Source organism: Helianthus annuus, chromosome 5 (genome assembly GCF_002127325.2).
Source record: "Helianthus annuus cultivar XRQ/B chromosome 5, HanXRQr2.0-SUNRISE, whole genome shotgun sequence".
Taxonomy (NCBI): Eukaryota; Viridiplantae; Streptophyta; class Magnoliopsida; order Asterales; family Asteraceae; genus Helianthus; species Helianthus annuus.
In genome coordinates, this window is record NC_035437.2 from 115,565,916 (window position 1) to 115,638,004 (window position 72,089).

Consider the following 72,089-nt stretch of genomic DNA (forward strand, 5'->3'; position numbering starts at 1 on the left):
AAAGGAAGCCGCGGCCCTTGAAAACAAGGAGCTAAAGGAAATGGTTGACTCGATCGATAAGATTGAACACAAGGCTTTGTCTCAGCAGTTGTCCGACGAAGAAAAAAGTATCAGAATTGATCTCCGCCTGAAGGTAGATAAATTAGAGTCGAAAATGGCTAGTGACTTGCATCAAAAAGCCCGTGCCAACTGGATAAAGTTCGGAGACGAAAACAGCGCGTATTTTCATAAAATTATTTCTGTGAACGTGGCGAGAAACAAAATCAGCGGTCTGTTGTTTAATGACAGGTTCATTACGGATCCCTACGAGCTAAAGGATGAGATAAGATCTTGGTTTAAAAAACTCTTCTTAGAGCCCATAAGACGTCGTCCAGACTTCAGCGGTTCAGGGGTTCCATCCATTCCGGTTCATCTCAGCTCCTCCCTTTGTGATTCTTTCTCGGAAGTTGAAGTGTTGCAGGCAATTAAAAGTTGCGACGGCGGTAAGGCCCCGGGCCCGGACGGGTTCACTCTAAAATTTTTCAAAGTTTTTTGGACTAAGCTGAAGCCGTGGGTTTTGAGTTTTCTAAATGAATTTCATCGTAGCGGTTCCATTGGCAGAGGTTACAATTCTTCTTTCATAGCCTTGATTCCTAAATCGAAAGACCCGATTGAGATAGCTAATTTCCGACCCATCTCTTTAGTAAGTTCGTTCTATAAAATCCTTGCGAAGATGTTGGCCAATCGACTGAAGCTTGTAATGGACGGTTTATCTTCCCCAACCCAATCAGCCTTCGTGGGGGGCAGGAACATATTGGACAGCCCTCTGATCATGAGTGAGATAGTCGCCTGGGCTAAAAAATCCAAGAAGAAGTTGCTTATTCTCAAAGTTGATTTTGAGAAGGCGTACGATTCAATTAACTGGAAATTTTTGCTCCGTATTATGGAAAAAATGGCTTTCCCAGACAAATGGATATGCTGGATTAGAAGTTGTCTTGTTTCAGGTAGGGGTTCTGTTCTGGTTAACGACTCGCCTACAAAAGAGTTCAACTTCAAAAGGGGCCTTCGTCAAGGCGATCCTCTTTCCCCTTTTCTCTTCGTTATTGCAATGGAAATAATTAGTATTCTTATGAATAGAGCTTGCAACTCGGGTCTTTTTGAGGGTTGTCAACTCCCGAACGGCGGACCGTTGGTCTCGCATCTTTGTTATGCGGACGATGTGCTCTTCATCGGTGCTTGGTCGGAAGATAACGCGGCGAACCTTAATAGAATCCTGAGGTGGCTATACCTCGTTTCGGGGCTAAAAGTGAATAGAAAGAAAAGCAAGTTGTTCGGGATCGGTGTCTCTGCCGAGGAAACTAACAGGATTGCAAATATGGTGAGGTGCGATGTTGGGAAGTTTCCTTTTCTTTATTTGGGAGTCCCAATCGGGGTGAACATGAAAAAAGTTAAGTTTTGGAAACCGGTGGTCGACAAGTTCGCTTCTAGATTATCTAGATGGAAAGCTAGGCACCTCTCGTTCGCCGGTCGTATGGTTCTCGCCAAATCTGTCCTAGCCAGCCTTCCATCTTTCTACTTATCCCTGTTTGCCGCTCCGTCTTGCCTGATCAAGAAACTCGAAAAAATTAGAAGAGACTTTATTTGGGGAAAAACCAATTCGGGTCACAAGTTAAGATGGCTTCGCTGGGAATTTCTTATGAAGTCAAAAAGAGCGGGAGGGATGGGGCTCGGGAGCATTAAAGGTTTTAATCAAGCCATGCTCACTAAGTGGTGGTGGAGGTTTAACGACAAACCAAATCAGCTTTGGGCGAAAGTGGTGTCGGCCATTCATGGTAAGATCGATTCTGGTAACCCTCATCAACTTATTCCTCTTAAAAAATCCTTGCGTGGCATTTGGAAGGACATATACTCGGTTGAGCCGGCTTTGGCAAAAATCGGGATCATGTTGAAAGATCAGCTGGTTCAGGATAGGAATGGCTGGAAATGGAGTGGCGATCCTTCGGGCTCCTTTTCTGTCAGACATATCAGAAGTCTAATCGAAGCCGCTGACCCGGGCATGCCCCAAAGTAATTTAATTTTCGATTGGAACGCTTGGGCACCTCCAAAGGCCAACTATCTTTTGTGGAGATCGTTGCTCGGCAAGGTGGCCTCCAAGTCCGGCTTGTTGCGTAGAGGCATTCTCCTCGGGGATAGTCTATGTCCCCGGTGCGGTTTGGCGGATGAAGACCCAAGCCATATCTTCATCTCCTGTCTATGGGTTAAATGCATATGGTGGAATATCCTTACTTGGACTCGGATTAGATACCCGGTCGACATCAGCACTCTTCATGATTTCGTGTTATTCTTGCGGAATCAACCGGGTGGAGCGGCATGGAAGAAGGTTATATATACCATTGCCTTAGCGGCTATTTGGAATATTTGGCGGGCCAGAAACTCGAAGGTTTTTTAGGACGTATTTATCCCGGTTGGGAAGACGGTGGATCAAATAAAAGAGGATGCGTATCGCTGGATTAATGGTCGCTCGAAGGTGATTGTCCCTGAATGGAAGAATTGGCTCGTTTTTGACATTACTGGTCTGTTGTAATTTCTTGGTTTTCGTTTCGTTTTTCTTTCCTTTTTGGTTGTTTTCCAGTCTCTAGCTGGCTCTTTATATATATATATAAAGCGTTTGCCGTTAAAAAAAAAAAACATTCGTCATTAAGTGTTTGCTTTCTTTTCCGAAAGGCAATTGTTGGGTGTTTGTTATAATTGTCTTTTATATAAAGTACACAACATTAATTTTGAAAATGAAAACTTCGGGACCAAAGGGAGAATGTACTTCATTTCTCCATTAAATGAAAGTATTTCACAAATATAAACTCCTTTTTTTGAAAATTAAATATAAAACATCTGGTAAAGATTAACAACAAACATATTATTTGTTTTACCTCAAAATGTTTTAAACTAAAAACAATATAATATTTTCATATCGATTTGTCATGAAAGCTTAAAATAAATAATTGTTTATTTTGTCACACGCTCACATGTCATAAAAGCATTGCGCATATACTTATATGATTCTCGTAGTTGTTGATGCAACAAATACAAGACCAAGGCCTGTAGCGATATCTCTGGGTAAAAGGGTTCAGGGGTTATATTAGCCTAACGCAGGTCGTGGGGTCCCCCCACGTTTGCAAGACGTGGAGAGAGGTTCACTAGTATTGTTTTTATCCTCCTTAGATCTTGAGCTGATTAGAAATCAACCCAGAAAGCGATCGTTGGAGAAGATGAATTATTTAGTGTGAAGAAGAGAAGTAAGCATGAAGCTAGTTCTTAAGAGGGAGAAGGAGAATCAGAGAGTTAGGGTGATATCTGCTGATCCTGGGGTGTGTTGAATGCTGGACCTGACTTATGTTTTATAGGGAAAGGCATCTCCCAAAGGAGAAGCTCTGGACTAGTGAACCATGCTTGCAGTGGAGGACTTACCCATTTAGGGGTTGAAGGGTTTGGACCTGCGGGTAAAAGAGTGTGCTCTCCCACATGGTCTGGTTGCAGCTGGGCAGGAGGTTTCACACGTTAAGTGTTGATGTGACAGGACACTGTGCTTGTCCTTTTTACTGTTCATGACCGTTGGAACATTTCCGAACCTTTTAACCTTTTAACCTTTTAAGCTGTTGTGTCTCTAATCAGTTTATTAAGGTTTGAGCTACCCCCGTCATCAGCCCCCCAAGTCAGAGGTGTTTGGGATGTAAGCTCAAATGCTTCTGACTTTTACACATTATTTTTTATTGCTTAAAGGCTTCAAGGCTTTAAGGTGTTTGAGTTTTGAGATTTGAATTTCAGAATGATAGTAGATGTGATAGGCTTCAAGGTTTTAAGGCTTGAAGGCTTTAAGGCTTGAAGGATACAACTTGTCTCACTCAAGAGGAAGTTGAGGCTTTTTGTAAAGAATGGGGGATCGATCTAAAGTTTAATCCGGTGGCTCTGGGTTTTGGCAAATCGATCGATTAATGTCCCGTTGGTTCGATTGCTCTTTATTGCTGAGTTTTCCAACTTGCGTCATCCGTTTTCGGTCTTTGTTCTGAATGTTTTAGAGTATTATCGTGTGTCGTTTGGTCAGTTACACCCTTAAGGTCTTGCTAGGGTTTTACACTTTGAGGTCTTGTGATATGGTATGACCCATCGTTGTTGTTTCGATGTTTCTTATGGTTGACCAAGAACGGCGATTGTTTTACCTTTGAAACATCTCAGGTTGATGTGTGTTTAATTTCGTCTATGGTTACTACCGTTTGTTCTTGGAAGGACCGACTTTTCTGGATTTCTGAGTCCATTGTTCCTTTCAGGCTTGTTTGGAGGCATCCTTATGATGTTTTGAATGAGCTTGAACCTTTCAAACACGAGATAGATGGTTGTTGAAGTTTATTAGGGGGTGTCCTTCCAGGCTTTGTCCCTTTCCCGAACATCTTTTAGTGTTGGTGGATGTTAGCAAGTTATGGGACAAGCCGGATCGTGACCCTGTGCTCGTGAGAGATGATCAAGGTATGATATTTTGTATTTTCTGCTTATGTTATATTTTATTTGTTGCAGTTATGTTTGCCTTAGACTTTATCAAGAGTGCTGTCACATCTGATGTTGTGTTTGGAGATCCCGAGGCTACATCCGGCGAAGATGTTGTTGTTAGGGGCACTGAACATAGGTTCGAGGGTTCAGGCTATGTGAACGTTCCCAATGTCAAAGGCTTTACTAAGGTCGGTGCTTCCAAAGCTTCTATTCGTTGTTTAACCCGGCGTATGTTAAAGAGAGTTGAACTACCATCGGCCTTTGAGCCAGTGGAACCGAGTGATGACATAGAGGATTCGGACGACTCGGAAGTTAGGGTTGAGGGAAAATAAAAAGATACAAGGAGTTGCCCTTGGTGATTGTTAAGGAGAGTAAAGCAGTGGGTAAGAAGGTTGTGAGCTTGAAGGGTTTCGGGAAGGGTGGTGAAGGTTCCACCAATGTTAATCCAGAAGAGGTTTATGTGCTGGATTGGAGCGTTACAGTTGGTGACAGCTTCAAGTCTTCATCCATTTGTGTGGATGTTCTTACCCATTTTGCTCCTCATACTGTTTGATGTTCTTGCTCATCTATGGACGATGAACTGATGATTTCGAAAATGTTGATGGGTGCTTGCAACCTTGCTTCTTGAGGGTGTATCCTGATTTCGCCAAAGGATGCAAGAATATGAAGTATTTTTCGGTGAGGAGGGGTGAGATGAAAGCTTTAGTGGTTACTTTGAAAGAAGCTGAGGGCTACGCTGAGGAGGAGAAAGCATTGCTGTTTGAAGATTTGAGGAGTTTTCATAAGACTGATATGGTTGAGTTGGATAAACGCTTGGAGGCTGACAAGGTTTAAGTCAGGGTCTTTAAGGCTGCCTTGTATGTTCAGAAGAAGCCCTCTTGGAGGAGAAGGAAGGGTTAAAGGCTTCCCTTTCCCAGGCTACTGGTGATAATAAACTGCTCATTGAGCATGGATTCCAGCAAGTGGTTACCTATCTTCTCTATTCGTCGGAATTCAACAAAGTCTTGGGTGATGTGTACACCAAGCTTCTTGCTCATGTGAGACACCAAGGTTTGTTTGTTGGTTATAAATATTTGTGAACCTAGGAAGCCTTAGAAAAAATCTTCTCTTTTTCAACACAAAGCCTTTAAAGTCTTCAAGGGAATAATTTTTAAGATTGAGCATATGGTTTACCCTTATGTGGGTGAAGTCTCCAAGTGTTTTGGTAAATCTTTACCTGTCTTGCAGGGGCTAAAACCCCAGGGTCTTAATGAGGCTGTTTGTAATGAAGTGTTGAAGTCCTTCTCGAAGAAACGTCCTTGCTTTGGAGATAGTGAGGAAACGTGTTCTGAAGGTGGTGAGGGCTCAAAGGGTTCAAGCCTTGAAGCCTCCAAGACAGCGGGTATCATAGGGAGGAAAAAGAGGAAGGCTTAAAACACCCAAGATGATGGGGTTTCGAATAAGGATGATGCAGCAAAGTCTATCATCTCTGATGCTGCCAAATGAAGAAGAAACTTTAATTCATAGCCTTCTTAGCTTGTCGAACAATGTTATGAGTTGTTTGCTTAGACATCTTTTTGTTTTAAGGGAACCGTTTAGGTCCTTTGGTGGTTAAAGCCTTGAAGGCTTGTGGACAATGTTTTATGTTTGATGGCAAGTATGGCACTTGCTATCTTTAACTTATCTTGCTATGTTGTTCTATTTATTCCCTTACGTTTTCGTTGGTTTTGCATGTTGTCTTTGTTTTGGGTGGTGCATCTTATGTTATTTATACCTTAAAGGGTTCAGCGCTGCAGTCACTTAGCCTTATGATATTTTTAACAAGAAGATACAACCTCTATCCTATGCATGACATTCACTTAGAGTATTTTTGGTTCGTAAGCCAATGTTATGGCTTAAGGAACAGTTGGTGTAGGCTGTTCAAACCCGTCTATGAGACATGATTTTTAAGATTTCTATGAGTCTCATGGAGTTGTATTGATTTAGGAACTCACCCCTTATATAGGTCCATTCAACCCTTGAACCTATTGAGCGATGTGGCCTGGGAGCTCATCCCCTTACATGGCCCTTGCCATGGAGTTTCTTGCTAGGTTCTCAACCTGATTATAGGATAGAAAGACAAATTTCAATTCATCGTTCATTTATTTCAAAGTAATTCGATTACTAGGGGAATAGAACAATTTTTTGGAACTATTCGTAACACGTTTTGGTTAAACATGTAACCTTTCAAGGTTTTTGCCATCCCATTGGCGGGGAAGCTTTTTGCCTTGCGGGCCTGCCAGCTTGTATGATCCCCCTTTGTGGGCTTTAAGGATAGTGTATGGCCCTTCCTATTTAGGGCCAAGCTTTCCTTGGCTTTCTTTCTTGTCGGCCTCATTATTTCGAAGCACAAGGTCCCCAGGCTTGAAGCGTTCATGCTTCACCCGTGTATTGTAATGAAATTCCATGTTTTGCTTGTACCTTGCTTTTTGTATGGCTACTTAATCACGAGCCTATTCGAGTTGTTCCAAATTCAACATCGTCTCTTTCTTATTTGGCTCGAGGTTGATGTTAAATGTTCTTTGTGTTGTTACTCCGATTTCGGCTAGGATTACAGCCTCTGATCCAAATACTAGGCTGTAGGGTGTTTTCTTGTGGCCCGTTTTCTTGGTTGTTCGAATTTCCGATAGCACATTGGGAAGCTATTCGAGCCAGTTGTTGTCGTATCTTTCCAATCGAGATTTAATCCATTCAACAATGTTGTTGTTTATCCTATTAACTTGGCCGTTGGATTGTGGGTGAGCTACCGAGCTGAATCTTGGGTTATTCTGAACTCCTTACACCAGGAGCTAGAAGGCTTCTCGGCAAACTACTTCCCGTTATCCGTGACTAGTACCCCTGGAGCCCAAAACGACAGATTATGTTTTCGTAACAAAATCAATGACCTGTTTCCCTGAGATTTTTGCCAATAGTTTTACTTTTGGCCACTTGGTGAAGTAGTTCACGGCTACTAATAAGAGCTTGACTCCTCATTTGGCTAGTGGGGATGGACCAACGATGTTGATTTCCTACTTGTGAAATAGCCAAGCCGAGGAGATGGGAACGGGGTCATGTTTGAGGCTTTTGGGTACCGGAGCATGTAACTGACAAGCTTCATACTTTCGCAATTGTTCGGAGGTATCTCGATGCATGGAAGGCCAAAAGTGTTCGAGGTTCATCAACTTTGACACTACCGATTTTGGGCCACAACGAGCTCCACATATCCCTTCGTGAACCTCTTTGATCAGATATTGGCTTTGTTCTGGGCCAATGCATCGAAGTAGTGGTGCAAGGTATCCTTTTTGTAAAGGATATCTCCTTGTAACACATATTGCCTTGACTTGATACGAACCCTTTTAGCCTCAGTCTGGTCATTAGGTAATTCACCATTTTGAGGAACCTTTCAATGGGAGTCATCCAATTTGGCCATTTTTTAGTGATCACATCTTGAACCTCAAGTCTTTGGATGGATGAGGTTTTTAACACCTCAATTAGTACCTTCTTGGTGAGGTGGGCAAACGTAGGAGATACAAGTTTGCTTAGTGCATTAGTTCTCTTGTTTTGAGATCTTGGAACTTTTTTGATGGAAAATGTTTGAAATGTGTTCATCAATTCCTTTGATTTCTCTTGGTACTAATACATGTTGGGTTCTTTTGCTATGTAGCTGTTATTGCCTTAGCTTGAGATAGTCTGTAAGGACTTGAAGCTTTTGAACACCCATATTTTTGTAAGCTTGAGCCTAGCAATCAATGCTTCATACTCAGCTTCGTTGTTTATAGTTTGAAATTCAAGATGAAGTGCATACGTGAATTCCAATTCATTAGGATCAATTAGAACTAGCCCTGCTCCTGACCCTTCAATGCTGGAAGCTCTGTCGGTAAAAAGCTTCCAAGCATGGGGGTCGGAAGGTTGAGTGGAGGCTGCATTGACTTCCGTTGTAACTTTTTAGGGACTTCTATGATGAAGTCAGCTGAGACTTGGGCTTTAACAACTTTTTTCGGGACATAGGTGATTTTTAAGCACATTCTTAATAGGTTAGTCAGTGACCACTTGTATCGGGTGTGACTGAAAGTACTTTCGAAGCCTTCTAGCCGTTTGGACTAGGGCTAGAGCAAGTTTTTTCGAAGAAGAATATTTGATTTCTGCTAATTTTGAAGTTTTGAAAAAGTCAATGGGTATCTGAACTTTATTTCGTTCAATGATTAGAGTCGTACTTATGGTTTTTTCAGCGATCGAAAGGTGGACAGAGATCGTTCCTCCTGTTTCCGGAGCTGAAATGGTTGGGAGTGAAGCCAAGTGTTGCTTCATTTGGTTGAAGGCTTCCTTTTGAGGTAAAACGCTTCAAAGCTGTAAGCTTTCTATTGAAAGTCTTTCTTGTTAGCTCATCCTTTGAGGGTTGGCTTTTATGCTTTGTTTCCCCATGATGTGCCCTAGAAACAAGCACTTGACTGGATTAAGCTTTCATGTTTATCTTTCTCGAGGTTTGGAAGGTTTTGTTGTATGTGATTGAGCATTTGGTATTCCGTTTTGCTCTTGATTATCAAATCTTCAACATAAGCTTCTATGTTCTTGCCAGTTTGTTCGGTAAACGCTTTGTCAACCGGGTGTTAATAAGTGGCACCTGTGTTTCTTAAAACAAAAGGCATTTTTTGGTAGCCAAATATACCTTTATCAGTGTGTAATGCGGTTTTTTTTATCCGTCTTCTTCTTTCATTAGGATCTGATGGTAACCCTTTTAGGTGTTAAGAAAACACGAGAACGGGAAGCCTGTGAGTGAGTTAACCTTGAGGTCTATCTAGGGCAGCAGGTAGCAATCCTTTGGGCATGCTTTGTCCAAGTCTTTAAAATCGATATACATTCTCCAAGACTTTTCGGGTTTTTAAACTATTACCGGATTGGCCACCCATGATTGGTACTTGACCTCTCGAAGGGTTCCGGCTAGAATAAGCTTTTCCATCTTTTGGCATTATGCAAGGCTTCTTTTAGGGGCTCGACTCCGTTTCTTTTGTATAATGGGCTTAACATCAGGTGGGATCCATAACTCATGTTTCAACAATGCTACGAGGGATGCCGGTCATATCTTCGGGGCATCAAGCAAATACATAGTGCAAGAGCAACTTTTCAAGGTATGAGAGGGTTTCATTGTAAAGGTTAGTGTTTACCCTTATCCCCTGTTGAGGATATTTTGGGCTTATGTCCAACCCTTGTATATCGTTTTTGTCCTTTCTTGAGCTTTCCCCTTCAACCACAAAAGCTTTTTGGCCAGGTTGAAGGGTTGTTGTCCATTTTTCAATGAGAAACTTCATAGTGCCTTGACCAACTACAACTGCCATTCCGAACACACCTTGCCCTGGCTTTCCTATGATGATGTCATAGTTGGAAGGGATATTGATCACCGCAAAAGTGAGTTGTTCGGTCCGTCCCTTTGTTCTTTCGCTGAACAAACATTAGGGGTTATTTGGCCTAAAGGCTTGGTAGGTATGTCTGTGATACCTTCGATGGAGGATTCAGGCTGTTGAAGCTTTGAACGCTCATCGTCGCTGAGAGGGTTAAAGCGTTTCAAGCTTTTCATCAGGTGAGAGGGTTAAAGCATTTCTCAAGCATGATTTTGGAGGATTCAGACTGTTGAAGCTTTGAACACTCATTGTCGCTGAGAGGGTTAAAGCGTTTCAAGCTTTTCATCAGCTGAGAGGGTTAAAGCTTTGTTTTCAAGGTCGACCATGTTCACTTCCTACTTTTATTCTTCAACCATTTTGTCCTTGACCCCTTTAACCAAGTGAGCAAGTTCGGAGTTGACGGCTTTTTCGGTCCTCTTTTTGGGTTGGAAGCAATTATTGGTATGGTGACCTTTCTATTCGTGAAACTCACAATACTGGCTTGATTATTCCAATCTTTTGTTTTTTTTGGCAAATGTTGAGGAGGGCAGAAGCTGTGTTTTACCCCTTCGGTTGCCAAGATCTCTTATGTAGCCTTGGTTAAGGCTGTAAAGTTTATGGTTTTTTCTTGGCTTGGAGGGTTCCGGCCTTCAGGCCTTCTGGAATCCGAACCTTTGAACCGTTTGTCATAAGAGCCATACTAGAAGCTCCAGTTAAGAGTCTTTTATTTTGTTCTTTGATGTCTACAGCTTATTCTCCTCGAATGTGGGCTTCAGCCCTTTCAAGTGTTTCTTCAAGGGTTTTGGGTAGACATTTATTGAAGTATCTTGTGAAATATTTGGAATTTAGCATTCATGAACCTTGCAACCCTAATCTTTTCATTGGCGTAACTTAAATCTTTCTTCTTGTAACTTTCGATGAAGTCTCTGAGACGTTCATCATCACGTTGTTTGGTCTGGAAGATTATCGTGGCGTCATTGACATGCCTCTGTTGTTATAGGGAACTTTTGCTAAGATCGTCAAAGGTCTGAACGCTTCGTCCAGGAAGGTCATTGAACCATATGCGTGAAAACCCTTCAAGGGTTTGCATGAACATGAGACAACATTCGGAGTTGGGTCATTTTTCAATTCTTGCAATCCCGGCGAAGATTTGGAGGTAGTCTTTAGTACCGTGATGGCATCTTTATATGGGTTTGAAACTTGTAATCAACGATTTGTTGGGAGAAGCAAGACAAGTTTGTTAGGCTTGTAAGGTTTTGAGAGGTCTTCTACTACCCTTGAAGCTGGGTAACCGCTTGAGGTACCCTGGTGAGTGGTTGGCACTTGGTTGATGAAATTAAGGTCAAAGCCTTGAAGGCTTTCTGTGTCATCATCCACTTTTCACGTGCTGCAAAGGAAATTTTTTCCATCATCCGTGTCATCAGCTAGGGTATAAGGTTAAAGCCTTAAAGGCTTTCTGATGGTACTCATGAAAGATGTCATCATATGTGTCAAAAGGTTAAAGCCTTAAAGGCTTACTGTATAAGGCATTCCCATGTATGTGTTCATCACCCTACCACGAGCCGAAGGCAGGGTGGCCATGGCTTGTTTTCACGAAGTAGCAATGGGAGGGAGAACACTTGAAGTTGGTGACTTACCATAATTGATCAAGAGTGGTTTTATGCCGCATAGGTGCACCGGTTGTAACGGGTTGGTAGGTAAATAAGGGAAAACTGGTTGGACTCGGCCTCCCAAAAGCTTAAAGGCTTGAGTGGTTGGTCTGTCACACTAGAACCAACTTCAAGGCAAGATGTGGCTGAACGTGAGCTGCTAAAAGGAAGAGATGGAGGGCCAGGTGATAATGAGGGTTTAGACTCCTCATAATTTAGTCTTATTATCACTCTTTTTCCCTTTCTAAGCTCACATGCTAGTTGAGAAAAAATCTCTCATGTAAGAAGTTTCTAGCTACTCCCTCAAGTGTTAGATCTATGTGTTCCGGTGTATGCATTACATCGATTTGAGTAGGTGCAACCCCTGGCCGAGATGGGTTTGTGTTTGAAAAGAAGTGAACTCTAGGAACATATCCCGTTGGAGTACTTTCGGGAGTAGAAAGGGGTGTAGATAAGACCGGTGAGATTCGACCCGAATTTGGTGTTAAATCGGTGTTGTTAGGCACCTGATTTACCTGACCGAGAGACTCGCTTTCAGACATGATGTAAAGAGAAAATGGAGCTACAACTGGTCTTTAAGATAAAGTTAGCAGCGTAGCCCCACGGTGGGCGCCAACTTGTTGATGCAACAAATACAAGACCAAGGCCTGTAGCGATATCTCTGGGTAAAAGGGTTCAGGGGTTATATTAGCCTAACGCAGGTCGTGGGGTCCCCCCACGTTTGCAAGACGTGGAGAGAGGTTCACTAGTATTGTTTTTATCCTCCTTAGATCTTGAGCTGATTAGAAATCAACCCAGAAAGCGATCGTTGGAGAAGATGAATTATTTAGTGTGAAGAAGAGAAGTAAGCATGAAGCTAGTTCTTAAGAGGGAGAAGGAGAATCAGAGAGTTAGGGTGATATCTGCTGATCCTGGAGTGTGTTGAATGCTGGACCTGACTTATGTTTTATATGGAAAGGCATCTCCCAAAGGAGAAGCTCTGGACTAGTGAACCATGCTTGCAGTGGAGGACTTACCCATTTAGGGGTTGAAGGGTTTGGACCTGCGGGTAAAAGAGTGTGCTCTCCCACATGGTCTGGTTGCTGCTGGGCAGGAGGTTTCACACGTTAAGTGTTGATGTGACAGGACACTGTGCTTGTCCTTTTTACTGTTCATGACCGTTGGAACATTTCCGAACCTTTTAACCTTTTAACCTTTTAACCTTTTAAGCTGTTGTGTCTCTAATCAGTTTATTAAGGTTTGAGCTACCCCCGTCATCAGTAGTTATATACTGTAAACTGGTTATACATTTAACGTTTCCTTATTAAAGAGACGTCAAATACAAAACCAACTAGCAGATAACTACAAAAACATTATAAGCACTTATACATATTTTGCTTTGATTGTAACAAAAAAGACAATCATGCAACCACCTGCCTACCTCACTCTTTCTCTCTTTCAAATCTCTGGTTAAATTAGCAAAGTATTATGTATAACTATATTATACGATTCTCACAGTTCTGCATTTAAAAGTGGTTTGGATTGAACATTTCATGACAAGATAAACGTTCAATACATTACCAATTTTAAAATGAGATCAACGAAAAACCGGGTAAGTTTTTGTGTTTATTGCTTTAAATGTGATGATTAGGTAACCACCTGCCCCATTTTTTTCTCTAAACGTTAAATCAAGAAATGTACAAATGTATTGTATGGAATATTCTCCACGTAAAAGTAATTTTATATTGATTGTGTGCCATTATGAAAGATGCAATTTATATCTAAATCATTATGAGCTAGATATGATAAATGTAGTAGTAGTAATAATAATGCAGGAATAATTTGGTCTAGTTTGTAATAAATTTGAAATATGACAAAGAGGCATATGTGGGGTCAAAAATGAAATATCAGATTAATTATGTCACACCCCCAAAATCCACCCACGGAGTACCATCGCTTGGAGGCGTGACATGACCAGGATCAAACCACCAATCATATTGAACATAGCATCTAATAATTAAAGTAGTTCATAAAAATCCAACTCAATACAATTGATGTTCAAACCAAACGTAGTTTAAGTAGCGGAAGCATAATATGAAAACCCAATGTAAGTAAAGTATGAAATGTCATAAAGTGTTTATCAAACGTTCACAATCCATGCCCACAACGACCGCGCCTCCCGTGCAAGCTCCATAGTACCTAAGGTCCTGCAAGGCATGCAGCAGAGAGTCAACAACTAGTTGAGCGAGTTCACAGTTAATAGTTCAGTAATTGTAATGGTAGGATAAGCTTTAAGTTCGTTCGTTAACTCATATATTGTATTAGTTTGCATCGCTGTCTCCAAGACATGTGTGCGAAGATTAGGGGAAATTTTCCCAAGTATTCTAGACTAGGTATATTTGTATCGCAGCCACCCAGCATGTGTGCGAAGATTTAGTGTATGGTTCGCAGCCATCCCAGGCATGTGTGCGAAGATTAGTCATAATATCGCAGCCAACCCCGGCGTGTATGCGAAGATCAGTTCTATTAGTATCACTAGTCTAGTAGTATCTTATCAATAACCTTCCTAACCCGAGGACCATATCATTAAGTTCTATTAGCTAGGTAAGTACAAGTAAATCATCCAAACCCATTCCCACCCTGGGAACCCCATGCCTTGGCTGTGTGAACTCACCTTGGTTTGCTCGGTATGCTAAGTTATATGCTCACAGTTACTCAGTCACGTCCTAAAGTACGCACGTATACATAATCAGTTCGTATTTACGAAGTTCACGTAATCGCAAGATCAATGTTTAACAAGTAGTACATATTACAAACAACATCGTACAAGTCATGCATAGTATCTAACAGCAGTTAGTTAACTCAGTTAAGTTTAGCAGAATAGTTAAGTTACTGTGCAGGTTATCCAAATCGGCGAAACACATTTCCTTTCGTCATGACACCTCGGCGAAACACACTCTGTTTCGTCGTATACCCTTTTGGCGAAACACATTCCTGTTTCGTGGATTACCCTCGGCGAAACACCCCACCTGTTTCGCCGTAAACTCCGTTTCGTGAACCCATCAGTTACGTCGCAACATGACAGTTACAGGCATTAACACAGAAACCCTAATGATCAAGAACGGCCGTTATCACGTCAACCGGTAATCATACAGAAATCGTTCAACATATAATCATTCACCTAATCATCATGTACAGCCTATACCCTAAGCATAACGGCTTGTTAATAAAATCCCGAACATCCACATCGCCTAACATATGCACACAGGTAGATCCGATATTTGTGATCTAAAAATAATCAGAATCTATGCTAACACTCATTAACATGCATAACCATTGCAAGATTCATGAAACCATATACAACATCAAGCTTCGCATAAGGTTACGTAATCGATTAGTCATACAATACCAAACCAAGATCATCATACGCATATCCGTTCCAGGAATCAAACATAAACATAAACACGAATCGAGTAGTCAGGTAATCATGAAACAAAATTAACATACAAACAACTAACCGAGATGAATGGGATGATTGTTTGATCGCTCAAAGACCTGGGGAATACACACGGCTGCCGTCACACTTGGGAAGGAGTTCTAGGGTTTCGTGTTTTGCTAAAGTGACGAATGAACAGAAAGTCAGGTATATAATTACGTAACGTGTTGGGCCCTTACTGGGCTTCGGCGAAGCTGGGCTCGGCGAAACAGCCTGTTTCGTCGAGACTGAGGATGACGAAACAAACTTCCCTTTCGTCGAGTTGTTATTGGCGAAACACGTCTTGTTTCGTCGAGCTCATTCATGGTTTAATATTCTAAGTTTTTCAACAAGTTCCACGTTATAACACCAAACACATAAACATGCAATACTCACAATACGTTTTGTCATAATACAACGTGTAAATTTACAAGTCAAGCAAATCAAGCAACTAAACAGTCAAAGTCAACGTGCAATAAATGCGAAAATGAAAGTCGGAAACTCGAGTTGTCACATTATCCCCAACTTGAAAGAAATTTCGTCCCGAAATTTAGCATGCGGTTACTGAGGAAGCTAGGTAAGTTGTATCGTTTACTGGTTTTCCTGGGGTGTCACAAATTAGAAGTGTGAAATGACATCTTAAGAATAGTTGCAGGAATAGCAAGGTCCACATTGGTCCTAGTTTAGTGATCGGCCTACAAAGTCACTCGTCGGTCGCCATCACTTTACACTTTTACATTTTAAAACTTGGATAATTGAATGTGAGTATGTATAATTTAAACTTATTCTACAAATCCTCATCAAGATAAGATAAGAAGTGTATAAATGAATAATGAATCGTAAAGTATATAACATAATGTCGCAAAATATAACACAATGCAAAAAAAATATAACATAATGTCAAAGAAAAAAGACATAACGAGTCACAAAAAGACACAATGAGGTAAACAAATATAAAAAAGACAATGATAAAAAGAACACACTGACGTAAATATAAAAAAAAAGACACAATAATGTAAATAAAAAGTCTAAAATCTACAAGCTAAACATCTAAATACAAAACCTAAAATCTTACATCGTAGAGTTTGATGAGATGGTTCCAATGCGGCTTGAATGGGGGTCAATCGGAGTTTGTTTGATTCCCTTTTTACGACTTCTTATTTTTAAAATACTTTGTATTTGATCATAACCCTATATTTCATTTATGTTCATTTTCAGTTAAAAGCTTTTTATGCATGATAGCTGTTTTGGAAAAAAATTTGTTTAAGGATAATGTAACCAAAGTTGTTTGTAAGGTATAGTGCTTGATTGAATGAAACAAATAACGAACGATAAATAAGCTAATGCACGATGATTTATACGAGGAAAAGCCTTTGATCACTAGTAGATCGCCTACACAAAAACCTCAGGTGGTGAAAACTATCGACCACCAACTATGAAAATGATTACAACTTTGGATGTTGATCAAGTGTGGTACAACAATTGCATGGTTACTAAGAGTGTTTGTAAGCTTCCTGCTCGTCGTGTGTGTATGTGAAAGTGAAATAATGCCTATCAACACTTGATCAACCCCTTTAAAATTAAAGATAACAAGAAATGCGAAAATCATGCTAGTCCACGTTCACTCCCCATGACCGTTATGAAATAAGCACGTGCAACTCCCTTAACGAATTCTTAGCGATATTCCAGCTTAGACTCGGTCCACCAGGGCCGGCCCAAGGGTAAGCCAAATGAGGCTTGGGCCTTGGGCCACCAAAACTATAGGGCCTCCACAATTTGTTGAAACCGCAGTCCATTTATAAAAGATTTATGGTGTGGGTTATCAACAGATTGATGGTTGGTAGTGTAGTGGTTTTGTGTATGTATGGATGTTGGTGAGACCCGGATTCGAATCCTTGGTTCACCATTTTTTTCTTGTTTTTAAATTTTAATACAATCTTTCAAATAATTACACTTGGCCGTCCTTCAAGTTTAACTTTCAATCACACACATTTTTTTGGGAAAAAGGCCACAAGATTTTACTTCGCCTTAGGCCACCAAAATGGTTGAGCCGGCCCTGCGGTCCACCACGTCGCTATCCTACATATAAACATAAGAAAATATCGAGAACAATTGTTAGAAACTATAAGAAATAATAAGGATCCTTGATCCTCTGAGTCACTACGCTATCCGCTAAGGATAACTTATCCAGACGACGCCTCAGAATATGGGATCCATTATAATTAAAATCTAGCCCCTAACAATAGCTATGTCATTTTATATATTTTATATTATAATTTCATTGATAATTATACTAACCAAATACATTATATGATTTCACATAAATTCTTTAAAATACAATTTTAATTCCATTACATCCCCGAAACTAACGTTACCATATAAGCTCAATACTAGGTTATAATCCCGTGTATTACACAGGTTGAATAAATAAATTTTATATACTAAATAATAAAATAATTTAGTGAGTCGAAGATTTATTTCCCCTCTTATTTCACTGTCTTTCAGATTATATACCTATGGGGACACGTAGTTGAATCAATGAAATATTAAATAGTTAGTAATAAGAAGAGAAAATAAAAGAAATAGTTAAGAAATGAAATATTAAAGTATATAAAGTATACTTGTTCTCTCTAAATACTGATTTAACCAGGTTTATAACCACACCCCCACTTAGTGTCTAGCGATAAAGCTAACCTGTGTTGAATCCTCAAAATTGTTTAAAACAAAAACCCCAAATTGAAATACAACCGAAAAGAATAAACATGAAATGACAATACCCATTTCCCACATAATAATTTTGAGGATGTGAACTTGAGCATAGTTTGGGCAACCTTTAAACCCTTTGGTATGTTCCATTTTTTGCTTTTTATTTTTGTATGAATTGATTATAATAAACACGAATCAACAGATCATTATTATAATGACAATTTAAATCAAATTTGTTTGCCTTCAAAATATAATCTCATTTGTTATCCAAAATTTATATAAGTATAAATGTTAAGAACAACACCCCCCCCACCCCCACAACCAACTTAGCCAAAGTAAATTATGTGTGCAGATGGAAAAATTAGGATCCATCCTCCATTTATATCCTTTCATCTCATGAAGCAAATCCTAGCCTGCATATTCTACCTTCTTGATTTAGTTCTCTCAATCCATTTTTCACTTTACGATTCCACACTACATCTATCAATTCCAAACCCCAAGAAAAGAAGTAACACTATGCCAAACGAATAAACACGAAAAGAAATATGTTGAACTGGAAATCACTGGTAACAGTATATTTATTTTATTCAACCCGTGTAATACACATGATTCTAACCTAGTTAATATTATAAATGAGAAGTATGCATTAAATTTAAAATAAATAATAATTATCTATAGTTAAGTAGAAGAGATTAAACAAAATAATATTTAGTAGGAGAGTTATCTATAAATAATTAGAAGAGATTAAACTAAATAATATTTAGTAGGAGAGTTATCTATAATTAGTTAGAAGAGAATAAATTAATAGTAATTATCCATAAGATATTAAACTAAATAATATTTAATAGGATGATTATCTGTGATTAATTATTAATTAAAAGAGATTAAACTAAAATAATAATTATCTATAAGAGAAGGCCTAATATGATGACAAGTGTCCCAAATATGGTTTCTTTTATTATATAGTATATAGATATGTTTATTTAAACTAAAAAAAATGTTTAAAATTATTGAGTGTACTTACGAAATATCTAATTAGTTGAGTATACTTTTGAAGTCTTAACTTGTAAATAGATTAACCCTATATAATTTGTGTTATAAAAGAACCTAGTTTATAATATTTGTTATAAAAAAACCTAGTTTATAATTTGTGTTATAAAAGAACCTAGTTTGTATTTGTAGCACTCAAATTTTCCCCACATAAACACAAACACACTTCCATCTATCTCAAATTTTGAATAGATTAGTTATATGTATATGTCAACTTCGTAATGGATCAGATCCATTTTTGGGTATCATAGTCATTTTTGTTTTATTCATATAAGCATACATCATGATTGAAAGTCTAAAAGTTATAACCTATGTGGACGACACATATTATGTTGTCGAATGCATGTAAACTTGTGGATAGTAACAACTTATTAAAAAATCTTTACGGTAGTAGAACAATCAAAAAAAAACAAAATACGAGTTATAATAGGTTCTTACCTTCTATATTCTAAATGTATTCAAAATTATATCATATAGCATACATTCTAATACCCGATATTAATGATTATACTAGTCAAATCCACCATTTGTGGCCTGCTGTTAGAGAGGTTTGGGTTCTCGAATGGAGACCAAGTTTAATCCTCATTTGCGTCACTTTGATGGATTAGACAATGATGGATAGAGTTTAGCCTCCTTACAGAGGTGCCAGGTTCTATCCTGAGCTCACCCTGGTTTTCGTCCCACTGTGTGTTACCCCCAAAGAGTGTTCAGCTCTTGGTGGCTCAACGTCTGTCAAGTGGTGGTTGGCGGTATGGTTTCCAGGGGGAACGCCCAAGGCAAACTCTGAAGTCGACGGTATGGTTTTCAGGGGGAAAGCCCAAGCCAAACTCTAAAGCCAGCGTGAACCCGGTTAAAATAACATAATCTGGTCGGAATGGAGCAACAAGGCTCTCCAACACAAGAAAGTCGTCGTTCAACAAAAAAAACTTTATCTTACTAGTCTTTAAAACATGCAGGAGAAATATAAAAAAAATACAAAATGTGACCACAAATTCGAGCTCAATAAAAATGAGATTCAAAATGTATAAACATAATTATTTAAAAGAAAACTAGTTTTGTTATTATTACATAAAATACACGAAATTATAGTATGTTATTTTTCATAGAAATGCCAAAAAGATTATAAAAGAAAGCATAAAAAGTTATAAAGTTGAAAAAGGACAATCTAAAAATGCCTAAGTTTTTTTTTTTTTTTTTTTTTTTTTTTAGAAGGCCAAAGGGTCGTGTAAGTAACAAAATAAAAGAACTATGTTAATATTGTTTACAAATATTTTTTTTATTAAAAACGTTGTATCTGTATAATTAATTATATGAATGTTACCAAAGTAATAAACAAACGATAAAATCATTGTTGTAGAAGAACTTAAGATACGAGTAAACCTATTTCAAATCAAGTTAAAAGAATAGTCTATATTTGATAATTACATTTTGTTACTGGGGAAAAGATCAAATATGAAGTTAATTTTGGCTAGAAAGGATAGGAAGCCATAGGATTATGACATGTGGCAAATTTTAAAATAAAGAGAAAGAGTATTTTAGTCAATCTCATCATTTCTTCTTCCTCCTTCTCCACAGTTACTTCAAAACCCACCATTTTCAAAACCCACCATCTCCAACCTTTTCTTCACTTACTATCTCAATAATCACTACATTATAATGTGATTTTCGTCATCAATCAATGATTCAACCACCCGATCAACGTGTTCTTCAGTTTTTTTCGAAGAAAACCCAGATAATCACTCGATTTGTTTGATTTAATCGCTGATAAGTGTTTCTATCATTCAAATTTCGTCAATTGATGAAGAAACGGGCTTCGATCCATGTAAGAAATTCTTTAATTTCATTTTCACGATCTGGGTTTTTATTTAGTTATTGCGTTTTACGATCTTGACGGGGTCCGGGGGCGGCAGCCCCTGACGGGGTCCAAGGGGCAGAGCCCCTGGCTGGGGTTGAGCTGCTTTTCCAGAAATTGTTGTACTAAAAACGCATCAGAAAAATTAATTTTCCAGAAATTGTTGTACTAAAAACGCATCAGAAAAATTAATTTTCCAGAAATTGGCTCATTTCGAAGACAGTAATTCGTAGACAATTCAGACAGTTCACAGACAATTCAAAAACAGTTCACAAACAGTTTTATGTGTCAATTGCGTTTTAGAAATAAGAGAGTTTTATGTGTTTTCTGGCTATTGCGTTTTAGAAAAAATACATTTTTAAGTATCTTTAGTCATTGCGTTTTAGGTAAAACACATTTTTGAAGTGTTTTTAGTCATTGCGTTTTAGGTAAAACACATTTTTAGGTGTTTTCAGTCCATTGCGTTTTACAGAAAACACTTTCTTTTGTTTTTTTAGGTCATTGCGTTTTAGAAATGAGACATTTTTAAGTGTTTTCTGGCCATTGCGTTTTACAAATAAAACATTTCTTTGTGTTTTCTGGCCATTGCGTTTTACAAATAAGATATTTCTTTGTGTTTTTTATGCATTGCGTTTTAGGTAAAACACTTTTTTATGTGTTTTCAGTCCATTGCGTTTTAGAAATAACACATTTCTTTGTGTTTTCTGGCCATTGCGTTTTACAAATAAATCATTTCTTTGTGTTTTTGGTGCATTGCGTTTTAGAAAAATGTCATTTTTTAGGTTTTTTTTTTTCATTGCGTTTTACGTAACTGGTGGTTTTTCTATTGCGTTTTACACAACTGGGTTAAATTTTTTTTTTTTAAATATAGCAATAGTATACTCGTTTTAAAGATAAAAAAACACTCGTTTTTTTGGTGCAATTTTTATAAAAAATAATGTCGTATGAAAGAGATATTAACGTTTAAAAAATGAGGGGGAATTGGAGGAGAGAGAAACTATTGGCTTTGATTGACTAGAATGCCCTTGAACAAACTCACGCGCCTTTTTTCTTCCTTTCAATTTCTCTGATTTAATCTTAGCCCTTGATTAACTTAATGGATGGTCAAGATCACTTCCTAGCCTTCCTAGCCAAATAAACCTCCTATTGTATCTCCACCCTTGTTACGGTTAACACATAACTCATAAATCATTTGTTAAATATGGACTTAAGACAAGAATAATACTGATATTAATGATAAAATCATATATAAATATGAGAAGAAGAAATAAAGATAAGTTATATGTAAAATTACGATGGGAATAGAATACATCCATGTTTAGCAGTTTAGGTCTGCCAATCATTTTGTTTCATTTAATTTTAGTATATGTGATGATTGAAATTTGAAAGCTATAAACTATATGTATAAATTCGAAAATCATGTGACACGTTATACAATAATTTGCTGTCAAACAGAAATTTGGGACCATAACAACTTATCAAAAAAATCTTATTTCTTACAGGATCTTCTAACAATAAAATACGAGTAGACCTAAGTTGTATTACTTTTTATGTTTTATCCGCATTGTAATATATTTATATTTATATTTATATTATTGAACATCTATATCTATCTATACTATATAATAAAAGAAACATGTTTTAAGACACTTGTCATTTTCTCATTTAATTGATTAAATTTATTATTAATAATAAAAATAATAATATTTAGTAAAAAGCAATTTAATATTTGCTTTTTAAATGTTCAGATAAATAATTTTATAATAATAAGCGTAGATATAATACATATCTATGCAAGTATATACATACAGGGGGCTGCTAGAATGAGAACCACCCCGAGTTGTAAGAACCGCGAGAACTACACCCCACGGAGCGCCGTTCGCCATGATTTTTTTTTTACAAGTAGATGTGTGTATTATAAAAACAGCCGTAAAAAATCATGGCGAACGACGCTCCGTGGGGTGTAGTTTTTTACACCACAAGTTTGGGTGTTTTTAATTTTTTTTCTTTTTTCTTTTTTTTTCACCAAACTTGTGGTGTAAAAAACTACACCCTACGGAGCGCCGTTCGCCATGATTTTTTACGGCCGTGTTTATAATATACACATCTACTTGTAAAAAAAAATCATGGCGAACGGCGCTCCGTGGGGTGTAGTTTTCGCGGTTCTTACAACTCGAGATGGTTCTCATTCTAGCGGCTCCCTATACATGTATTTATTGAATACACGTAAATTTAGATTGCTTGTTGTTTTAGTTGATTTTAATGAAAACATACATATCCATCCATAGTATATAATAAAAGAAATCTGTTTTGTGATACTTGTCATTCTCTCATTTAATTGATTAAAATTATTAATAATACTAAGAATAATAATATTTAATCTAAATTAATACAAATTCTTATTATTAAAAATATTTAATCAAATCTAAAATCTAATCTAATACAAATTTTTATTATCAATAATATTTAATCAAATCTAATAAGGGTGTACGGGGCGTTCTCGGGGAAGGGGAGCGGTGACCCTTGTCCCCGATCGGGAACACCGCCGCCATCAACGCGGGGACCCGAATCGGGGGGGTCATCCGGTGTAGACTCACCGCATTATGTGCACGAGAATTGAGGAACGGTCATGAGCAACGGTCCGATTTAAAAAAAAAATCAATTTTTTAAAACATATATAAATAACCATCTCATTCACTCCATTTTTTTATACTCAAACCATATCATTCTCACACATTTTTTATACTCTCCAACCACACCCACTTCACTTTTTATTTTTTATACTCTCAAACCACACCCCCTTCACACCGAGCAATGGAGAACCAACCCCGCGAGGCCAAGAAAAAAACTAAGGGACGGGTCTCGAAACCGTCTCGTGGTGGTTCGAGCGGTGCAAGTGCTCAACCACAACCCCCTTTCGGATACACGGGTGGCCATGCGATTTCTAAAATTTTAATTTTCTAGTTTTAATGTAATTTTTATTTTCTAGTTTGAATGTGATTTTTATTTTCTAGTTTGAATGTATTTTTTTTAAATTTAATGAAATGTCTTTTATTTAATTTATAAACATGCATAATTTTACAAAATAAAAAAAAGAAAAAAAATCGAACTCACCTAAGAGGGGAGTGCCGCCATCAAAAAGGGGTGTTAGGGGAGTATTAGAGGGGAGTTGACGTGACACTATTTGGTTGGTTGGGCGTAAGAGAGGGGACTCACCTCTTAGGTGAGCACCCCTTACACCCTAAGAATTCATACGAATTCCAAAGTTGATATTAACTTTCAAATAATTAAAAAAAATTCGCCTAACATCACAAATGTTTCTGTTAAATTCGATTAATTAATTTGTTCAACAATCACTATTATCTTTATCATTCAGTACGGTTAACCGATTTATCATAATACAACCTCCCACCTATTCAATCATATGATTTTTCAATCTTATATTAACTAAATAAATAAAGATTAATATTCAATCTTATCATACTTTAAATATAAAAAAATCCGTTAGTTCAGATTAATATTCAATCTTATCCTACTTTAAATATAAAAAAATCCGTTAGTCTTTTTAAATATATTTTTTTTGTTATTTGGTATATAAAATCATATTTATTCAACCCATGTAATACACGGGGGGTTTTAAAAATATAACTTTTTTTATTATTTGGTAAACAATGTTACATTTATTCAACCCGTGTAATACAATGGTTTTAAAGATATAATTTTTTTTATTATTTGGTATATAATATTACATTTATTCAACCCGTACAATACATATGGTTCTTATAGATATAACTTATTTTATTATTTAATATATAAATTACATTTCTTCAACCCGTACAATAAAGGAAGCTTTTAAAAAGATAATGTTTTATTATTTGGTATATAAAATTCATTTATTCAACCCGTGTAATACACGGGGTTATAACCTAGTAGCAATATATAAGAGAAAATATTAAACAGATACATGTGAGAGCAAAACAAAATAACAAATCAAGGCTCATAAAAAGGAGATATAAAACTAAAACTAATTAACTATTTAAAATAAAATTCGTTTTGTTTTTTATGTTATAAAACGAACGAAATTAAAATATACTGTTATTAAAAGAAAGGTCAAAAAGATTATAATGAAAAGATAATTTATGCCCGATAAAGAATGAACTGGTTATTCCACGTGTTACAGTCATACGATCCTAAAATTTATTTTCTTGTTTCTCATAATTTGTTAATTACTTTAAAAAAGTTAACATCAATCATATCTTATCTTAAAATGCGCTTTTTAATTTTGTAAATCGTCATTGCTAATCATGTAATATCTCATTTATTCAATTCATTCAATTATTGCAATATTATTAAATAAAAAAAAGGTTGTTTTAAGTTTAATAACACCAATCTACTCTCACGCTCCTTAACTACACGTAGGCGTCACATCTACTACTTGACCCTCTTTCACTTCATCTCAGATCAAGGAAATAGTTTAACTCTCGTTAACGCCCCTTAAATTAATTAAAACACACACAATATATAGCATATTGTGTGTGCAAATTTTCCAATGCTTGATTCCTATTCTTTCTCTCTCTTTGTTAACTCCTTAACATGTGAAGCTTTTAACGCTCCTTAACGTCCCCCAGAAACGATGTGTCAGGTGTTAACGGATGTCAACTATGATTAACGCTTATGGTACCAGAAGGCCTAATAAGCCAAAACAAGTAATTATTAGAAACAAGTGGTAAAGTTAAGGAGGGTTTAAACAGCATCCTGCATATAAGCAAGGGTGCAAAGTGAAACAACAACATTCCACTTTTGCGTTTGGTGAAACGAAGAAGAAATAAACCTCTGGCCACGTCATCATCTTCTTCATCCGCCATTGTTAAGCTCACACTACTACTACTACTACTTCATTCTCTAACTCAAAACCTCAAATTCGAGCCTTCACTCACGCATTTCACTTTCATATCCCGCGGCAGCAGCAACAACAACAAGATCTGCACAGAAACCCTACCCTTCGCCTCATTCCGTATGCCTATTTAGGTAAAATTAACGATTCTCTACTGATCGTATTTTTTGTTTTGTTGTATGCAAAGTGTGGAATAACTCACTGAAATTTGCATTTAACAATGTTGTTGAAACCTGCATTTGAGTTTGAAAAGGTATTAAGTTATAGAGTTGCTGAATCATGTATTCTCAAGTTATAACTGTTCTTAGGTAGTAATGTTAGGATTAAGGTAAAATTTATGCTTTCGGATTGCATAAGCTTGGTTTGTTGTATGTAACAATGTAAATTGTGGAATAACTCACTAACTCATGTACTGTCAGGTTCTATATATTTTTAGGGCAGTTTTTGATAGTAATATTAGGATATAGGTAAAATTTATGATTCTCTACCGTTGGTTATGTTGTCAAAGACGCAAGGCGCAGGCGAGGCGCATCAGCATCGCCCGGGCCCGCGTGAGAACTAGTACGTCCCGCAGACACGAATGCAGCTCCGAAAACCGGGGCCCGTGTGAGACAGTTTTTGCACGCACTCGGATTTGTTTTTAATGGTCATTGGTGCTGTGTTTTTCTAAAACTTTTAAACTGCGCCCGACCACCATTTTTTCAAAAAAAGCCCATTTTTGCACCTAGGCTACCACCAGGCGCTATAGGCTCGCCTCGCTGCTTGCGCTTTTGACAACTATGACCGTTGGTAATGCATAAGTTTGTTTGTTGTATGTAATTATGTTAATTGTGGAATCACTCACCGGAAATTCTTATTGAGGCTCCTAAAAAGAAGTTATTGTGTCACGTTTGAAATGAAGTTATTGTGTTCGTAATTCTGTAAATTACTTACTGAGGCTCCTAAAAAGAAGCTACACTTCGTTATCGATACCAGACCTAGTAATCTTGAAATGTAAATTTCGTCGGTTTTTATTAGGATTTGAATTCTGTTACGCCCTACTTGCGGTATGCCGTATGCGCATATAATGTATATATGTGTAGGCCACCGGGGGGCAAAAGTGAAAGTACACTAATTTTAACGTTATTTTACTATTTTCGTGAAAATAACGTTAAAAGCTGAGGGTGGTTAATCATGCATCATGTGGTGGCGTTGATAGCTAGAAGACAAAAGGGTACGTGCACAAATCGGTCTTTGTCCCGATTGCTGAGTGTTATGTGCCTTATGTCCAAGGCTTGATGCAAAACTACTATCGAGCCGGGGGTCTCACTGGAAGCAGCCTCTCTATTCCTACGGGGTAGAGGTAAGGCTGTCTACATCTTACCCTCCTCAGGCCCTATCTTTGCTTTGCTATTGGTGGGATTTATTGAGTATGATGATGATGATGAATTCTGTTTGCATCAATTGTTTTTGTGGTTTTATGTTTTTGGAGTTAAAACTTCCAGCTGATACTTGTTGAAACCTGCATTTGAGTTTGAAAAGGTATTGATTTATAGAATTGCTAGATCTTGTGTTGTCAAGTTACATTTGTTTCTAGGGGAAGTTTCTTATAATAAATAATATTAACTATTAGGTTCAGTTCTTCTGGTGTATCTATATCAGTTCAGATATGGAAGATTCAAGCTCGGTCAATGTAATACTTGAATTTCTGAAGAGTAATAAGTTCGACACAGCTGAGGCTGCACGACGTAACGTGATCGGTAATCGGACCGATTTAAACGGATTTATGCAAGATCTACGGCTTGAACTAGGAAAAAGTTCTCAAATAAGTGACGAAGCATCGAAAGAAGCTTTTATTGTGAAAGTAATGGAAAACGGGACTGCAAGAAATGGATCAGATAGTAAATTCAAAAATGTCGCCTTTGTCAACGAGAAAAATAGGTCGCCTAATATTTCAGATGAAACTATGCTTGATTTATATTCAAGAAATTTTAGTTCCAGTAACGGGTCAGTTGATCTGTACCAAAATAATGCCTCTACTAAATCAAATAATGCATCATACCTTGCAACAACTGAGCGAAATAATGCGTTAAAATCTTTAAGTTGTTTAGCGTTTCCAGTGATCTTAGAGAAACATACGGAAGAGTTACCTAGATTGCCACCTGTTAAACTCAAATCTGATGACAAATTATCAAGTATAACATGGGAAGAAAAGTATCAACGCGGTGGGCCCGGTTCGAAGCCTGTTAACGTTGACAGTACTTATTTTATTGGATCGTTTCTTGATGTTCCTATTGGCCAAGAAATAAGCTCTTCAGGTCAGTAGTATACTAGTATTTAGTATATACAGTTGTTTATTTCAAATTGACAATTTTTAGTATACATAGTGATTATAGTGACTAAATTATGCATGTTCAACATGTACTCAAAACTTTGTTTGCAACTTTTATATGAATTCTATCTAGCTCCGTTACTTGCCTTTTCATCAAAAAGTAAATAAAAAACACATAAAATTATTAAATAGCCGCGTTTTTGTTACATTGTGCATGATAAGTTATCAAATTGATGAAAAATCAATCTATTTTGGCCTGTAAACGAACCGAACGTTCATGAACTGTTCGTGAACTTGTTCGGCGGGAAGTTCATTTATTTAATAAACAAAGAACATGAACAAAATTTTTTGTTCATTTAATTAAAAGAACGAACATGAACACACATGTTGTTCGTTCATTTATGTTTGTGAACATCGGTTTAAGTTCGTTCATATATGTTTGTTTATTTAAATGCGTTTATGTTTGTTCGTTTAATTTTAATAAATACATAAGTAGTTATATTTATATAAATGTAAACATAAAAGAGGTTTTCTAACTACTTATGTAAATATAACTAATTGATAATTGGGGTTTTTAGTATTAAAAACGTGTTTCCAATGGAACTGATCATTGTTAATCAATAATTTTTATAAAGAATCTACTTTATGTCCGTTTGTGTTTGGTCAGTTTATGGTCATTTGTCTTCGTTTACGTTTGTTCAATTATGTCCATTTGTGTTGTTTTATGTTTGTTAAATTATGTTCTTTTGAGTTTGTTTGTTTATGTTCTTGAACTGTTCGTTTAGGTTTTAGTTAAACTTGGTAATTGTATTGTGTATATTGTGATTAACAAAGATGATTACAGGAGGTATAAATAGAAAACATAATTACATAGCACACCCTCTAATAATAACTAATTGTCTATTTATCTAATATTCCCCCGCAAGCTAAGGCCGAGGTTCGACCTGTAGCTTGGACCTTAAAGTTAGAAACCGTTGAGAGGGTAACGCCTTGGTAAAGACATCAGCAATCTGATCCCGTGTAGATATAAATTGAACCACCAGCTGTTGTTGAGCAACCTTTTCGCGTACAAAGTGAAAGTCAATTTCAACATGCTTTGTTCTGGCATGAAACACTGGATTAGCAGATAAGTAGGTAGCTCCCAAGTTGTCACACCACAATGTAGGAGCAGTGGTGATAGGAACACACAATTCACGAAGAAGTTTCTCTAGCCAAGTCAGTTCAGCAACAGTGTCGGCCAACGCCTTGTATTCAGATTCTGTGGATGACCGAGAGACAGTCGCCTGTTTACGAGCAACCCAAGAAACAAGATTGTTACCTAGGTAAATGGCAAATCCCCCGGTGGAGCGACGGTCATCCGGACAGCCAGCCCAATCAGAATCAGAATATGCTGTAAGAGATGCATCGGTATAAGCTATGTTGTCAAAAGCGTGGTTGAGGCGTAGGAAAAAAAGGTAAAACAGAACAAATGACCATATTAAAAACGAAACCGAGTGCGTGCAAAAACTGGCTCACGCGGGCCCGGGTTTCCAAAGCTGCATTTGTGTCCGCAGGTTCAACCAAATTCAAGCTCAGAAACTCATTTTTGCACCCCCCCCCCCCCTTGCGCGGGTAGGACTTGTGGTAAAACATGTCATAAAGGTACAATGGAGTAGCAAAGGCTTTACCTTATAAATAACCACTAACATGTGGGACAAAGTATTTACCACCTTTTGAGACTTTTATTCACACACCCAAAACTTACAACATTAAGTACTAAACTTTTGCTGCTGACTATTAGCTACATGATCTTAAATGGCATGTATAATAGTTTTTTTTTTTTTAATTTTATATGTGGAATCTTATTTATTTTCAAAGCATAACATATTTTTTGTATTTTTTTTTCTCTATGTGCGCTTTTCTTAAAAAAGCCCACGCTTTTTTTGCGCCTTGCGCCTAGGCTCCGGGCGAGGCCGATGCGCCTCGCCTGCGCCTTGCGTCTTTGACAACATAGGGTATAAGCATGAAGTAACGAGGCAGATTTATGATGCAGTAAAAGACCAAAATCAGATGTGCCCCGAAGATATCGCAGTATCCGTTTAACAGCTGACCAATGATTAACCGTGGGAGAATGCATAAACTGGCAGACTTTGTTGACTGCAAATGTCAGATTTGGGCGAGATAACGTATGCTCATCCTTTCAACTATGCTCGTTCAAGGTAGGCGGATGATGCTTCATCACTTTTCAACTCGATTTTCAGCAGTTGTTGTTTGAGAGTAAATTCTCGGGAGATAGTGTTGGGTGAATAGGCTCGTTCAAGAGCCAACCAGAGTTCACGTGATGTGCTAGTGTGTTGAACATGACTGAAGGCAGATTCAGAGATAGTTGAAAGGATGCTCATAAGCATCGTTTGATAGCCATGTGGTGTGATTAGGGTTTGGCTGTGGTTCAGGTGGTGGTCGATCAGCAGCAGGGGAGGGTGGTTGAATAGTGGCTGGTGGACATGGGATTGTGCCATCCACATAGCCATAGAGATTGTTTGTAACCAAAAAGGGTTGAAGTATAGCCTTCCAATATCCATAATTTGTGGAAGAGAGTTTGAATGAGAATTTATGAGAGTTGTGGGTTGTTTTGGCAGCATCAAAGAATGGCTGTAAAAGGGCCATGTTGATCAGCGGACAGGTGGTGGTGGTCGGCTGGGTTGCGGTGGCAGATTAAGGTTGTGGGTGGCGGCAGATTAGGGTGGCAGGCTAGGGTTGTGGGTGGCGGCAGATTAGGGTGGCAGAGACAAGGCTCTGATACCAAGTTAAACTTGGTAATTGTATTGTGTATATTGTGATTAACAAAGATGATTACAGGAAGTATAAATAGAAAACATAATTACATAGCACACCCTCTAATAATAACTAATTGTCTATTTATCTAATAGTTTTAAATGAGCGAACATAAATGAACACGAACATCTCCATTTTCTTAATGAACGAACATGAACAAAAAAATGTGTTCGATTACATGTCCGTGTTCGTGTTCGGTTAAAGTTAAATAAATGAACACGAACATGCCTCCATTTGTGTTCGTCCGGTTCGTTTACATGTCTAAATCTAATCCTTGATGACTTAGGTGGAAAAAGACTTGCAGGAGGCAATTGGTTCTCTGTAAGTCAAGGAATTACCGAGGACACTTCTGATTTAGTATCCGGTTTTGCAACAATCGGTGACAGTTTAAGTGAATCTTTCGATTACCCAAATGATTACTGGGATTCTGATGAATATGACGACGATGATGATGTCGGGTATATGAGACAACCTATTGAAGATGAAACCTGGTTTTTAGCTCATGAAATTGACTACCCAAGTGATACCGAAAAGAAAACCGACCCAGAAGAAAAAATCCTCCAAAAAAACGATGACGATGATCTTTCGTTTGCGGATGAGGATTCTTATTTATCCGGTGACCAATATTTTCATTCAAAAAACGTGGGTCCCGTCACTCGTTCGGGTGAGAGGATTGATCAATATGATAGGCCCCATTTGGATGACCTTTGTGTAGATGAGGAACAACGTGGTTCGGTAACATCGGTGCGATCTATTGGTGTGGGGATCAACAGTGATATGGCGGATTTTGGTAGCGAGAGGGAGTTGGATGGTATTTCGTCGCATGATTCTGAAAACAAATACGTTGACCGAAACACGAAGGTCAAAATCAGCAAAGCCACAAGTTCAGGAAAATCGACAAAAAACGTGAGTGATGATAAACTGCTGACCGGTGGTAATAATGAAGACGATGTAGACGGTTTACAAATGGCAGATTCCAGCCCGTCCACTCTGTCGAATAACGGTTATGCTGACTGGGCGTGCCAGGTGGACCAGAAAGTTGGCATTTTACGAGAAGATGTACCAGGGGGTTCACTGGAGGATGAAGAGGCTGCTGCTGTTCAAGAGCAAGTGAACCAAATAAAAGCTCAAGAGGGGGAATATGAAACGTTTAATCTAAAAATTTTGCACAGAAAAAACAGGTATGGCTGTAGCTTGTAATGATGTTAATCGTATGCTAATTATATTGTCTTTTATCTCTATCTTGTAAGTCGTAATGGCAAGAGTTTTTGGTTTACATAATGAAGAAAATATCACATAGTTTTTTTAGTAAAGTGTCATTTTCATCCCTGAGGTTTGGCCACTTTTGCAACTTTCGTCCAAAGGTTTGTTTTTTCGCATCTGGATCCAAAAGGTTTGAAATCTTGCCATTTTCATCCGACTCGTTAACTCCATTCATTTTTTTCACGTTAAGCTGGGGTCTAAATTCGTTACAAAGTGCAAACCACAGGGACCACCCACACCCGTGTACTTTTGAAAAGCTAGGGACCAGATCCAAAATTTTGGTAAACCACATGGACCATGTGTGTACTTTATTCAATATAAATTCTGCATTATGTTGAATTGAGTTTTCTGCCAAACATGAAGAAGTAGAACCATGCTATATCTACAATTATATGTTAAACTGGTTAATATATGTTTTGATAATGTATACAAATTTTGTTGTTCTACTTGTTTCTCAGAACTGGCTTCGAGGAGGACAAAAATTTCAATGTTGTTTTAAACTCTGTGATCGGTGGTCGGTATCAAGTGACCGAGTATCTTGGGTCTGCTGCATTCAGCAAAGCTGTTCAAGCACATGACCTTCACACTGGCATGGATGTGTGTGTGAAAATAATAAAAAATAATAAAGATTTTTTTGATCAGAGCCTTGATGAGATAAAGCTTCTAAAATTTATCAACAAACATGATCCTGGTGACAAATATCATCTGCTCAGACTCTATGATTACTTTTATTACCGAGTAAGTGATCCTTATTTCGAACTTTGTTAGTTTTTTGAGTTGATTATGTTTTAGAACTTTTAGGCAAGAAAATAGGTTCAGATTTCCATATGTACACATATACATACATACGTATTACGTATAGGGATCCTAAGAGAAGCACATGCTGATTGAGAAATGTGAGAAACATTCTGGACCACACATTTTTTTTCTCTAAGCCATTTTTTACTGCTAATGCACCTTTTTAAGGTTTTTTTTGGAATTATACACGTGTATATTGTCAATTTTTAATTATACACATCTATTTATTATCACTTTTTAAATTATACATTTGTGTATATTATCAAACATATATGTACGATACTTATTTTCCAATTTTAAACACGTATTTACACATATGTACTCTAGGAAAAACATGTTCAGAACCATAATCTTCCTTTATATACATATATGAACATTATCAAAGTACCAAACATAGATGTACAATGCTTATTTTTCAATTTTAAACACGTATATGCACATATGTATAATTAAAAATTGACAATATACGCATGTGTATAGTTAAAAAAAACTAACAGAAAAAGGGCTATTTAGCAAAAAAAAAAAAATTGCATTTTCACTTGGGAAAAATGTGTGGTCCAGAATGTTTCTCAGTTCTCACGTTTCTCAATTAGTCTAGTGCTTCTCATGTGGTCCGAATCCTACATACATATATATATGTATGTATGTGTATGTATGTATCCTTTTCATAATAAAATTAAATCAGCTACTTATAAATTATAATAGCCTATTTCTTTGAAAAAAACAAATAAAAAAATATGCACAGTGATGATTTACAATAGCAATGATGTTTTCATATGATCAAGTGAACTAGACTGTTATAAGAAACTGATTTATTATATTTACCAGGAAACGAGTGCTTATGACATTTTTAGTGTTTTGAAAAGGTAAGCGTGATATCATGAAATTTAGAAGCATATACATGAAATTTTAACTTCTAGAAGGATATATATGAAATTAACCCGCAAAATGAGTGATAATTCCTAGTGTACTTTATCTTACACATCTGATTATTAAGATTTTATGACGCGGCTTGATGATTGATATGTTTTAGTTCAAAAGAACCGTTTGTTTTTTCTTTCATTTAGTAGGACTTTTTGCATCCATATGTTTCTTATGTGTTCAGAACATTATTTAATTTGCCTTTGCGTCTTAACTTGCATATAATAATATTATCATTTATTCATTGCTTATATACTTCCAGGAGCATTTGTTAATTGTTTGTGAACTTCTGAAAGCAAACTTATATGAATTTCATAAGTTCAATAGAGAATCTGGAGGAGAGGTTTATTTCACAATGCCAAGATTGCAGGTATGTTGGCACCCATTAGAAAAATTATATATTTACAATATTAATCTGTTTTTATTTTTAATCTTCATAATGTGATTTAGAAAGCTATACGCATACAAAAACACCATCTGGGTACTCGTTTAATGTACGAGGGTGTTGGTTTTGGCAGTTTGTTGGTGTAACGGTTTGGTTTTGGCGGTTTGTCAGTTTAACGGTTCGGTACGATTTGGAACTATGGTACGGCTGTGATTGTGAAAACTGAACCGGCCATTTAATCTTTATTATTTGTATAAATTTGTTTTCATTTTTGGATTATGTAGTTATATATATGTATTATAAACATGAACCATCATTCTCATTTAAAAATTTAAAACTATCTAATGTTTTAAAAAAATAAAAGTTTGTTCAAACCACCAAAACTGAACCATTAAACCACCAAACCAGCCAGTCCGGCTGACCCGCTCAACCCGACCGTTTTAGTTTGTCGTTCCCTGAAACTGTAGTTAGTGGTTTGCCAGAGTACAAACCAAACACCACCCAGTTATTTTAATTTTCCTTGTTAGAGATGGAAAAAAAGCATAAATTAAAATGTCAAAAATCTAAATTATCCTTGTGAGAAAGAAACTGATATAAGAAACATTTACATTGCTTTATAATTTAATTATTTATGTTGCAGTCAATAACCATCCAGTGCTTAGAGGCGCTTGAGTTTTTGCACGGGCTTGGGCTTATACATTGTGATCTGAAGCCCGAAAACATTTTGGTGAAAAGCTACAGTAGATGTGAAGTGAAGGTGATTGATTTGGGAAGTAGCTGTTTTGAAACTGATCATCTTTGCTCCTATGTTCAATCTAGATCATATCGAGCACCAGAGGTTATTTTAGGCCTTCCGTACGATAAAAAGATTGACATTTGGTCCCTTGGTTGCATCTTGGCTGAACTCTGTACCGGAAATGTGAGTTATCGTTATCAAGTAACAAACAACTATATGTGTAAAAATGGACGGGTCCGGATTTGATGGGTTGTGTAGCTAGTCAAGTTGGGTAATTTCTTGGTACGGGTCGAAACGAAGTGGGTTGACCCAAAACACTTTTTGTCCAACCTCATTAAATTTTGTAATACATAATTAGTGTGTTAGATATAACTAGCGGGTTACCATCCACCCTCCGCAGCAGGTTCGAAACGTAGATAAAAATAACCAAATCGTGAGAATTAAAGTTGTTTGATGTTTTAGTTAAGGGCTAAACATGTCATTATCAAAGTTGAGGGGTCGTTATTAAAGTTGAGGGGCTAAACATGTCATTATTAAAGTAGAGGGGCTAAACATGTCGTTATCAAAGTTGAGGAGCTAAAGTTGTTTATTATTAAAGTTGAGGGGCTAGACATGTCACAATTAAAGTTGAGGGGCTAAAGTTGGTTGATGGGACAAAATTACATATTTATAGTATATAGAATAACAGAATTAATAATCTGGTTTTCTCAGCAAGATGTTTTATCTATAGTTACTGTGGTAAATACAATTATAAAAACTATATCATTACAATAAACTTTCATCATGATTATGATGTGTTGCATTGCATGAAATTAACGTTTCTTGTGTTGTAGGTTCTCTTCCAGAACGATTCTCCGGCTACTTTACTTGCCCGAGTGATCGGAGTTATTAGTCCGATTGGTCAAGATATGCTTGCCAAAGGACGAGATACATACAAATATTTTTCCAAAAATCACATGCTTTACGAGCGTAACCAGGTACGCATTTATTTGTCTCGTTTGTTATAAGTTCTAAAGTCGGTTTCTTTTCTTTGTGTATTTGATTTTTACATTTTTATTAGAGGTGGCAAGATAGGCGGGTTGCATAACAGGTCAAAATGGATTCAAGCTTAGAAATTAGGTTGACCTGAAACACTCTTACTACTTTAATTTTCTAATATAAAATGAGTTTTTAAAAATGATTGCAGATGCAAGAGTAAACTACAATAATGGTCCCTATGGTTTATCAAAATTTTGGATTTGGTCCCTAGCTTTCCAAAAGTACACAGATGGTCCTTGTGGTTTGCACTTTATAACGCATCTAGTCTTCAAATTTTTCCAAAAGTACATGGATGGTCCCTGTGGTTTAAACTTTGTAACGCACCTGGACATGCTAAAACCTTTAGACTTGTTGGTTGGGGACTAAATACGTTACAAAGTGCAAACCACAGGGACCATCTGTGTACTTTTAGAAAGCTAGGGACCAGATCCAGAATTTGGGTAAACCACAGGGACCATTTGTGCACTTCACTCCAAATACAAATATTACAGCAATAATAAAAATCTTTAAAGTTCGAATACCTATATTATTTTATTTTACCTGCTTGAGATAAAACACAACCCAACCCAAATCAAAGCGACGTGTTGATAAGTAAACGGGTTTAAACTGCCACATCTGTATATTTTTCCCAAAATATTTTTCCCTTGGTTTATATTAATTACAGCTTCGTTTTTCTTCAGGATACAAACAGATTAGAGTACTTGATTCCGAAAAAAACATCGCTAAGGCATCGTTTACCCATGGGGGATGAAGGATTCATAGATTTTGTCTCTTATTTGCTTGAAATTAATCCGAAAAAACGCCCTTCAGCCACAAAAGCTTTAAAACACCCATGGTTATCATACCCGTATGAACCGATATCATCATGAAAGAACCACATGCCCTTCATCGTCTGGCTTTCGGGTTGTATTTATATGTTTGTGTGACCACAAGTGTGATGTTTTGAAGGACTTTGCATCTTTAGGGTTTTAATCACCTGTACATATCATTATGCTACTAATACTATGTGTTTAGAACTTTAGGGGTTATTTTGGTAATAGTTAGTGAAACAACATTTTAGCCAAATTTTGGACGGTTTACAGTTTGGAACTTGAAACCAACTGTGTGAACAAACCTGACCATTTAACATTTATTATTTATATATATATTTTTTTTGTTTAAGGAATATGAAGTTATGTATATTTATTATATTCATATGCTATTCTTATCACTTAAAAAACTAATACGAAATTATTCTTATGAAAAATTAATAATAATATGTCCAAAACCGGTGGGCATGATTTCTTTTTTTAAAACCATAGTTAGCGGTTTGGCCAAAAATGTTTGTAAAGCCGGTCGAACCGGGTCGCGAACACTCCTACTTGACATACAACACTTGTCTGGATTGTATCCTCGGATTTATGTTGGGTCTAAAAGAGTAAAAGTTATCAGAGGATAGCCATCCAAATTTCATCACCATTTATTTTATGCATTAATATCCTTGTTAGCTGTTGACATTTAATTAGCGTTATCAGTCTTTCGTTCTATTATTTTTCTCTCTCATGAGAAGGTGTTAAATAAAATATTTTGTATTTATCATTAAATGAATCTTGTGTGAAATTTTGACACGGCATGAAAATATGATACAATCTAAGATGAAATTTACATGGTTGGGTTTAGTTTCTGATTAAGCTCGTGATCATGTTTCATTAAATGGGTTGTGCTCGGGTCGACTAGTAAGACGAATTTATGGGTTGATGATGACCCATGTAACCCGCTCATGTTATAAATTGAACTATTTTAAATATCTTATTCAAAAATTTAAATATGTTTTGTATTCTTGGTTGTAGTTTTCAATTCCAAAGAATTAGCACGCAAAAATGAATTAAAATATAATTTTCAGTTACACAGGTCGTTTCATCTTAACCGGTGTCACATTCGCGTCAACTGTAACAATTCATGTCGTGTTCAGGTTAGTTGCATGACGCAATTTTAAGACCCAAATTGTGTTTGGATTCACATTAAATTTCCGGGTTCGTATCATGTACAACTAACCATTCAACACTCATATACAAGACACGACAAAGTCGACAATATACGTCATAGGTTTGTGTGATTAAATAGGGAAAATTGGATTTTAATAATTCTAACTTGGACTTGTTGACAGACATTACTCTAAACTTAAGAAATTCCCCAGGAGAATCCCAACTATCAAACTATTTTCCTCCATCAAGCCTAATCTCTAATCAAGGTCTAACCCAATTAGGTTTTTGCCGATGTGACACCTTACGTGACACCATCACCACATCCACCTTCTACACCACCACCATCAGGTGCCATGTGGCACCATCACCACATCCACCTTCTCCACCACCACCACCATCAGGTACCACATAAGCACTCACCTCAACATATAACTAAGGTTTGTGTCACATAAGTTGTCACGTCAGCAAAAAAACTAACCGTGTTAGCCCTCAGTTAGAAAACGCTCAACGGAGGAAAATGGTTTGATAATTGGGACTGTCCTTAGAAATTTCTTAAGTTGGGATTAATGTCGGCAGACGGGTCAAAGTTATGATTATTAAAATCTAATTTCTCAATAAAATAAGATTGATAAAAGAAAACTATGGGGATGATTTATTGTATATCGAAATAAAAGTACAATAAAGTGAGACAAACTAATATGGTAGGAAGATATATCCTAATAATATTACAAAAAAATAAGAGTTAATTGCCCGGATGGTCCTTGTGGTTTCACGCTTTTTCATGTTTAGTCTCCACCTTTTGAAAATAACATGTATGCTCCCTATGGTTTGTCATTTTGTTACTCGGATGGTCCCCAAACGTTTACTCTGGGGACTATCCGAGTAACAAAATGACAAACCATAGGGAGCATACCTGCTATTTCCAAACTAACTGTCATCTACTCAGGGATTATCCGAGTAACAAAATGACAAACCATAAGGAGCATACCTGCTATTTTCAAAAGGTGAGGACTAAACGTGAAAAAACGTGAAACCACATGGACCATCCGAGCAATTAACTCAAAAAATAATTATACCTAGTAAATCTCACAAATAGCAAAGCTACTAATAGGGTATAGAAATGGTGAGATGTCATAAAATCTTACATTTATATCTAAGAATAGAGAGATTGCGTCTAAAAAACACCCCACTAAAAAAATAGTGAAAAAGAAACAAAATAAAAATAGAAACATATATGACATTATAAAACATCATATATTTCTTAGTATCTAAATACATCAACATACAACCTAATTAAATTATAATAGACTCATAAAAGATGAACCCCACTTCCTTGTTGGTTTAGTACCTTGTAGGTCAAATTTTCCATAATTTGATCAATAATGCTCTTCATCAACTACGGACACTAAACTTATGATGCTCATGAAAATACAAACACAACAATAATTGACAATCTTCACAGAATCTTTAAGGATATAAACTTAAAGAAGACATCCACTCATACAATATCATAATACAATTACATTGTAAATCCTATATTAACATAATATTAAGTCAAATTTATAATAAGTGATTAAGTGGTACCAAAAGTTTCATTCCAGTACGAAAAATACCAAGTTAATCTGGCGATTAGCTTGTGATTATGTCTCGTGCAAATAATGTTAATCTTCTTCCGAACACAATAAAAAGCTACGTCAATCCTGCAAAACAATCAACACACCGTGAAGCTCGTTACAAGGAGCATAGGGGGTTCTCTTTGTAACCACCCTCCGGTGTGAGAATAAGAATTTGCGTTGAGGAAAAAAGTGTGTGTATTAAGTGCGAGAGAAAGAGAGCGATTCTTAAACCTGGAGGTGAGGTTCTCTATTTATAGCCGAGGTGAATTGTGAAGGAGATGGCCTGATGGGCCTTGTTCCTGAGATCGACAACAAGGAATATCCATTCTGCCTCCTATGTCACAACAACTAGTGATTCCAGGTGAGAGGGTAGTTGGCGCATGCTTAATGGATCCACGTGTCCTGACAGTTGTCCTTGTTGTCTGGTCTGTCATCAGCAGTTAAGTGGAGATCGTGGAGCAGTGGTCGGCGCCAGCTGATTGGTGTCACGTATGTGTCCTTGTGTACTTCTTGTCTCCTGCACGATTGCTTATCGTGCAACACAATAGAATACAACATGTTGAGCGCCTATTGGTCCACTGCTCTGCCACCTGTACTTTATGTACTGTCCGATGTTACCATGCGCTTCTTGTCCCCGCGCGACATGGGGTCACCCTGAGTAGTCGGCGCAAGGTCAAGGGAGCTAAGTCTTTTGTCAAAGGAACTAAGTGTCAGAATTGGTTCTATCATGGTCCTGACCTCGCGCGCGGCTGTGGGCACACGCTTGTAGGCGGCGCAAGGTCAAGGAAGGCAACACTTTGATTTATTTCGGGTATGGTCTCGCGCACGACCTGATAATAACTCATATGGCCGGTGCAGGATTTGGGACCATACCCCCAGGGGCGCAACTTTGTAGAGGCTGGGGGGGGGGGGGGGGCGAACTTTTCGCTCAATAGTGTCTGTTATGTAGTTTTCGTATAGAATTTTTTAGGTATATACGTTTTCGACTCCCCCCCCCCCCCCGGTTTTATAATTTTATTAGGTATATACGTTTTCGACCCCTCAGTCGGAAATCTCAAACTTCGCCACTGCATACCCTTCACAATAGAAATATGCCTGCCAAAAAAATTTAATTATCGGTTCATTGATTTCTAAAACCCTCTGAATGATGATCTGTAGATTTTGAGTTTCAGTGTTAATTTTGAGCTGTGGAGTTGTTTGATTTAAAGAATTTAAGTGATTTATTTAAGCATGCTATTCAGACGGGTGAACATCTTATATACCAGACGGGCAAACATCTATTAATATGCATATCGTTGGTGTATCGTGCATTCGTGCATACGCTATACATCTTGGACACCTCATCCATGGCATGCGACATTGCCAAGTGATAGCCAATGAGCTTGTGGTGGAGGGGTAAGGGAGAAATTTGGGTTTCCAAGAGACCCAAGTTCAATTCCTGCTTCTCCTCATTAGTTTTCAGCGGCACCTGGTGATGATGGGAGACTGGTGAGTAGACGGCAATCGCTAGTTCGATCCTTGAACTGAATGGGTTTCACCTCACCGCACTGTCGTGCCTTTGGGCGAGTGTTCACGGGCTTCTGCCCTAGGTGAGGGTTTTCCCCAATTCAGAGACGAGTGTATCTCGATGTGATGAATTTTGCCAGTAGACCATTTAAATGATTCGTTGGCCGTTAAAAAAATGATACATTCGAACGCAGGGCCTACACATTTCAAGAATACTCATTAATCCATTGTCCAAAGATAAATCACAGAAACCAAGGTTAATATAAATTCAGTTGAAATACAAATTCAAACACCCTTTCAATAGTTTTTATTTTAGGAAAATTATAAAAATAACCATTGATGAAAATTATTTTTAAATTTGGCAATCCTATGCGTTCTTGGAGTGGCGCATCAAGCATGTGATGTGTCTATATGCAGACCTGTCAAACACCCAATAAAAAATGACATGTGTCGTTTTAAATGTTGCAGGTGGGCCCAGACGCATCTCATTCTCTCCCAGACGCATCCCACGCCTCTCTAGACGCATCCCATGCCCCTTTTGAAAGTCATGGTGGTCATGTGTCCATTATTTATTGGGTTTCACTCCAAAGACGTATTCCGTGCTTGAAAGACATATCCCACGCATGATGCGCCGTTCCAAAGACGCTTGAGGTTGCCAAATTTGAAAATAACTTTAGGGTTATTGTTGTAATTTTCCTTTTTATTTATTTATATGTTATTTTGAGCAGACCAAATGATTATACTCTTTAAACTTAGAAAATAATTTTTCTAGTAATAAAAAAATGTTCGTCAAAAAATTAGAAAAATGTACTAAGAACCAATAAATTATTTCAAAAATACGTACTATAAAATAATATGTTCATATCATAACCGTTTAATGGTTTCTTTTTTATGAACGCCCAATTAACCTCAGCTCCTCAGTTACACCCATAAGCAAAAGAACATCAATGTTTGTAATCACACAGAGTACTAGTGATCCTGTTCGTCACCAATTTCAGAAAAAAAGAACCCATCACCCGAAGACTCATTGCGATAAAACACTAAGCTCACACAAAATATTTTATAACAAATTTCCAATCATTAACCTCCCTTATCTGAATAGTGCTAGAGCACAGGAAAAAAATTTATTGTGACATCAATTATCAATTAGTTTGTATATAAAAACCCGATAATCATTGAGCAAATATTTTACTCGAAGAAAGTGGCATATGACGTGGAACGGGCCCCAATATCAAACGTGGGCCCCTTGGGGTCTAGTCTATAATATTCGAACTCCGATTCATAAACCACTCCCTCACGTCATTCCGTTTCCATTTCAAACAACTCACATACATTGCCGGAAAATCATACTCTCCGCCGTACCATGGCCACCGGTGCCGCCCTCTCCTCCTTCTCCGTCAACATTCGTACAAATCCTCCGGTCAAAATTTCCGGTTTCGATTTTTCATCTTCTACTACTACTCAACTGTCTCCGTACAAGTCGTATTCGCCTCATTTCGCTTTCTGTTCGCGTGGATCATCCCGTATCGTTAGCAAGTAAGCTTAGTGTTTGAATAATAACGGTGATTATGATGTATTGATGATTGATCTTTTACAGATTTCGATTGATGTGATGTTTCGATTATCGACTGAATTTGAAAAAAAAATGAAAAAATCGTGTAGTGTAATTGATTGATAATCCGGATCGTTCACTAGTTAACTAGGTTTTTACGGTTGTTTTGTTGTTGATAGAATAATCGTGTAGTGTAGGTTATTGATAATCAGGTACGATCGCTCACTAGTTAACTAGGTTTTCCTGATGTTTCGTTGATTGATGTTCGGAGATTTTGATTTATGTGATGTTTCGATTATCGAGTGAAGTAGATATATCGTGTGGTGACAGTGTAATTGATTGATAATCAGGTACGATCGTTCACTAGTTAACTAGTTTATCTGGTTGTTTCGTTGATTGATTTTTAGAGATTTTGATTTATGTGATGTTTCGATTATCGAGTGAAGTAGATATATCGTGTAGTGTAGGTGATTGAGATCGTTCACTAGTTAACTAGTTTTTCTGGTTGTTTCGTTGATTGATGTGATGTTTTGATTGATGTTCGGAGATTTTGATCGAAGTAATGCTTCGATTATCAGGTGAATTAGATATATCGTGTAGTGTTGTTGATTGATTATCCGGTACAGTTGTTCACTAGTTAACTGGTTTTGCTGTTGTTCTGTGAAGTGGCTAGGATTTCTGCAAGTGATTGCTGATAATTTGGACAAATTTAAGGTGCGAGATTTTGGTTGATGTGATGTTTCGACTATCGAATGAATTAGAAAAATCGTGTAGTGTAATTGAATGATTATCCGGTATGATTGTTCACTAGTCAACTAGTTTTTCCGGTTGTGTTATGTGAAGTAGGAGAGTTTCTGCAAGTGACTTGTAAATCATACAAAATGTGCGAGAGGTGAATAGGTTATAAACTAATTGACCTAATTAGGACCATGAAATTCTGATGATATGTTTAATTTAGATAAATTTGTTTTTAAGCAGACAGTTTCTTCTAGAAGGTATAGAACATTGTTAGTGGCAGTGGATCGATAAGGTATCGTCTATGTTCGAGTGTTTCGGTCTGCATTTGATGCTTCTTTATCATTTTGTTAGTGTAATTGATTATCAGGTACGGTTGTTCACTAGTCAACTAGTATTTCCGGTTGTCCTATGAGGTAGGAGGTTTCTGCAAGTGATTGTTATAATTTAGACAAATTTAAGGTGGATCGATAGGTATCATCTATGCTTGAGTGTTTTATTTTCAGATAATAAGTATGTTTCAGTGTGCATTTGATCCTTGTTTGTCATATGCATTTTTCACTTTGGGGATATAGGTTATAGTTTTGATCTTTGAGACTAGGCTACTGGTATCATTTTGTTAGTGCAATACTAGAAACAATTAGTATACATTTGTTCTCACATGTTACAAATTTCTTCTCTTCTAATGCTCTGCAACAACTCTAATTACATGGGATGGTAAAAGAGCTAATAAATTATGTTTTAATTAAATTATGTATTATGTTTGGTTAATATTGTTATGCACTTATTAGACTGTTATTCAGGAGCATTGTTAAAGCTTCCATTGATGGTGTGGACTCATTGGGTATAAGCTCCCTGGTCAGTTTGAGAACTCTTTCTCCCATATATGATATACCCTTGCTACAACTATGTAGTTATGTAAAAAACAAAAACCGTGTGTTGCAGAAGTTTTATGAAAAGATTTATTAATGAAGTTTTTTTGTTGTTATGCTTTGAGTATTATACAATCTGATTTCTGTATCTTGATCTTGACATTGTATCTCATTTGTATTTTTTTTCAGGATGCTGATATCCCTACTCCGATTGTTTTAATCGATCAAGATACAGATCCATCTGCAACTATTGTACAACTCAGCTTCGGTGATCGTCTTGGTGCCCTCATTGATACAGTAATTGATAACCATCTCATTAATCATTTGTTACTTTCTTGATAATTATACTCTTCTAGTTCCTAGCATCAAATTACGGTAAACTGAATTCCTTACCATGATGATGCAACATTGCAACCTTAACAAGATGGCTAAAACAAATAATAAAATCTGATTGTTATATTAATTCCTTAGTTCCTATCAAGTAATTCTACCTGCAATGCCGAGGTAATAAAACTAGTAATCTTCAAAAGAGCTGTGCGATTTTGGCTAATGCTTTGTGAAAAGCGTTACCAAGTTTTCTTTATCTTTTTATTTATTTTTTTAAGACGGATACTTTGTAATGTATCAAGACGTTATTGATTTAAGTAAAGTACACTGTGGTTTTCCAAAATTTTGGATGTGGTCCTTAGCTTTCCAAAAGTACACAGATGGTCCCGGTGGTTTACACTTTGTAACGCATTAAGTCCCCAACTTTTGCCAAAAGTATATGGATGGTCCTTGTGGTTTGTACTTTGTAACGCATTTAGTCCCTAACTTGGACCTCCTAAACGTTTAGGTTTGTTGGCTGGGGACTAAATGCGTTACAAAATGCAAACTATAGGGACCAGCCATGTACTTATAGCAAGCTGGGGGACCACTCCAAAATTTTGGAAATTCACAGGGACTATCCTTGTACTTTACTCTATTGATTATTATAGCTTTTATTGATTATTATTACTGGTGCAGATGAAGGCACTGAAGGATCTAGGCTTGGATGTAGTGAAAGGAACCGTCACGACTGAAGGAACAGTCACACAAACAAAGTTCTTTATTACTCTATTGTGAGTATACTTCATAGTTTTTCGTATTACACGTGCTTTATTTTCAATATTATAGCAATTTCTGCTATTTTTTTAACTTCATAGATCATCTGGGCGTAAAGTTGAAGATCCAGATCTTCTGGAGAAAATCAGATTGACCATCATAAACAATCTCTTGAAGTATCATCCTGTATGTATATGTATATGTAACAATCTCTTTATCTTCTGGAGAGAATCAGATTGACCATCATAAACAATGCTCTATTTCTTGAAGTTTATTAGTTATTTATCTAAGGATGAAGCTAGTATAAACATTTAGAGTAAAATGCCATTTTCGTCCCTAAGGTTTGGCCAGTTTTGCAACGTTCGTCCAAAGGTTTGTTTTTCCGCATCTAGATCCAAAAGGTTTGAAATCTTGTCATTTTCATCCGTCTCGTTAACTCCATCCATTTTTCTCTGTTAAGTCAGGGATATTTCCGTCTTCTTTGTTAACTTTAAGGGCAATTCAGTCTTTTTCAGGGGTATTCGGTCTTTATACATATTATACATAAAGTGAAAAAGATCGAGTCGCCCGTTAAGTTAACAAAAAAGACGGAATACCTCTGACTTAACGGAGAAAAAAGGCTGGAGTTAACGAGCCGGATGAAAATGGCAAGATTTCAAACCTTTTGGATCTAGATGCGGAAAAACAAACCTTTGGCAAAAGTCGCAAAACTGGCCAAACCTCAGGGACCAAAATGGCATTTCACTCAACATTTATTTTGGTTTAATAAAGTTGCATACACGTTGAAAAATTGCTTTCTCTTTGTTTATGAATATTAAAGGAGTCTAGCTCACGACTTGCAATGGGAGAAGCATTTGGAATACAAGCTCCAGTCAAGAAGGTAACTTTATATATAAGCATATTATATGAAAACACCTCAATCCCCCGATTAAAGTCGTTTTTTGTCATATCATATAAAAATATGTTTTGTCCTTTATACTTGATTCCCGAGAAACGTCTTATGTGAGATTTATGGAAGTGATACAACTACCTATACTACACTTATTCAATAATGTTGCTTACCGAACGAGGTTTTCTGTTCATGTTTGTTCGTTAAGGAAATGAACGTGTTCATGTTCGTTTGTTAATTTTAGGTAACGAATGCATACAAATGTTCATGAACACAAACAAACACAAACTAATGTTCATGAATACAAACGAACACAAACAAGCGTTCATGACATCATATATAATACACTGACAGTTATCAATATTTTATTTGTCAGAATTTTGAAGTATTTAAATAAAATATAAAAATTACAAGCACTAAGAAACTATTGAACATAAACGAACACGTTACCGAACGTTCACGAACATAAATGAACTAACGCGGTCTTTGTTCATTTAACTAAATGAACGGGATTTCTTGTTCGTGTCCGTTCATTTATTAAACAAACCAACACAAACGAACTTCCCACCAAACGGTTAATGAACTATTTGCTGAATGTTTGGTTCGTTTGCAGCCCTAATTATACTGATATTTTGGATCATTTTAAAGCATATACGTATGACATGCGCTAAAAACTTACATGTTTTGACCCGTTACATGCCCCACCCATCTTGCCACCTATATCGAATATCATCATTCTTATAGTAAAACAGTCACTGCAAGTTAACAAGACTCGATGCATGTTGATTGTGTGTGTGTGTGTGTGAGAGAGAGATTAAAGTATTTGTTTTAATGGCAGGTTGATGCTGATATTCCAACTCATATACATATCAAGGATGACGGGCCGAAAAGGAGGTTAGCTAGCAACCATGTATACTAATCAAATTGACCAGTTTTTAGTGTGTTGACTTTTTGTATCTCGGTTGGTTTTAGCTTGCTGTGTATAGAGACAGAAGATAGACCTGGATTGCTCTTAGAAATAGTCAAGATAATGGCAGATGTCAATATAACTGTGGAATCAGCTGAAATTGATACTGAAGTATGTTACCGTTCTCTTTCCGATGGGTGGGTCAAACGGGCTGGACCCGGTCAAATTGACCTGCAAAAAACTTTTTACTACTTTAAAATTTTATTATATATAGTGAAATAATTATGATTTACAAAACAATAATATTAAATGATTTTTTTTAAATTCGAGTAAAATGCCAAAATCATCCCTGAGGTTTTGGCACTTTTGCATATTACATCCAAAAAAAATAATTTTTATAACCGGACCCCTAGCGTTTCATTTTTATTGTCATTTTCATCCAGATCACTAACTCAGTTAAAATGTATTTGTAACTCAATGACGATTTTCGCAATTTCATTAACTCTGAGACGATTTTTGCAATTTACCCATTTATTTTTTGTTTTTTAATTTTTTAAAAAAAATTTATCTTAAAAAATAAATAAATATAATACATATGCATATACATATACACACATTTATATATATACACACTAATTTTTTTTTTTAATTTTTTTTACCTCTAAATAAAATAATAATAATAAATAGATGATGTTTGGCAAAATCGTCGCTGAGTTAATGATACATTTTAACTAGGTTTGTGATATGGATGAAAATAACAACAAAAATGAAACATTAGGGATTCAGTTAAAAAAAATTCTTATTTTGGATGTAACAGACAAAAGTGTCCAAACCTCATGGACGCTTTTGGCATTTTACTCTTTATTTTCTGATAAGGAAAGTTGGTAGGCTGTATACTTTGAAATCAGACTTCGGTTGAGTTTCAACCCATTTGATTCGTTCCTATTTACTTGTTTTCTGTTTCACACATTTAAGTAAAACAAAAGTGAAATAAGTGAGTCGGTGGTATTCAGACATCTACTACTTGTGTACGGTACAGGGTTTGGTTGCGAAAGATAAATTTCATGTTAGCTACCGGGGGGCAGCTTTAAACGAAACTTTGTCTCAGGTAACCAAATAATAATTTTGTTAGCTAATATAGATAGATAGTATTCCTTTTTACTCTTGTGGGGCCAAACATATGTGATTAAATGTGCAGGTGTTAATGAATTGCTTACGCTATTACTTTAGGAAGTCGGAAACAGGTGAAGATAGTTATTAGGAAAGCATTTTAAACTCCACATGTCGTGTTCTTGTAAGTCCTTTTTTACAAAATAATGAATGAATGTTACTTTAAACTCCCAGGAGTTGGAAAACAGTGATGATTAAAGTTGACTTTTAATTTCTTCCTAATTACGGTTTGGTTGGTTAACAACATCTAATTACAACAATTGCTAACGAATGTCTGATCAACCTAGTTATTATCTTTGGATTTATTCTTGCTTTCTATTATGTATGTGTATTCAAATGGTTTCAAGACTTTGTGGGATTCATCTTTCAGCCGATGGGTCTCAATAACGAGAAACGACTCAAATAAGTTAGTTATACAAGTCCATTATACTACTACAAAATACAACATCTTAACGATGATGGAAAGGATCATGTAGGCAGGCAAAGGTGTTGTTAACATGATAGATGGGACATCTCATACAGTCATACGATGTTCCATTTGTTCTCCACCACTTCAAAAGCAACCTCAACAACCATAAGGTTATCTAATACTCACATTAAACACACTCTTAATGAATGCTACTTCTTCTTACACCAGAGTCGAGTTACATCGGAAAATCCCTTCCAACCGTAGTTGTTACTTTGGTAATCCCAGATAGAAGATTCCCACTCAACATTATGCGAGTGTGGAATTGATTAAAAGATGATTTAAATATTAAAATTTCCGTCTAAATAATAAGATTTAGGCCACAATTAATGAAAATTCAGGGTCAAGGGATCTTATATTGGATTTTGGAGCGTTATGGAGAAGTCTTGTGAAAATGTCACAACAGCTGTAAAAATTATGGCTCATAATAAATTAGTGATTTACTTTATTTTCTTGAATTCTTTAATGACAACACTCGGGCAAAACCACATCATTTGCCTGGGTTAGAACCTACTACCTACCTCTGAAAAAGGCAAGAGACTCTACCAAGTGAGTTAGTTTCATATAGGCTTATTTTCATGACATGTGAGAATATCCAGTGGCGGATCCAGAGATTTTTTTCAAGGGGTTCACTTTTTTAAGTGTTCCAATTTCATATGTCCGAACATAAAAAAATTTCGAGTCGGTTCGACGGTTCGAGTCAGGTAAGGTTCATCATATAATAAAATAAGATTAATGAAAAAAATATTGTCATGATTAATTTAAAAACACGCAATATAAATAAGATGGTCTTACGAATACAAAAAACATACCAGTAAAACTAGTGACAACTTTATTATCTTTTTCACATTAGTATTGTAGTGGACAATGAGATTCACTACTCATACGCATCGAATGCTGACAAAAAAAGAAGCAAGAAACATGGTCACAAACTGCAAACAGCCACAAAATACCCAATTAACTATGGAAATATCACCATTGACAAATGTTATTTCTGTTGTGAACATTTTCTACCTAGAACAATGGGCTTGTATAAGACATCTCTTCAACAAAAAAAAAAAAAAAAAAATATTTACTTCAGAGATATCATCACCAATAAAGAAACATGTTGAAAAAAGATGCAAAGTAATCATCAATAATTAAATTTAAACTAATGTGTCATCTAGTCATGAATAACATAAGCTGATGAGCTATCTGAGGTATTTTTGCAACATGAAATATTTCCTCTATGGCCAAAATAAAAAAATCTAACCTGTATTCATGTTGTCATGTTAATGAAAAACGCAAATGATTCACTCTATGTTGTCAAAGGTGCCACCTAGGCGCTGAAGCCGCCCGGCCCAGCGCACCATACGTTTTGCGCCGTGAAAGGCGTGGTTTAGGCTCTCAGGCGCAGGTTCTGAGCATTTTCCAGCCAAAAATGGCATGAAAAGAAAACCTAAATAAGTCTGGAATCAACCTAAACAAGCCTAAAACATATCTAAAACCTCTAATAATGACATTTCAATAGTCTAGTATGAAGATTTCCCTCAAAACAGTCCATATATAAAAGTATCAGACTGAGACTACTCATGAATTTATCAATTAACTGAACAAAAATAGCAATTAAAAAAAACATGAAAGAATTCACTATTCAGCAATCAATTCTTTCAAACTAAACCCTAGGTTTCACAAACAATTCGAAATAGATATTAACCAAAAATTAAGCAATTAACTTACATGAAAGAATTCAGCAGAATTAGAGTATGTACACTGTAATTACCAGTTAAATTGAAGAATGGTGTGGATGAGGGAGTGGCTCCGGCGAGGCGGCCGGCTGCTGGTAGCGCGTTCCGTTCTATGTGTGTGGTTTGTGTTTGAGGGTAAACAAAAAGAACAAAAAAGCTACAAAAAATGCAAACCAGACTCGAACATGGACCTCTTATGTAACAAGCGCGCATGTTTACCGGGTAGACCATCCAGAGATTCATTTATAAGGTTGCTCTAAACAATATTAAAGGGTTTCTTCACAGTTTTCTATATAATTTAACACTATAAATTACGAACCGAACGGGTTCCTAGAAACCCCCAAACTGGTTATAGATCTGCCCCTGAGAATATCCCGTCAAGTGCTATAGTATACTACTTTTGAGATGGTGAACAAGTAAACAATCACTATCATTGCTCAATAGTCATACATACATATGTAAGAATATATTTTTATATTAAATATATTATATAGTCATTATTATCATTTATCTAATAATTAATTATTGACCTAATTATCCCTATATCATTAACTAGGTTATAACCCCGTGTATTACACGGGTTAAGTAAATAAATTTATATATAATAAAACATTATATATTTAAAAACTTCCTTTATTGCACGGGTTGAATAAATATAATTTTATATATTAAATAATAAAAAGTTATATATATAAGAACCATATTGTACGAGTTGAATTAATATAATTTTATATACTAAATAAAAAAAAGTTATATCTTTAAAACCACATGTATTACACGGGTTGAATAGATGTAATATTGTTTACCAAATAATAATACATCTTTAAAAAACCTCATTTATTACAGGAGATAAATAAATGTAATTTTATATACCAAATAATAAAAAAAAGTTAGTAAATATAATTTTGTATAGTGAAAATAAAAATATTTAATATATTAATACAAAGTTTGGTTTTCGTGATAAATAATTTATTTATTTAAAATGTTTTAAATTAAAAATTTACAATTTCAGATAATATTTTATTAGAAAAATAGAAGAATTATATTCGAAATTTAAAGTAGGATAAAATTTATTATTAGCTCATTATTCATTTATTTATTTAATTAGTATAAGATAAGTCTGGAAGTAAAGCGAAAAAATCATAAAATAAATACCTACAATGAACGACATGTATTACACATTAATGTTTTATTATATAGTATAGTATAGATAAAAATTTAGATTGATATAAATAGATTATTTTGTTGTATCAAAATTTGTTAACGAAGTGTCAATAAATTTAACCCATTATTTAAAACTCCGTAAATGTATAAATGATAAATAATATTAGTTAGAGTAAATTACGATTTTGGCCCCTGTGGTTATATCACTTTTACCCTTTTAGCCCAAAAAAGAATTTTTTAACATCTGAGCCCCCAACGTCTTTTTTTCTAACCCTTTTGGCCCCTAACACTAACCCCATCCATTAAATGTTAGGGGCCAAAAGTGTTAGAAAAAAGACGTTAGGGGCCAAAAAGATTAGAAAAAAGACGTTGGGGGCTCAGATGTTAAAAATTCTTTTTCGGCTAAAAGAGTAAAAGTGATATAACCATAGGGGCCAAAATTGTAATTTGCTCTATTAGTTAAATAAATAATATTATAAATGAGAAGGAGATTAAACTAAATAATAATTATCCATAAAAAATTAAACTAAATAATATTTAGTAGGAGGATTATCTATAATTAATTAGAAAAGATTAAACTAAAATAATACTTATCTATAAAACATGGCCTAATATGATGACAAGTGTCCTCAAAATGGTTTCTTTTATTATATAGTATAGATATAGATTGGTAAATATTTGATGGACGTATTTACCCTTAGTAGATAAAAATAGGGTTTCCCCTTGGGTGTATATAAATAGAGATTACTAGATAGGATTTATGCTAAGACAATTATAATAACATCATCACTATCAATTGGTCCCCCCTCTCTCATAACCGTGTTCATCAAGAACACCTAAACCCATCAGAACTGTACACCCTAAAGGGGAACTCGACCAATCTAACGAACATGACGTCTACTTCATTCTCTGATGTGGTTGCTGGCTAATCAGGTACACACGTCTTATTTTATTGTTCATGATTGAATTTATTTAATTAGGGTTTATATTTACCCATGTTCTACTGATATAATCAACATGTGGTATCAGAGCAATGCTGATTATATTAGTTGAATTATCAAAGTATGTTTTGACATTAGATGAATCAAGTATATGAACCATGAAATTCCGCATATTTGCTTGATATTTGATAAATCGGTTTTTCAAATATTATTGAGATCTATCAAACAACCACAAAATATTATGCATATAATGGATTTCATAAATTATTTTGGCAACGATTTTCCATTGGTTCAAGTGAATGATACATGGAATCTATAAATTGATTTGAAATAATGAAACAATTATTATAATGAATGATTTCTTTCGAAACCTTGAATTAATTCTTTCGAAATCAACTGTAATTATTTATGCCTTTCTAATTTTTAAATATAATTAATACATTTATTGAAATTCAAAATAATTGTGGATATTCTTGTTTCGAGGGATTGAATTTTGGTTTTATAAACCAACGAATATTTTAGTTGGTTATATGTCATGTAATATTTAATTTTAAAAGAAAATCCCCTTATTTTGGGATAACATTAAGATTTAATTATGTTTCCGAAAATTATTTATCTTCATCTCCAAGTTTCAAATAAAATATTATTTTTAATTTATAATTAAATAATTAATTTGGATAGAGATATTTTGAAATTATAATCAAAATCCCTTAAAATTAGCTGATTCAACCTTATCACATTAACTGCTATAATCAGAAGATTTCGAATCTTGGAGAACACATCTCGGACAAGATCCGAGATTATTCGAACTTACATATCTCGGACAGATCCAAAATCATTCGAACTCATCCATCTCGGAATGATCCGAGATCATTCGAACTCATACATTTCGGATAAATACTAGATATAACTTATTCGAAATCATAAATGTTCTTGAAATGTCAAGATTTATCCGAAATCCATTACTTTATTAGGCTGTTAATGTGAACTAAATGATTGGTTTGCTATTAAATGATTGGTTTCGTAAAAACTTAATTAATCAGAATTTGATAACCTTTTTACAAAACAAAATAGCTTAACTTGAATGAATTTCTGATGTATCACTTCTGGCCAAAGCTGATTTGATGCATTTATTTATTGTTCAAGTATTATAAAAGCTATGTTAAGTATGCATTACAAACGTGAATGTCTTATTTCTGACCAAAGCTGATTTAATTCATTTATGTCTAGCATACTTAACAAGTACATAACTAAAGTGATTATCTCATTTCTGGCCAAAGCTGATTTGTTACGATTACTTTGCACACATGTTTAAATGATTACACTTCTAGCTAAAGTTGATTTGTCTTCGTTTAAGTAGAATTTTAACTAAGTTTATTATTTTGATGTTAGTAATAGACATATCACAACTTCTTCAAATTATGATCCACATATTAATTATCCTTCATTAATCTTATGATCATTTTGTCTTCCTTATTTTTTCAAGTACCCATAACTTTACTCACTATAATTTTCTTCTATAAATCTATAACTCATCCACTCTAATTGCTAAACCTAAAATGTTTTGCTTTATTTAAAGTTTCTATAGGATTAGCTCTCTAACAAAATGTTATTACTAAAGTTATTCCAGATTAAGTTTTTTCCTAAGACTAATCTATTATCTGTGGAATAATCACATGAACTCCTAAGATGCATGCCTTTATTTAAAAATTCTAAACTATAAGGTTAAGTGGCATTCCTGAATGCATCATAATGTATAGTACCATGACCCATAAGATTAAGGGCTTACGCATGAAAATAAGTGCATTTTCCAGTACATTACATACTAAAATTTTCACTTGTACAATTTAATGCCTTATAAATCAACTATAACACTCAAAAGTACCAAAGTAAAATGAGTGTGTTGATAAGCAACATATGTACAAAGAAATAAATGTTTGAAACTGGAAAATAAGATGTTATTCACCTTACAACCACTGAAATCTTAAAAGAGAATTGTTCTAAGGTCCATCGTCAAAATACAAGTACAAAATTCCAACTCTAAGGTTCTTTAAGGGAGAATCTCACTGCATAATTATGCCATTTGACTAGGCATAAACAACGAGACTATCCATTATTTAAAAGAACAATTGGATAAATTAATTAGATAGTCACCTACTAATGATATTTAAGTCTGCTAATCTTAATATTCCAATTAGCACATGATTAGTTGACTCTAGTTCTATACGTTTCCTTACCAGAATCAAACAAATAACTAACATGAGAGTTAGTGACAAAATTAAATGTTAAGGCTATAAGAACCATAATAAGCGGTCTTCTAACAACGTCTTTCGATACCTTACATATTCTGAAGATTAATCAGAATATAGTATCATAATTAAGCTATGTTATGAAGGTTGTGAGGTTTGCATGGTCAACATAAAGTCACACTTACCTTAAACTCTCATATTATTTGTTCTCAATATCTGGATAGAAACATTACTAAGATGAAACTAGATGATACCTTACATTTTCACAACTTTTGTTATCATGCAAATGAGAAATTGACAAAAGGAAAATGAGACCTATAAATTTCATCCATTATAACCGAAATTCATGAGAAATCATGACATGATTAATGAGGATGATTTTTCATCTAATCTCATTCTAAGTGACTTTAAATCATGATGTTAACAGCCCTAAAATATTACTTGGCTTAAGTATGGGTCCACCAGAAGTTATTCATTGACATCCATGGAACAAATTCAAAATGGAATATTCAGACACAAATCATTTATCATTTAAAGACTATCCACTTGTATCTAAATTTGTCTCATATGGCCCACGGTCTTAAAGAAATCTGTTCATATATATCTTAATATGATTTCTATTAAATATGTCCTTAAGCTTCTTATGACACGTGGACGTTAAGGAAATCAAATAAAGTCTAACATATGTATGAAAGGTTCCCACGTCACGTACCTTATTGAAACTTCTCTTGTACTATTTATAGAGATATCAAAGGTCAGTGGGAGCATTAAGTGTCTTAATAATAACTTGCAATAGTTGCAAGAGGCGGGGGAGGGAAAACTTCATATTACTTCAATTTACACCTCTTGTACAAGACACTGCTCCATCTCGACACTGTTCCATCAAAACTTGTCTCCTTAAAATCTAATGCTACTCTTACAAAAGTTTCATTGTTTCTTGATTGTGGGAACACTTAGATTTCTTACCTAAACTAACATAATTCTCAACAAGAGAAACTACAACGACTAACGTCATTAATATGTTTTCTCTATTAGAATCTGTTGGTCGTTAAATATTGACCCTAAGCATGCCGAGTTCCTAAGGATTTCGAAAGTCAGTGGGAGCAGTAAAAGTCTTTCTCATGACATACAAGGAATACAAGAGGCTTAGAATCCTGAAAACGATAGCAGCCTAACCAAGAGCTAATCCATAAAACTTAATCTTCTAATAAACTCAATAATTAACTCAGGAGGTCATCTAGGTTTAAAATCCTACTAACTTTGATGATTACATAACCTCCCTAACTGAAGTTGAAATGGATTTTGGAAAAGTTTACTGATCCTATCTCTTCTAATTAAGCCATTAGCGTCAATCAATCTTCTAAGTGCAATAAAACTGATTTTACAGGTCCGTATAACGTTTGGGATTTGATTGAATTACTTGAGAGTGTTCATAACTAAACCAAATCCTGATATAAGCGTTAAGACACGAAGAATCATAATTGACTGTCAAAAGGTCATACTCAGGAAGAGATAAATTATCAAAGAATCTTTTTACCTATCTTACAGAAGATTTCTTTGAGGATCATCACTGTTCTAGTAGCTTATAATAGTTTGAGCTACATTATATGAACATTAAAACAATTTTCCCTAAACAACCGACTTACATATTTACATGTTCATTAGATAACAACCTGAAAGTTCTGAACTGAAGGTTAAGAACACTTTATTTGTAAGCCAATAAAATCCATGTATGGGTTAATGCAAACATTATAATGTGATGAAATCTTAACGCAATTATTTTCATCAATAATCAAGTTTATTAATGTACCCGTTATGGGTGAAATTCTGAGCCCATATCCTGATTTTGTGTCTTGATTTTTTATTAGTTGTATATGATCAGGATACCAAGATCAGGATACCGGATCAGGATACCGTATCAGGATACTGGGCCAGGATATTGGTAATATCCTGAGGCAGTATCCTGACTATTACTAGCGATTGGCTTGTAAAACGTTGGTTGCAAGGTACCAACGTTAAAAGACTTGATCTACTTGAAGATTCGCTCAAGGTGGTTGAAAAATGGACGTTGATGGTGGAAGAATGGGTCTTCTAACGGTCAGAAAGGCATATTCCGCGAGAATATCGGATGTTGGTTAATGTTATTGACATTGTAACGGTTATATGAGCTGAAGACCCGGTTTTGTAGTCAATAAGCACGTGGAAAACAAGTAGAAAGAGTCCCCCAACGTTCAGAATGGAATATTCCCAGCATCCCGGAATAATAGAAGAGTTAGTTTGTTTTTTGTAACTATATAAAGGGGCGATCGGATCATAGGTAGACACAACTTTTCACACACTTTCACTCACACTCTTTGCTCTCTAGCTACCAGCAACTGTTTTGGTCAAAAATCACACAAGGATAATGCAACCAAACTTTATGTAAATGGGGTATGATGCTTGGTTTATAGAAAAAGTAAAGGATCACTTCAATGTGAAATATGCAAAGACACGATGATTTATACGAGGAAAAAGCCCTTGATCAATGTATGATCTCCGGCATAAAAAACCTCGGGTGATGGCAACTACCGATCACCAAACTTCAATATAAGAAAAATGGTTACAACTTTGGATGATAATGAGCTGAGTACAAGGATCACTATAGTTTCGAGTGTCTAAGCGTGTGAGAGTTGTGTTGTGTGTTCTTCCGAATGAGGAAGAGTGTTATATATACAAGTGTAGTTGACCTATTTTAGGTAAAAAGACTAATAATCAGCTCATTACCCCTTTAGAAATAAAAGTAAGTCTAGCCTAAATTATCGCCCTTAAATCATGCCATGTTTCTATATCCTTTACAACGTCCATCTCCGATTAAGCACATGCCATAGTTGTAAAGACGTGTCCTTTAATTGTGATGCTTAAGAGCGGATCCTGCTAGATGTCCTGCAAAACAACATTAAATTCAACGAAAGCAACTGTTAGCATGAGGATCCTATGATGGTCCGTGATCCTGATCCTGGAACTCTGCTAAGGATCACTATCTGCCAAAGAAACAAGGATCACTGGTTAGGATCACATGTGAGGATCATGTATTGTAAAAATCCAGCCCTAACAATTGCCCCCAAAATATAAGGAGTTCATTGTAAATTAACGAGTTATATTTTGTTCTGATCTTATCTTCAACGGACAACTCGGGTAACTAGCCGTTATAACCGGACTAGCCGTTGCGATCATTACGTCACTGAAGTGACATCCCTGCAAATCATGATTATAAATAGGAGATAGGGTAAGGATCGATTTGCATTTAAATTCAGGATATACTCCCTTTATAATCTCCACCGAAGATTGATCAGGTATTCTTTTTCTTTCTTCCTTTTCCTGCCCTGTTTTTTTTCTGCTCTTGCTCTGTTTTTGTTTCGCCACAAGTATGTTGCTCCGAAATTCTCCCCATAAGGATCACGAGAAGAGTAGTCCCCTGAAAAGCCAAGGGATCATTAAGGACTCTCCTACGGAGAGATGCTGCTTTACCGATGCTCATGTAGATAGGATTCGTCATTGCTTTCCGGCGAATGCTGTTTTCAAGTCTTTTACTCCCACCGCTCTGAGTGATTTCGTTTCCGACGCCTGGGTGGCCTTTCCTGTAACTCCGTTTACCATAGGATATTCATATCCTTTTCCAGCCTTCACCCAGTCCTTCTTTTCTCTGACCGGTATGTCCTATATCCAGGCCATGCCGATGATCTGGAGGGTTCTGTGTACCCTTGAGAGGATCATCGAGCAGGAGGGGATTGACTTAGGGATGCCGGAGCTGGCCGAGTTATATAATCTTACCACATTTGGTTCCTGTCGATACTTGTTGAAACGGAAAGCTGGAGAGGATCACCCTGTTTTTAAGGTTACCAAAAATGATACAAACTGGAAGCGTCGTTTTTTCTTTGTGAGGAGGGATACCCTCCCTAATGGGAAGGATCTGCCCAAGGAGTGGGCCACCCATGGTAGGATAGAGGATCCTGGAAGGATCACCATCAGACTTGTCTCTTATGATGAGGATCACTAATGTCTTTCTTTGTTTTTTGTTTATTGTGCAACTATCTCCATTGCTCATCTCAAGTTAACCCCTGCTGCCAGAGAGAGGGTCTTAGCTTTCAAGAAGCTTGATCCTGAAATCAGAAGTTTTCAAGTCACCGTCCAAGATTTACAAGAAGTATCCTCCGCATCTGCCACTATGTCAAGTAAGTATCCTTATTAAAAAGTAAGTTATATGTAAGACTGTTTAGTTAGTAAGGGAACTTATCTTGTTTTGATTGTGTAGGCGCTGGGAAACCTGCTAAGTCTGCCAAGTCTGCCTCCAAGTTCGGGATTGATGAACTTGCCAATGTCAAGTCTTCAAGAAAGAAGACTTCTGTTGCCAGTCCCTCTGCTTCGGCCCCTAAAGCACCTGTTAGGGGTAAGGGGAAGAAGAGAAAGACTTCTGAGGATCTCCAAGGATTTCCCCTGATCCGCCAACAGTTTCTCGACTATGTCAATGAGGTAAGGATCATTGCCCCTGTTGGTTATCCTTCTCGAGTATCCTGCTTGTGTATTCTGCCTGTATATCCTGCTTCTTTGAGGATCACCTGATCCTGAACTTACCTTTTTTTCTCTTTTGCAGAAACTTGCTGAGATTGAGACCTACCTTGGCCATGTCGAGGATCAGGAAAGCCAAATCGCCGACCTCCAACAAATGGGCGTGTTAAAGGATCTCAAGATAGCCGATCTTGAGAAGGAACTCCGGGCTACAAAGGATGAGGCTGCTCAAAGGCTGATTGACATGGATGGCGAGAAGCAGGAGATCATCCAGGATGCCAAGGTCTCTGCCGCAACTGCTATGTACAAGATACAACTACAAATGGCTGCGGAGGCTCAGGATCCTGCCTTTGACAAAAGCTGATGGGACGTGGAGGGTTGGAAGGCAAGATTGGCAGAGCTGGAGGATGAGGACGAAGCAGAGGAGATCCCAATGCTGGAGGGCGGTGATGCTGACAAGGATCAGGGTGGAGAAGCTGGTGGTGATGGAGCAGCAAAGGTGTGAGCTGCTGGATTGGGCGATGATGGATATTTCGAGACTAGGCCGGAGCCCAATTTTTTGAGTTTGGTAGTGGTTTGTTTGTGGTTGTTGATGTTTGAAACAATTATGGTTTGTAACTTGAACAATAGTTTTTAGGGTTAAGGATCATGGATCCTTTGGACAATAGGTAGGATTACAAAAGGTGGAGGGATCCTCTGTTTGGGGGATGAAGCCTTTGTGATCCTGCCGCCTTTAATTTCCTGCACCTGCTAAGACCGCATAGACAATGGACACCCTTTGCCAACCCATGTGGACGGGCCACGTTTTGCTGGTAGAAATGTGGGTTGGCAATTTTGACAACTTTTTGAAAGGGTTTAAGATCCTTTTGTTAATAATATAACTCTAATCTTTCTGGCTTATCTCGTGTTGTTATCCTTTATTTATCTTCTTATTTCCCAGTTTTTAGAAACATATTTGTTAGAGTAACAAGAGTTGAGCAAACCATGTTTAATAAATTTAGGATATGATCCTAGATCAAATATCCTATCATTGAAAATTTTCAAGGATCATAGTTTTAGTTGTCAAAGTGTAGGGGTTGTTTAGTATAATCAAAATAGTCAAGGATCATACCTGAGGATCCAAGTTAGGATCCTAACCTTTAATCAAGATAACCATAAGTGAAATTTTAATGGATGATAAGGATTAAGGATCCTTATTTGTTTAACTTCGAGAGCCTGAAAAATGGAACATATCTTGGGACTAAGCCAATGTAAAAGATAAATTAGTAGCTGGGGACATGCCCAAAGGATAACTGGGGATGATCCCAAAGGATCACTGGGGACAAGCCCAAAGGATAACTGGGGACAAGCCCGAAGGATAACTGGGGACGAGCCCAAAGGATCGTATGTAAACTGGAGTATGGCCCTTACTGGCGACTATCCAAACTTAGTGACATGAAAATGTCAAAACCTTAGCTAACGTGAAAACGTTAGAAACCTTATGAACGGATGTATGGTACGTCTACCATTATACGTAGGATCCTGGGTATAGCCAGTACGATGAGGTTGTCAGCCCCGGAAGTGGGTACTGGTCCCAAAGACGTGAACTATATCAGGATCATCGTGCGCTGCTGGCGGAAACTGGGGATAATCCCAAGGATAACTGGGGTTAGACCCGAGGATCTGCGTTGCTTTTGAAGATCTTTGACGATATGCTGTAGATACCTGAACTATCATAACTCAAATGGTTCGTGAGAAGAGGATGAAGGATACAGGATCCTTATCCTTTGGTAAAAAGTAAGGAAATGTAATAGTTTTAAGATAAGGACATTACCAGAGTAAGGATCACTGACGTCACCGGGATCCTTTGAGGATACTTCAATATAAGGATCACATGCTTGAAGGATCACGTTCACATAAAGTATCTCTTTAAGTGAACAGCATTCCAGGCTCTTGGTAATAAGTTTCCTTCCATGGTTAGTAATCTGTATGCCCCGTTTCCTGCTTCAGCCTCAATCAAGTAAGGGCCTTCCCACTTTGGTGCTAACTTTCCGTCAGCAGGATTAACAGTGTTTTGGAATGTTTTTCTCAACACCATATCTCCGACTTGGAACTTCCTTATCCTAACATTTTTGTTGTAAGCACCAGCCATTCTTTGTTGGTAGCTTGCCATCCTTATCCTAGCCAGGTCCCTGATTTCCTCAATAGTATCCAAATCCTGAGCCAGGATTGTAGCATTCTCTTCAGGATTACGAGCACTTGTTCTAGCGGTTGGGATCACCATCTCTGTTGGGATCACTGCTTCTGCCCCAAATACTAAAGAAAAAGGTGTTTGACCAGTGGCATTCTTGGGAGTTGTCCTGTCAGCCCATAGCACATAAGGTAACTCCTCTGCCCATTTTCCCTTCTTGGATCCTAGCTTCTTCTTCAGATTGTTGATGATGATCTTGTTGGATGATTCTGCTTGGCCATTGGCCTGTGGATGAACTGGTGTTGATGTTATCATCTTGATTCCCCAACTGTCACAAAAGTTAGTAGTTCTGCTTCCAATGAATTGGGAACCATTATCACATACAATTTCAGAGGGAATGCCAAATCTAGTTATAATTTTTCTTTTGATAAAGGATATAACTTCTTTTTCTCTGACTTGAGCAAAAGCTTCAGCTTCTATCCACTTAGAGAAGTAGTCAGCCATGGCAAGCATAAATACTTTTCCACCAGGTGCTTTAGGGAGCTTGCCAACTATATCCATCCCCCATCTCATGAATGGCCAAGAGGATGGTATGGGGTGTAGCAATTCAGCTGGTTGATGAAGGATATTGCTGTGTCTTTGACAAGGATCACATTTCCTAGCATATTCTACAGCATCCCTTTTCATGGTTGGCCAGTAGTATCCTGTTCTAAGGATCCTTGAGAACAATGCCCTGCCCCCAGTGTGGTTTCCACAATCTCCTTCATGGAAGTCTCTCAACACTTCTTCAATTTCAGGATCCTCGATACATCTCAAATATGGTCCTGCAAGAGATCGTTTATATAGCACATTATTTAAGATTGTGAATTGAGATACCTTAATCCTGAAGGCTCTAGGATTTTCTCCCATCGGAATCTCCCCGTATTGCAAGTATCTTATGATTGGTGAGATCCATGATCCTGCATAAGATTGAGCTTCCTCACTAGGGATTACTGCAGTATCCTCTTCTATTTCCATGGCTACCTGATTTTCAATAGCAGGAGCCAGGATATGGATGATAGGGATACTTATATCTTCTGGAATCTTTAAGGATGATCCTAAGTTGGCCAATGCATCAGCTTCCGTGTTATCCTCCCTTGGTACCTGTGTTAAGCTGAAAGAGACAAAAGAGAGTGCCAATTCCTTGACTATCTCTAAATATTTGGTTAGTTTTTCACCTTTAACAGCATAGGATCCATTAAAGTGATTGGTGATCAATAATGAGTCTACATATACTTTAAGATACTTTACCCCCATATCCTTAGCAATTTGTAAGCCAGCAATTAAGGCTTCATATTCAGCCTCATTATTAGTTGCTTGGAACTCACAGGCTATGGAGTGGGGTATTATGTCCCCCTGTGGCGATTTTAGTAGTATCCTGAGCCCTGTGCCATTGACATTTGAGGATCCATCAGTGTGTAGTATCCAAGGATCCTTGGTCTCATCCAGCTGCTGGACTTCCAATTCTGCTTCTTTTTGTAGATCACTACTGAAATCAGCCACAAAGTCAGCTAATGCTTGGGATTTAATGGCTGTTCTTGGCTCATATCTTATATCATGGGCACTAAGCTTTACTGCCCACTTAGCCATTCTTCCTGACATCTCTGGTTTCCTGAGGACATTCTTAATTGGAAAGTTAGTTCTAACAACAATAGTATGGGTTTCAAAATAATGCCTTAACTTAGTTGATGCCATGATTAATGCAAGAATAAGTTTTTCGAGGTGAGAGTACCTGGATTCGGCATCAAGTAAACTCTTACTTACATAGTAGATAGGATATTGTGTACCTTCATGATCCTTAACAAGGACAGCACTTACAGCGGTTGAGGATACCGCCAAATATAAGGATAACACATCTCCTTTTTCGGGCTTTGATAATGCTGGTGCTGAGGACATATATTCTTTCAGGGCTTGTAAAGCATTCTCATGTTTCTCAGTCCATTCAAACTTCTTGTTCTTCCTTAGGATATCGTAAAATTCTTTACATTTTTCTGAGGATTTTGATATGAACCTGTTCAGAGCTGCTATCCTGCCTGTTAGCCTTTGCACATCCTTAGCATTGGCAGGGGACTTGATGTTTACTAGTGCTTTAATTTGCTCCGGACTTGCCTCAATGCCCCTCTGAGTTACCATATATCCTAGGAATTTACCTGCCTTAACACCAAAGTGGCATTTTGAAGGATTAAGCTTCATGTTATAATTATCAAGGATATCAAATGCTTCTTCCAAATCCCTTAGGTGATCCTCAGCTTTCTTTGATTTGACTACCATATCATCTATGTATACTTCCATAGTTTGTCCAATTTGATCTTTGAACATCATATTCACCAGCCTTTGATATGTTGCACCTGCATTTCTTAATCCAAAAGGCATGGCAATATAACAATACAAACCTGTTGGGGTCATAAAGGCTGTATCCTCTTGGTCAGATGGTTCCATCTGGATTTGTTGGAATCCAGATGATGCATCCATAAAGGTCAACAGTTCATGCCCCGCTGTTGCATCCACCATGGAGTCAATGTGGGGTAATGGGAAAGGATCCTTGGGACATGCCTTATTCAGATCAGTGAAATCGACACATACCCTCCACTTTCCGTTTTTCTTTTGGACAACGACCACATTGGCTAACCATTTTGGATACTTTACCTCTCTGATCATACCTGCTCGAAGTAGTCTCTCTACTTCTTCTTGGATAATGGCATTCCTTTCTGGTGCAAGCTTCCTCCTTTTTTGATGGATTGGTTTGATAGACCTGTCAATGCCAAGTTTGTGAGTAATAATATCCTTAGATATACCTGTCATATCTTCATGTTTCCAAGCGAAGGTAGATTTTCTTCTTTTGAGGAAGGATATTAAGTCTTCTTTCATCTTGCCAAGGATCCCTGATCCGATATAGATTTTTGATTCAGGATCACTAGGATCCAAGAGGATTTCGTCCACATCTTGTTCCCTTGCCTCCAAGACATTCCTCGGAGGATACTGTAATTGCTATTGCTCCCTTGGCTTCGAGGTTGGCTTCATGGATGAGGTATAACAATCCTTAGCCTCCTGTTGATCACTGTCGATCTTGATTATCCCCCATGGGCTAGGGAGTTTCACACATTGATGATAGGTGGATGGGACTGCTTTCATATCATGTATCCAGGGCCTGCCAAGGATAACATTGCAACAAGATAAACAGTCAATAACACAAAATTTTTGATAATTATGTAATCCTTCCACGTAGATTGGGAGTTTGATGTCCCCCAGAGTTTTCTTCGTTTCTCCACTGAATCCTACAAGCACGGAGGATCTTGGTGTGATGTCTGATTCTGGAATACCCATTTTCTTCAGAACATCAAGCTGGATAATGTTCACTGAGCTTCCTCCATCGATAAGGATCCTGCGGACAAAATGGTTAGAGATAAAGAGAGTAATAACTAAACTGTCATGATGAGGATCCTGAATGTTAATGCGATCATCCTCATCAAACGTTATCATCTTCCCTTCTGAGACACTTGATGTTCTAATAGGTCTTTCTCCATTATCCATTTTTGACTCCTTTGCATGCCTTTTGGCTGCCGAGAAGGATGTACCACAGATGTCTGATCCTCCAGAAATAAAGTTGATCACTTGTGCATTTGCCGGAGGTGCTGGAGCCTTTTCAGGGATCCTTTCAGGATCCTGAGTTTTTTGCTTTTTTCTTCCCAACAATTCTTTTAGGTGCCCCTTGCTTAACAGATATCCAATCTCTTTTCTTAAAGCTATGCATTCTTCAGTTAGATGCCCGAAATCCTCATGGTATGCAAACCATTTTGACTTGTCTTTAGTCCCGGATGGTTTATCATTCTTCCTGGGCCACCTAGCTTTTTCACCTAGCTTCTGCATTGCAAGGATTAGTTCATGATTATCAACGGAAAAACAATATTCTGAGATTGGAGGATGATCTTCATCATCCTCTTCTTGGTCAACAGCATGCACATTCTGATTCTCATTTCTATGGTAGGATTTGAATTTGTTGTTCTTGAAGGAGGATCCTTGCTTCTCCTGTTTTGAGGATCCTACTTGTCTCTCCTGGATCCTCTTGTCATCCTCTAGCCGGATGAACCTGAGTGCCCGAGTTCTTACTTCATCTAGATTCCTGCATGGTGTCATAACAAGATCATCATAGAATAATGAATCCTTAAGCAGTCCCATTTTGAAGGCTTCAACAGCCGTAGCCATATCCAAGTTGGGAATGTCCAAGGATTCTTTACTAAATTTAGTTATATAATCCCTTAATGATTCATTATGACTTTGAGTTACCCTATATAAATCACTGGTTAATCTTTCAAATTTTCTACTACAAGAGAATTGGTTATTGAATAAATTAACTAAATTAGCAAATGAAGTAATAGAGTAAGGGGGAAGACTTAGCAGCCACTTAAGAGCTGATCCAGTAAGAGTGGATCCAAATCCTTTACATAGGCATGCTTCCTTCAACTTTTCTGGGATAGGATTGATTTCCATCCTCTCCCTGTATTGTGCTACGTGTTCCTCTGGATCCGTTGTACCATCATATAGCTTCATAGTAGGGATATGGAACCTTTTGGGTACCTCTGCATCACAAATTGGTGGTGCAAAGCGAGATACCTTATGGCTTCCATCTGCAATCTCTGGGATAGGCTTGACTACCCCTGGGACACTTAAGATCATATCTTTTAGCTTCTGCAACTCCCTGGCCATAGCATGATTGATACCTGTATCCTGCATGAATCCATGGTTAGTGGTAAGATAATTATTTAAAGTGTTACCTCCCATTGGGTTCAAGTTAGTGAATCCATATTGCTGGGATTCTGGAATAACGGATGGACCAGTTGAAGCAATGGTCTGCATTGGAATGAAGTCCCCTTGATGGACATCTAGACTTCTTGTTTGCGAACTCTTTAGGGATCCTGGCATCTGGGAGGATCCTGGTATCTGGAAGGATCCTGGTATCTGAGATGATCCTGGAACGAAGGAGGATCCTTGAACCTGGGATGATCCTGGAACAAAGTAGGATCCTTGAAACTGCTGCGCTCCCGGGTAGGCTCCTGATTTCATGAAGGATCCCATATGCTGGGGGTAGGATCCTGCCGGCTGAAAGTGTGAGCCTGATGTCTGAGTCATTGCTGTTGATCCGAGGTGCAATCCTCTTGATTCTCCCATAATTTGCACGCCTGGAATTTCCGATGACTGAGAAGTGATCATTAGAGTATCAAAGCTCAAGGATTTGGGCATCAGTGGGGAATGATCCTCTGCCGTTCTCCTTTGTCTTTTGAGATCTCCAATTTCCCTGAGGATCCTTTCATTAGTTTCATCCTGCCGCTGCATACGATCCTTCATCTGCAAAATCAAAGTAAATACATCACTAGTACTGGGAATATAAGAATTCATAGCAGAAGAAGATGGAGGTTTAGAGTTAGTAGGAGTTTGTCTCTTCTCAGCATTCTTCTGGGATCCTGCCGGTGGAGGAGGCAGAGTGTTCTGAGACGAGGTGACTGCAGACATCGCCGTGGACATGTTTTTCAATGATGAAGCCATGTAATTCTTTGAAACGATTTCGAACAGAATGTTTTCTTATGAATGAAGCACCAATTGCCCCACGGTGGGCGCCAAACTGTTTTGGTCAAAAATCACACAAGGATAATGCAACCAAACTTTATGTAAATGGGGTATGATGCTTGGTTTATAGAAAAAGTAAAGGATCACTTCAATGTGAAATATGCAAAGACACGATGATTTATACGAGGAAAAAGCCCTTGATCAATGTATGATCTCCGGCATAAAAAACCTCGGGTGATGGCAACTACCGATCACCAAACTTCAATATAAGAAAAATGGTTACAACTTTGGATGATAATGAGCTGAGTACAAGGATCACTATAGTTTCGAGTGTCTAAGCGTGTGAGAGTTGTGTTGTGTGTTCTTCCGAATGAGGAAGAGTGTTATATATACAAGTGTAGGTGACCTATTTTAGGTAAAAAGACTAATAATCAGCTCATTACCCCTTTAGAAATAAAAGTAAGTCTAGCCTAAATTATCGCCCTTAAATCATGCCATGTTTCTATATCCTTTACAACGTCCATCTCCGATTAAGCACATGCCATAGTTGTAAAGACGTGTCCTTTAATTGTGATGCTTAAGAGCGGATCCTGCTAGATGTCCTGCAAAACAACATTAAATTCAATGAAAGCAACTGTTAGCATGAGGATCCTATGATGGTCCGTGATCCTGATCCTGGAACTCTGCTGAGGATCACTATCTGCCAAAGAAACAAGGATCACTGGTTAGGATCACATGTGAGGATCATGTATTGTAAAAATCCAGCCCTAACAGTAACCACTACACACAAACACTTGTACTCAAATCTCATTGTAACACTTAGCGATCCGATCAATATCCTGCACTGTATCCTGATATTTGAAGTAATAGAAGAACAAGGCAGCTGCGATTGTCAGCTCCCGAGGTTTTATGCCGGCGATCTAGATTGATCAAGGGCTTTCCTCGTACATCACGTGTCAACCTTTACTTTTTTGCTCATTGTTTGATCACAGATACGGCTCTATATCCTGAGCCGTATCCTGAAACTGTTTTTGCAAATAACTCAATTAACATATTTTTGAACACATTCTCTTAGCACACTACCTCACTTAACTAATTTGCTCACTTAATTGCTTCGGTAATTTTTGACCAAAACAATTTGGCGCCCACCGTGGGGCAAGTGGTGCTATTCTTGCTAAAAACCTTGCTAAAATCGCTACTTGGTTTTCTTTTTGCGAAACTTTTTGCACAACTATTTTCAATGGCTTCAAGATCAAACATGAGCTCTTCTACCGTGTCTGCAACAACATCTGCAACAATTGGTTTGGTGCTTCCTCCTCCTCCACAAGTTCAAGCTCCTTAAAGAGAAATGAAAGCCAAATATCCCGAAACATTCCTGCTGCTCAGAATGTTTCTAGATCCGGAAATTCATGGAGAACCCATATCCTTGCTTCTAATAACGAAATTCTGTCTTTGTTTGGTAGTATACAGGAACAAATGAAGAGGCAACAAGAAACTAACTAGACGATCATGAAGGATATACAACTCTTGAAGGCAAACTCCAGGAAACCTGTGGAGGATACAACTACTCCTCTACAGCCCAGGATGCTGAACTTTAGTTCAGCAACATTTACCGAGGATAATCAAGGCAACATGATGCTGAGTCAGTCCCGGAGCAACATGCTGGAGATACCATCATCCGCCAGGATATCGACCCTGAGGGATCCAGGATATGGCCCAAAATATGGTCCAGGATATGGCAAAAGCAATAGGCTGGTAATATGTTTGCCAATATCAGTATCCCTGCTACTAATAGTTCTGATTCTTTGCAGGATATAGGTGTAACATCGACATTGACCAGGGAACTTCAAAAATTGAAGGATATGATATCAAGTGTTCCTGGAAAAGTGCAGCCTATACCGGAAGTATCCCAGGATAGTCACAGGATATCCCGATTTGCTCATCCAATTTATGATGCTGAAATTCCAAAAAGATTCCAGACTCCCAGCATAAAGTTGTATGATGAGACGACAGATCCTGAGGAGCATATTGCCCAGTATAGGGAAAGGATGGAAACCAATCCAATCCTACCAGAACTTAAGGAAGCATGCTTATGCAAAGACTTCGGTTCAACTTTAACAGGATCGGCCTTAAAATGGCTTTTAAATGTTCCACCTTATTCAATTACATCATTTTCTCATTTACTTAATTTGTTTATCAGTTAATTTTCTTGTAGCAGGAGCTTTGAGAAACTAACAATTGATCTTTACAGGATAACAAAAGGATTACAAAAATCCCTAAGGGATTATGTTAACAAATTTAGTAGAGAATCCCTGGATATCCCGAATCTTGATATTGCTACGACAGTACAAGTGTTCAAAATGGGGTTACGGAAGGATCGTCAATTTTATCAGGATCTTGTAATGAATCCTTGCAGAAACTTAGATGAAGCTCGGAACAGGGCTTTGAGATATATCAGGCTGGAAGATGATAAGAAAACGCAAGAGAGGATGAATGCATCCTCAACATATGAATCAACTAACAGGAAGTCAGAATCCTCATACAAACCATATCGCTCCAAGCCATATGGTAGAAATGACAACAAGAGAGTGAATGCTGTCGAAGATGAGGATCCTGAAGAGTATCCTGAGTTGTCTGAATATTGCTTTTCTGTTAACATTCCCGAATTGATGTATGCCATGCAGGGTCTAGGAGACAAGGCTAAGTGGCCTCGAAAGAATCAACAAAAGGCTGACTGGAAAGATAAGTCAACATGGTGTGCTTTCCACGAAGATTTCGGACATGTAACTGAGGATTGCATTGCTCTAAGGAAAGAAATAAGCTATCTTCTAAGCAAGGGATATCTGAAAGATCTCTTAGGAAGAAAGAAGAATAAAGGTCAGGATATTGAGAAGGATCCTGAGCGAGCAGCATCACCTCCCGCGGATGCCAAGATAATCAACTTCATTTCGGGAGGATCCGACATTTGTGGGACTTCATATTCGGCAGCAAAGAGACATGCAAAGGAAGCTAAGGCCAAAAGGGGAGACAAACCTGTCAGGATGACTACCCTCACAACTGACAAAGTGATCACTTTTGATGCAGATGACAGGGATACTGTCCAGGATCCTCACCATGATGCTCTGGTAATAACGTTATATGTGGCTAACCATTTTGTACGCAGGATACTGGTTGATAATGGCAGCTCCGTCAACATAATCCAACTAGAAACTCTGAAGAGAATGAATGTATCTCCAATAGATATCACTTCAAAGTCTACCGTGCTTGTTGGGTTCAGTGGAGAGGCTAGAAACACAGTGGGAGAGATAAAGCTGCCTGTATATGTTGAAGGAGTCAACAAGATACAACGTTTCTGTGTGATGGATTCTCTATCCTACTATAACATCATCCTGGGAAGACCATGGATTCACGATATGAAGGCCGTACCATCAACATATCACCAATGCATCAAGATCCCTACCCCTTGGGGAGTTGTCAAAATCGATAGTGATTAGCAAGAGGCGAAAGAATGTTACTCATCCTCAATGAAATCCTCGACCAAACCAAGTGCAGCATAGCAATTAAAGATGCGGGCCCAGGATATCGTGGAGAATCTGTAGCAGGATGTGAAGAAAGTTATCCTGGATCAGGATAATCCTGATATCTCGGTGCTCGTAGGGACCAATATCCCTCAGGATATTGAAGAGCAATTAACTAACTTTCTGAAATGCAGGATGTCAACATTCGCATGGAAGCATGAGGACATGACAGGTATATCCAAAGACATTATTACTCACAAGCTTGGAATTGACAGGTCATTCAAGCCTATACAACAAAAGAGAAGGAAATTCGCCCCTGAACGGAATGCAATTATCCAAGAGGAAGTTGAAAGATTATTGAAGTCTAGGATGATTAGAGAAGTCAAATTCCCTAGATGGCTAGCAAATGTGGTAGTGGTTCAAAAGAAGAATGGGAAGTGGAGAGTTTGTGTAGACTACACAGACCTAAACAAAGCTTGTCCAAAAGACCCATTCCCTCTGCCTCATATAGACTCGATGGTGGATGCCACCGCCGGCCATGAAATGTTGACCTTCATGGATGCATCCTCAGGATTCCAGCAGATTCAAATGGAACCTTCAGACCAAGAGGATACTGCTTTCATGACACCGACAGGTATTTACTGTTATACTGCTATGCCTTTTGGTTTAAAAAATGCAGGTGCAACGTACCAGAGATTGGTGAACATGATGTTTAAAGATAAACTGGGGGACACCATGGAGGTGTACATTGATGATATGGTGGTCAAATCCAAGAAGGCTGAGGATCATCTCCAGGATATTAAAGGAGCATTCGATATCCTGGACCAGTATAATATGAAACTAAATCCTACAAAGTGCCATTTTGGAGTGGGGGCAGGAAAGTTTTTAGGATACATGGTGACAAAAAGAGGGATAGAGGCAAGCCCGGAGCAGATCAAGGCTATCTTAGATATAAAGTCACCCTCGAATATGAAGGATGTTCAGCGGTTAACAGGACGAGTCGCAGCCTTGAATAGATTTATTTCGAGATCTTCGGAAAAATGTAAAGAATTCTACGATATCCTGAAAAAGAATAAGAAACTTGAATGGGGTGAGAAGCATGAAGCAGCCCTGCAGGATTTGAAGCAGTATCTCTCGACCGCGCCTCTATTGATGAAGCCTGAGGATGGTGAACTATTATCCCTGTATCTTGCAGTATCGGGGAATGCAGTAAGTGCAGTACTCGTAAAGGATCACGAAGGTCAGCAGTATCCTGTTTATTATGTTAGCAAAAGTTTGTTAAATGCTGAAACTAGATATTCTCACCTAGAAAAGTTAATACTGGCTCTAGTAATGGCATCAAAAAAGCTTAGACATTATTTTGAAACACATAGGATTCATGTTAAAACTAATTATCCTGTTAAGAACGTGCTTAGGAAACCGGAGATGTCGGGAAGAATGGCTAAGTGGTCGGTAAAATTAAGTGCCTATGATTTAATATATGAACCTAGAAATGCAATAAAGTCTCAGGCTCTAGCAGACTTTGTGGCTGATTTCAGTAGTGATATTCAGAATGAAGTAGACCTAGAAGTGCAACAACTAGGAGAAAACTTAGAATCCTGGACACTATATACTGATGGTGCATCTAATATAAGGGGCGTGGGTTTAGGTATA

General features: G+C 37.1%; 2 protein-coding genes and 1 long non-coding RNA gene across 9 annotated transcripts; 2 read left to right on the plus strand and 1 right to left on the minus strand.

The window, feature by feature from the left end:
- The first annotated feature begins 25,392 nt into the window (after positions 1-25,392).
- LOC110941139 (dual specificity tyrosine-phosphorylation-regulated kinase mbk-2) lies at positions 25,393-36,922 on the plus strand. 5 transcript variants are annotated; one of them, XM_022182761.2, is made up of 9 exons: positions 25,393-25,629; positions 27,108-27,792; positions 30,907-31,801; positions 32,342-32,621; positions 33,865-33,972; positions 34,628-34,906; positions 35,557-35,700; positions 35,784-35,842; positions 36,442-36,576. In XM_022182761.2, the coding sequence occupies exons 2-8, from the start codon at positions 27,144-27,146 to the stop codon at positions 35,808-35,810; spliced, it is 2,382 nt and encodes a 793-aa protein (XP_022038453.1). In that variant the 5' UTR covers positions 25,393-25,629; positions 27,108-27,143; the 3' UTR covers positions 35,811-35,842; positions 36,442-36,576. The 5 variants fall into 5 exon arrangements, with proteins under 5 accessions (XP_022038453.1, XP_022038451.1, XP_022038452.1 ...); XM_022182759.2 differs by lacking the exon at positions 35,784-35,842 and having other exon boundaries at positions 36,442-36,922; XM_022182760.2 differs by lacking the exon at positions 35,784-35,842 and having other exon boundaries at positions 25,412-25,629; positions 27,114-27,792; positions 36,442-36,922.
- A 5,209-nt stretch (positions 36,923-42,131) lies between these two features.
- LOC110941140 (ACT domain-containing protein ACR12) lies at positions 42,132-48,299 on the plus strand. 2 transcript variants are annotated; one of them, XM_022182762.2, is made up of 10 exons: positions 42,132-42,383; positions 43,926-43,992; positions 44,196-44,303; positions 45,012-45,106; positions 45,191-45,275; positions 45,910-45,969; positions 46,817-46,872; positions 46,951-47,056; positions 47,925-47,993; positions 48,084-48,299. In XM_022182762.2, the coding sequence occupies exons 1-10, from the start codon at positions 42,211-42,213 to the stop codon at positions 48,144-48,146; spliced, it is 882 nt and encodes a 293-aa protein (XP_022038454.1). In that variant the 5' UTR covers positions 42,132-42,210; the 3' UTR covers positions 48,147-48,299. The 2 variants fall into 2 exon arrangements, with proteins under 2 accessions (XP_022038454.1, XP_022038455.1); XM_022182763.2 differs by having other exon boundaries at positions 42,133-42,383; positions 43,938-43,992.
- Positions 46,939-50,610, minus strand: LOC110941142. Of its 2 annotated transcripts, XR_002593855.2 has the most exons (3): positions 50,284-50,610; positions 49,334-49,453; positions 46,939-47,116 (listed from the first exon to the last, which is right to left on the minus strand). It is a non-coding gene; the product is annotated as an uncharacterized LOC110941142 (long non-coding RNA). The 2 variants fall into 2 exon arrangements; XR_002593854.2 differs by lacking the exon at positions 46,939-47,116 and having other exon boundaries at positions 49,299-49,453.
- Between the last annotated feature and the right edge of the window lie 21,479 nt (positions 50,611-72,089).

Bases quoted from the DNA above. Each gene is read 5' to 3' on its own strand.
- LOC110941139 (XM_022182759.2), top strand. From the start codon at position 27,144: ATGGAAGATTCAAGCTCGGTCAATGTAATACTTGAATTTCTGAAGAGT. The intron at 27,793-30,906 runs GTCAGTAGTATA...TTGATGACTTAG, and splicing joins CCAAGAAATAAGCTCTTCAG to GTGGAAAAAGACTTGCAGGA. The intron at 32,622-33,864 runs GTAAGTGATCCT...ATATACTTCCAG, and splicing joins ATGATTACTTTTATTACCGA to GAGCATTTGTTAATTGTTTG.
- LOC110941140 (XM_022182762.2), top strand. From the start codon at position 42,211: ATGGCCACCGGTGCCGCCCTCTCCTCCTTCTCCGTCAACATTCGTACA. The intron at 42,384-43,925 runs GTAAGCTTAGTG...TGCACTTATTAG, and splicing joins TCATCCCGTATCGTTAGCAA to ACTGTTATTCAGGAGCATTG. The intron at 45,970-46,816 runs GTAACTTTATAT...TTTTAATGGCAG, and splicing joins TACAAGCTCCAGTCAAGAAG to GTTGATGCTGATATTCCAAC.